This window comes from Lonchura striata, chromosome 1 (assembly GCF_046129695.1).
Source record: "Lonchura striata isolate bLonStr1 chromosome 1, bLonStr1.mat, whole genome shotgun sequence".
In the NCBI taxonomy this organism is placed as follows: Eukaryota; Metazoa; Chordata; class Aves; order Passeriformes; family Estrildidae; genus Lonchura; species Lonchura striata.
In genome coordinates, this window is record NC_134603.1 from 48,299,414 (window position 1) to 48,371,502 (window position 72,089).

At 38.4% G+C, this 72,089-nt stretch overlaps 1 protein-coding gene and 2 long non-coding RNA genes across 3 annotated transcripts; 1 reads left to right on the plus strand and 2 right to left on the minus strand.

Annotated features, from left to right (window-relative positions):
- Nucleotides 1–3,452: 3,452 nt before the first annotated feature.
- On the minus strand, nt 3,453–52,705 carry YES1 (YES proto-oncogene 1, Src family tyrosine kinase). Its single transcript, XM_021551570.3, has 12 exons — nt 52,591–52,705; nt 19,297–19,569; nt 15,098–15,197; nt 14,340–14,438; nt 11,255–11,358; nt 10,920–11,069; nt 10,541–10,696; nt 10,092–10,271; nt 7,764–7,840; nt 7,281–7,434; nt 6,635–6,766; nt 3,453–5,934 (listed from the first exon to the last, which is right to left on the minus strand). Exons 2-12 carry the CDS (start codon nt 19,559–19,561, stop codon nt 5,726–5,728), a joined length of 1,626 nt encoding a protein of 541 aa, XP_021407245.1. The 5' UTR covers nt 19,562–19,569; nt 52,591–52,705; the 3' UTR covers nt 3,453–5,725.
- A 14-nt stretch (nt 52,706–52,719) lies between these two features.
- On the plus strand, nt 52,720–60,132 carry LOC110482372 (uncharacterized). The gene is made up of 2 exons (XR_002467410.3): nt 52,720–52,818; nt 53,279–60,132. It is a non-coding gene; the product is annotated as an uncharacterized LOC110482372 (long non-coding RNA).
- Nucleotides 60,133–69,254: 9,122 nt separating this feature from the next.
- LOC110482368 (uncharacterized) lies at nt 69,255–70,424 on the minus strand. The gene is made up of 3 exons (XR_002467408.2): nt 70,390–70,424; nt 70,007–70,059; nt 69,255–69,613 (listed from the first exon to the last, which is right to left on the minus strand). It is a non-coding gene; the product is annotated as an uncharacterized LOC110482368 (long non-coding RNA).
- Between the last annotated feature and the right edge of the window lie 1,665 nt (nt 70,425–72,089).

Sequence of the window (72,089 nt, forward strand, 5' to 3'; positions counted from 1 at the left end):
TTCCTGGGAACTCTCCAGAAGGACAGAATCATTGATGTGGTCTCCTAGGCAAGGACTGAACAGGGCTGCAATTTAGCATGGTCATTCCCTTTTCCACAGCACACCATGAGCATCTCCCTGAGTGACATTGTCTACACTTGCTGGAGAAGCAGGGAAAAGCCCTCACTGTTCTCATGAAGCTGAAATCAAATGATTACATGTTCTCATTACGTGTGGTACTTTTATCATAGGAGTCATAATGAATTGTGATTTATCATATTTAGTTTTTGAAAGAGCAGAAATGCTGCCTTACCCTTCCTTACTTCAGCAAATACACCCCTAGCATTGCCTAACATTGATGCCAAGAGAAGGATCAACAGCCATTTAGCTCCTGGAAGACTGCCCCAAATGTAAATAAATTTGTGTGTTTGGGGGGGTACTGAATGAATGGTGAATCCAGCAGCTGGCACCTGTGGAGGTGCAGGAAAAAAAGGTGCATCGTTAACATGCCTGGAATGGATTTTCAGGGACAAAGGTAAAATGCACAGATTTCTCCATTTCCCAGTATGTACTTACCAGCAGCCTCAGCTAGACACTCAATAACCTAGCAGCAGGGCACAAAGGAAGTGCTCCTACTGGCAGTAGGTTTTTGGTTAAAGAAAGGAATGCTTTCACAGCAGTCAGCTTTCCAGTTGGTACATGACTAATTCATCAAGACTGCTTGTATTCAGGTTTCCCTTTTAGATTTCCAGTCTGTTTCTAGACCCTGCTGAGTTTAACCGGGTATCTATCCTGTCTTTAAGAACAAAACAAAAACAACACAATGGCCAACACATTTCTCCTTCCCTACAGTATATTAAATTCTAAGAGAAGATGGACAATGTTCTGTAGAAAAACACAAAAATTAAATACTTTGATACCCCAGCAACAGTGGTTGTTACAATTTGACAAAAACTATGACTTTAAAGAATGTTAAAAAAAAAGAGTATCAATGTACTACCTACAAAAAAGCACTTTTGCATACAGAACTAACAAGGAAAATAAACTCAAACAGTAGGACCAGAGAAGAACATGGGTCCTATGGGTAATGTCTCAGCTTTGTGAAATTTCCTAGGCACACCATACCTATATATGGAGAGGAGGGAAACCTGACACAAAATCCTACATCCACATACATTCACTAGGAAAGGAACGCTAAGCTACCTCCCAGAGTCTGATACACTCTTTGGGATCCAGGGGCCAGTAACTCTCTGGTCAGGCTCTCAGTATTTTGTTTTTGTTTTTTTTTTTAATTTCCTAAGAGCTGGTTCCTTCCTAGAAATTTCTGAGAGCAAAGCAATGCTTGGGACTCCACAACTAATGTGAAGCAGATCTGCTAGAAACCAGTCAGGCTGAGCTGCCCAGAGCCACCAGAGAGAACAGAAGCAGCACTTGGCATTAGCCTTGCTCCATTTCCACTGTGCACAAAGGAACAGATGCTCTTCAGTTCCACTGCATTTTTACCTCCTTTTCAAAATATGAGACAAAAATATATGACATCTGCCATGCCACACCCCTCAGCCTGCTTCCCTCTGCTCAGTGAAGAAGTGTGGTACCTTAGCTACTTGCCTCCATCCTTCTATCCTACTCGCCCCCTTTTTCTCCCCTATGCTTAGGGAGAAAGAAGCAGGGAAGCTGTTGCTGTTTCTGTAGCTAACTCTCTGTGTCACTAGGAAAAAGTGCAAAGAAAATAATCTGGTTCTTGAGGAAATGCTAAAGTCTGCAGCTGAGGGCAAAATTCTTCTGTGGGTTCTGCTTCCAACTCTCAACACCTTCACAACAGTCTCTCACAGCTGACACCCAGCTAGCCAGGATTCTTGATCAGAACCCAGGCTTCACACTCCAGGCTGTTACATCGAAAATAGATACAACCACCTCATTTCCATCTCCTGACTCTTCCCACCCTATCTTGGAAAGGTGTCTGTCAGAGATGTATATCTGGGGAGATGCTCCCAGCCCCACACTGACACTTTCCTGCAGTGTCTGGAAGGTCAAAGGCAGTTTTGTTCCTGTAATACAATGAGGCTGAAGTGGGAGCAAGATGGTCTATGAAGGCACCTGCACTCTCAGACATTTGCACAGAGCCCAAGTATCTACTGCACAAGGCAATAGTTATTGGGTGAATTGCAGTTCTGGACTGAGGCACTTACCCACCCAGACCTGCTTCTGGTGCCCAGATCAGTTTTTCCAATCTAGCCCTAAATTCCTTAAGCCAGGTGTGAGGATTTGAATCTCCTGCTTAGCTTATGTTGAGTGCTCCTGTGTTTGAAACTCAAAGTGATTGAATAGCTCTAAGTAAAGTCGTATCGGGGGTACATTACCACAAATACAATCATCTACAGTATCTCCACAGAAAACACAAAAACTGAGAAGTTTATTGAACAGTTGAAAATAACAAAAGTGGGGGCTCATTAAGTTTACTTCCTTATACTCATTTATACTCACTCCAGATGCAGAAAACGTGTTCTAGAATAAACAGTATTGTAGATGACTGTGGGTAAGACAGCATTTTCCCTTTTTTCTGCCCATCAGCAAACTCTAAAAGTCTTTCTTTAAAAAAAAAACAAAACACCCGACCAATCAAAATAACCCAACAAACCCAACAAAAACCCCTCTAAACATTTCCATGGCTACTTTTCAGTCATAAAGGCTACTCACAAGTCTAGTGAAAAGACAATTCAGTGGTTGTAACAATAAGAACACATAAGGTTCTTTTCATAATGCTTTAAGCTAAAGTAGGAATGTACTTTATCCAATTAGGATCATACACATGTTTACACTTGGAAGTTTACTCAAAAATACTATGAAAATATTCCTAAAATACTACAGCTTGAAACAATGCATGACAGAAACAGTCTGCAGGCCTAGCATGCAGAATGGGAATCACAAGGTTTGGATGGACAACAGAAAGGAGTACAGATTACCAGAAATTATGATTGTTCTCATTAAAAATAGTAAAACATAAATTACATTATATGAAATACTAAAAATACAATAAACTTTGCAGTTTGTAGGTTCTGTTAGAAGAATGGTTTTAGTGCTATGCTAGTTATTACTGAAACTCAAACAGTACTAGCTCCTTGACCTACAGTGGCACTGCATAGACATGCCAGGATCTGCACTTTGAGTCGTACTGGTTGTTGAGACAGGTAACATTCAATGAGGCTGAGATAAAAATATTGGCTATCACAAGAACAAATGTATAAAATTCCCTGAAAAATCAGACAGAAGTGAACAGTAGCTGCTAATCCCAGAGAAAACAAGAGGGAGGATATGTGCTTGCCTTACAGTGTGACAGCGACTCCCAGCTGAGAGTTTAAGTTGGACTTGCTCTCACAAGAATCCCAAGTCCACCTGTCTGTCCACCACAGGGGTTTGTTTTAAGCCTAAGCAGAATTGTTCTAACCCATTCCTGCCAAGGACCTGTGAACCGGTCTAGAAAATGTCTCTATTTTAACAACAATAATGCACAATGAACTCACAATGCTGTATGGAAGTACAATTTACAGAGGATAAAAAGAACCTCAGGAATGTTTTATTCCCATTCTTCTCCCCTCAATGTGAAGGCTATTCTGCTTTTGTCCCCCTCCCACCTTCTCCCCCCCCACCTCAAATAAGCAGATGCAATCAAGGTGAAATTTATTTTGAACCAATTCTGCAAAACAGTTCAACAATGCCATACTTTATAAAAATACTTAGTTACATAATTAAACTTATTACTATTTATATAAAAAGTGTGAATGTGAATTTTAAACTCTGTTAGGGTAAGAACCACATCAAGGTTTTCAGGTGAAACAAATAAATTTTCATAAACATACAAACTCTTTTGGAGAAGTTTTATAATACACAACCATTTACAATGAACACGTTCATTAAGTTTAGTGTTTTATTCCTTTACTATACAAGTGTTATTACAATGAACTGTTCCATTCAGTAATTAAAAACCTAACCAATGCCAGTGTCATTTTTGGCATTTTTTGTTATGACTGTATTAATACATAAACTCATATGATTGTGTTATTAATTTTAAAATATTTAGAAAAATTAAAATGTCATAATATTTTTTTTGGGTTTTTTGAGTATTTTGTGTATGCATTTTTTGTTTTGTTTTTATTTTTCTTACAGAAAGCCCTTTTAAAATTTGATAACCACAGATGTACAGTTGATGAGCAATGATGAGGGAAAATGAAAAATGATGGCACTGCTCCTACACATATCTGTTTGGTAGTTAGATTCAATGTAGTGTAAACCCATGAATGTTAAGTTTAGTACCAGAACTCTATTACCAGCTTTTCTGAATTCATTTGTTGGATAGCTTCACAATGATAATATGAATTCCAAGCCAGTAACTAAGTAAGAGTGTTTCAAAATTAAAGTATATAAGCTTGATCAGAAATTCAAGAACCTCATGCAACTTGTTGAGTAAAAGACTTGATGTTATTGCTTGATATGTCAGTAGCCAAAGAAAATAAATCCAGATGTAGTGTCAGCTGGGCTGAATGCCAGCACTTTTCATGACTTGGACAATATTAAATATATTTTATCCCTTTACTTTTTAAACTTTCACATTTTATTTCACTTATTTTTAGTTAAATAATTCTGTAGGAAGGGCAAAAGTGGGAAGAGCAACTGTGTGTGTGTCTTAATAGCCAAGAAAAGCAAAAGTGCAATCAAATCCCTGAATTAGTGACAGATAGCACTTGTGGCACCCACCCTCGTTAACGCTTACAAGCCACATACAACAGTACCAAACCTGTCTCTGAAAAAGGACTAAAAGGTGGCCATTTACCAGCTTCAGTCTTGCTTTCCTGGTGAACTTTGTACCTTTGTTCAGGTAGTCTTCCCATATAAAAGCTCGCTGTTCCACTGGAGCTTAAAAGATTAAAGGCTTCCCCCCTGTGATTGTATTACATAGCTTCAAGTTCAAATATCATCATACTTTATCAACACAATTTTACAAAATATTACCTCATTTTCTAGTTACCTTCATTATTCTTAATTAGCTATGCAGAAAGAAAAAAGAAAAAATCTTTCATGCTACTTTCCAGTTATATTAACACAGTGCATATGCTCTCTAATCTCACTATTGAGGTCTACCATTTAGATCAAGTTTCTCATTCATTGTTCCAATTTCTCTTTTTACCTGCCTACCCTAATTAAGTCCATGAATGTGGAAGCTTAAAGATTGAGACTATAAATCAAATACAGTTGTACCACCTTTTGTTTTGATGGGGATGGGGGGCACACACATGTAGTTTTAAACACAGGAGTTTTACTGAACTGGAATAGAATTGCTTGGTCCCACAAAGTTCTGCTTCAAAAAGGCCTTACCCCAAGATCACTAATTCCAGATCCCTCATTAGTAGAATGATTAGCAAATACTAGGAGAATAAAGGATTTGAAACATTGGTTTTTCTGCTATTGTTCACACCAACACTCATTTTTTCTGCCCTGTATTTTCAGTAAGCTTCCTTTGGACCCTGAAAATAAGTTGGGAAAGAGGAAAAAATAAAAATATGTCATTGGTAAATCAGAGTATAACACTTTAAAAGTGGTTTTGTGCAACTGCATTATGAAATTCCAGTTTGCCATTAAGAGCATGCAAAGTAGCGAAGATTTTCTTTCCTGTGATTCCTTAGAGACTTCAGGAATTCTTTGCAAGTCTTTTACATTTGGCAGATTTGTGCATATTATATAGACTGTTGGCTTATAAATTGTCTCCAGGCTGGTACTGTGGTTCTGTAGCAGTAAAGTAGTCCTCCAAGAAAGACTGTATATATTCAAATGTTGGTCTCTCATCAGGGTCCTTCTTCCAACACAGTTTCATTAACTCATGGAGAGATTCTGGGCAGCCTTGTGGACAAGGCATCCTATAGCCACGTTCCACTTGTTCCAGAACTTCTCGGTTCACCATTCCTAAAAGGAAAGCATATTAGCTCTGAATGATATTATGCAAAGAACAGTTTCCCAAAGTTTTTCGAGAACTTTTGCAGCTGCAACACATCTGGTTCTATCACAGAACCCTTAATAAATGCACTTTATAGTCAATGAATTTATTACATTTTGCATTAAATACACTTTCTGAAAAATATTTCAGTACATTGGTAATTCCTCAACACTTGGTCCTTTTCCTTTTCCCACTGTATTGGACCTGTGCTTTCAGAGAGGAAACTAGCTTCTCCCTGCTTTAAGTTCCACTCAAGGACCACTTAATTTGAAATCAGGCCAAGAATTAGGCTTTATATATCCCTTAGAACTGCCTTACACATTCCAGATCCAGCAAAATGTTTCGTTTCAAAAACTGGTTTAGCAGGTTCAGTGTAGTGATTCCCTGTATAGTCTGGGAATATGTAAAAAGTAGAAAAATCAGGAACAGACAGATAGAAAACCGTCAGTCACATTTAGAACTGCTATTATCTTAAAACATTTTAAAATATGCAATATTTAATCTGAAAATAAACCAAAGTATCTTTGTGAACAAAGGAACCAGTGAGGTGTGACTAAGTTTTTGTTTCTGCTTGTCAACTGTGGGCTCTGAATGAAGGGAGAAAGTACAAAAGGTAACTTCAGAGGCAGAGAATACAACAAAGAAAAGTCTATTAAATCTCCCTGTTACCTGGATATGGCACTCTCCCCTTAGTTACCAGCTCCGTCAGTAAAATTCCAAATGACCACACATCCGACTTGATTGTAAACCGACCATACAACGCTGCTTCTGGAGCGGTCCATTTAATTGGAAATTTAGCTCCTACAAACATTGCAAGGACAGATTCTCAATTTTCCCTTACTAATCCATAGTTTGCTTACACTTCAAAATATTTTGAAAAGAATAATGCACTAAAAATACTTTTATACTTTGCTTTATTGATAAAATTCAAGGTGGTATAGGTATTTTAATATTTCTCAAACTAGGACAGCAACTACTGGCTACAATATCTGGAAGCACTAAAGACATTTGAGAGTATATGTTTCAAAAAGTGAGACTGATGAACAATTACTCTGGAATCTCATCTCTCTTCAAACTGTAGCATGTTTTATCCCCCAAAAAGAATTAAACATGCTTTTTGAAAACACAAACTGCCACATAAGTTTGAACAAAGGATTGTGCTTAGGCGAGGGGCTCACCTAAACAGAGCTGTGAAAGCACATTTCCATGCATGATCTTTATCCATGAACACAGAATACACAGCCATGTTCTAAATGTAATAGTTCTAAGCAATTGAAAGCCAACTAGTCTTATTAAATAAATTAACTGGCCTTACCTTGTCTTGCAGTGTACTCATTGTCCTCTATTAACCTTGCTAAACCAAAATCTGCTATTTTACACACAAGATTGTCTCCTACAAGAATGTTAGCTGCCCGGAGGTCCCTGTGGATGTAGTTCATTCTTTCAATGTAAGCCATGCCATCCGCAATCTCAAAAAGAAAAGTGTTATAAAAGGTTATTTTTCATGACTATATACATTTCTCCCAAGCATTAAGCTGCATACACTTATTTCAGCTCCATTCCCATTGTACAAGTGTAGGAATTACAGCATAGCAACCAAGAGCTTGGCACTGATTAGTGTGTCTGGCTGTGCAGTATCTGCTAATTGCAAACCAGACTGTTTCCTTTCTGACAAATTACAAACCCACAACAGAAGGTGTAACACAGAGCAGCATACAACAGCCAGAGCATTTGATATTTATGTTTAGTTGATATGTGATACCTCTTCTCTAAGCACAAAACACAGTTTTTTTGGTACCTGAGCAGCCATGTCGACCAGCTGTGGAAGTTTTAAGTATTTCCCTTCCCCTTCTTTAAGGAAGTCTAGCAAGCTGCCTGTAAAACATAACACATTTTGGGGACAAAAAGAGAGGAAATAGCATAAACATTAACTTGACCTGAAAACACAAAGGAGATCTTTTTCTTAGACATTATGATTGACACATTTATCTCATGAAATCTGTATTTGAAAATCCATAATTTACTAGAATATGTGACCCAGTGATCATGCCCATAGTTACCTTTGCACTGGCAACTAATTAGTGCAATTCTAGCCAAGTGGTTTGGAATGCACTTCAATAATGCAAATAACTAAATGCTAATAAAACAGACTGTTTTATTATTTATTACTATTTATTGTTGCTGTTTCTGGCAATACACTGGAAATTTTCCAGTGTTGTTGGTATCAGTGCTCCTCCTAGCTGGACTTTCTTCCACTGTGAGATTTGTAATTACAGAACAAAAAAACCTCTATACCTTTACTTACATTTTTATCCCAGACTCAATCATGTACTATAGAAATTATTTTGATATTTTTGCTTTTATTTTGTTGCTTTTTCTTTCTTACAGGGAAAACTATCTTCCATTCTTTATGAGATCTTATTTCCTCCCATTTATATAATGCAATCATACCCAGAACATTACATGAGCAGTATCTGAAATCAGTTCCAAGGACCTGTGCTTCTGTTAAGACTCCAACCTTTACTTGTGCAGTAAAGCTTTGTGTCTACATAACACTTTCCCTACAGGTAGCATTATGTCACATGAGGTAAGAATATGACCTCTTTCCTAAGAAACTGGTGAAGATTTGTAACTAATCATTCTTGTCCAAATTACAGTAAAAAAATTGCAAATGTGGCCATGGTGGAGAAAGAAATCACTTGACTGTAAATCCTGAAGTGGATTCATAGCAGTTCACAGCAGTAACTCTATGAGTTAGATTTCTCCAACATATCTTTAGTAACTTGCTGTATTTCTGCACAATGAAAGTAAAAATGTGGCAGGCCAGACCCATACTGCAGCTGCTGCTTGCTGTGTGTATTTGCACAGACTTTTTCTGACCTTGTTTCATGAGATCAAAGAACTGAAGAGGAGCAAAGATTTCACACTGATTTCTAGTAACCTGTCTGCACTGCAAAAAACAGTTGGATACTTTGCAATTTGTACCTGCTTATTTTCCTTGTAAAATGGGAAATGAAAAAAACATTATTCTACTAGCTTAGAACAAAGGAGTTCTATGGGTTTTTTGCAAAATATGAGAAGTCAGATGAAAGCTATAAAAAGAAACTTCCAACTGCATTTTGAATCCATAATTTAGACAAATTACAATTCTTTACTTCTGCTTTTACAAGTTCTGCTAGTGAACTTTGTTTTTCTTTAGACAGTTATAAATATTATTTCCTTACTGCATTACTAAAGCTGATTTCTGAACAATGAAAACTGATTTTGCATGGCTGTCTAGTGTTATTAGGAACAAAAATACAGAAGGAAGTTCTTACATTTTCTGTTCCTTTTTACCTTTTTAATCTTATACTTTAAAAATCTCATTCAAACAGGAAAAAAGTAAACCCATGCATTTGTAGCATAGTACTGAACACAACTAGCCAATCCCTTGCTTCTGTATCTTATGAGGATAGTGAAATTTCTCCATGAGTTGAACAGAAGTCTGCATTTTATAAAAAATTGAATAATTGACTTAGAAATCTGCTGCTTCTTAACAGTCATATGCTTATGATGTTTATGTCTACATTCTGCCTAAATCGCTAAATCTCTCTTTCAGCAGCAGGGGGAGGGGGAAATGACATACAGCAAAGGAAGAAGGATCAAAGACTGAAAACAAGGGGATAAAGGAGGGAGTCTGCGGAAAAAAAACACTCAACCTCTTTAAAATTTACTATTACACTGCTGGGAAAGAAACAACAAAAGACCCAAGCTCAACATGTTTCATTGTTAGCATGACCTGTCTACAGGCAGACATACTCTCATAATAATACTCCCAGCTATACTGTTCAATTTAAATGTGATAAAGGAGAAAAATAAATAAATATAAAAATAAGGAGAAAAACCCCCCAGTCTTGTACTTGGAAGATTAGCAAGGGTGACACAGATGTGCAAAAAAATCATGCCTCTGCCCATAATCTAAATCAGAACTCTTCCAAGTAGGTCAAGCGTCACTCATTTTAATTTAATCAAAATTAACACTTATACTCCAGTTAGCTTATATGTATCATTAATTAAACATTTGATTTGTTGCTGAGGTCTTAAATAACCTTTGAAATGTAGTATTTCTAACTATTCTGTTCCACACCTTTTGTCATGAATTCAGTGACGATGTAGATTGGTTCCTCAGAAACGACTGCATACAGTGGAACAAGCTTGTCATGTCGTAGCTTCTTCATGATCTGAGCCTCCTGTAGGAAAGCCTCTGGCATCATTGTACCAGGTTTTAGTGTCTTGATTGCTACTTTTGTGGTTCCATTCCATGTTCCTAGAAAAACAGATCAGGTTTTATTTCCCATTGTAATACTTAAAGAGATTTTCTGCTGAAACTTTTTTTGCTTCTGTTTTCTTAGCTAACAGAATAATAATAAACTAGAACTATACTGAATATTAATTTTACCATTACATGCATGATTATGTATTTTTCCCCCTTCATTTCTCTACGATACTATATTTTCAGAACCCGACAGCGACTTACTTAAAATATCAAGAAAACTCTTACAGGAACAACCAAAATGTGTCACATTAAGCTCTTACCCATCCATACTTCACCAAAACATCCTTGGCCCAACTTAACTTCCAGCCTCAAAGATTCTCTAGGAATTTCCCAAGCATCTTTTGCTAGTCCCTGTGTTTGTGGTTTCACAGTGGGACACACAGTTGTTAGCTTATGACACAGCCCATCAGCATGTTCTGGAAAACAGAAAAAGTAGTTAACAGCTTCACAGTTAAGCAAGGGTAAGACTATAACAAAAGTAATGACTTAATGTTGATAAAAAATAACTAGTCCATTTACTTTTTGTTGAAATCAGAAAGAAATTTTATAGTTGTGGATTTTAAGAATAAGCTGTGGATGCAGTCCTCCTTCCTCACAGTAAGCACAGGGTAACACTGGGACACTGGAACTTGGGCTTACCTCTGTAGTGTTTCACCAATTTCTGTAGAGATTCAAATTGTGCTCTGGTTGTGATATAGTATCCACCATTGTCAAGTTTCCTGATTTTGTAGTGTTTTACATTATCACCTCTGACCTCATCCCAGTCACGTATAGAAAGGGAATAAGCACCTAGGAAAAAAGTCACATCTGGTTCTTCACCAAAATATAAAAAGGTATTTAACCTATCTCCCCAGGTGTCATTGTACATGTTGTGCACATTCATGTGTATCATGGGACAGGCATAAAAACGTTCACCTTGGTGCTGGGGAGAGCAGGGAATGGGAGAGAGAAGAGATACAAAGACACATACATACCTTTAGTGGTTTCACTCTCTCTTACTAAGAAAATACCACGCTGGTTCCCAGGATTTAAAAGTAGCCTTTCTGCATCCTTCCTGCCCATCTTACCAAAATACCACCTAGAAAATTTAAAAGGAAATGTGTAAATGAAAGCTTCCTCTGCTTTGGTACTCAAATAAACAAAAGATTTCTAAATCTCAAGCACTGACTCCACTAATATTCCAAAATATTTGCTGGGCTACAAGTATCCCAAAGCAGATACAGATCAATGAAAGCAATGATATCCATATAAACAAAATATTAAGATGGCCTATTTCTATATGACTCTATTTTCTGTTACTTACAAAACACATGTAAAGAGGCCTGTATCTGCAAATACTATGGTTTTCTGCTGGTTTAACAACGGACATCAACTGTTAACAGTGAAAGGACGACCCTCCTCAGGCTAGGTTTTCAGGCCAAGATGAATCAGATAACACACTTTAGGAGCACATTCAAAACTTTAGTAGCTGAAACTCCCTTCTTTAAAAAGTTTTTACTTTATGTTAGAAAACAATATTTAATGCAAAGTAACTATACATAAATATCATTGGATGACAGGTTCATTCTGGTTGGAAGGACCCTTGGAGTTCTCTGGTCCAGCCTCCTGATGCAGGCAGGGTCAGCAGTGATATCACACCTAGTTGTTCAGGATGTAGCCCTCTTCAGGCTTAGAAACTCTGAAGGACTGACCACCAACCTGGGCAGGCTGTACCCCCACCTGGCTGTCCTCAGGACAAAAATGTTTCTTATGTTCAGCTGGAAACTCTCCTGTTTCAATTTCTGTTGCCTCCCATCGTTCTCTACCTCAGTAGAGACATTTGAGACATTTTTCTATTCATCATTTAGGACCCTACCCTACGGTAAGGTCATTAACTTCTCCGTAAGTAACATTCCAAATTGCTGAATTATTCTGATACCAAAAAGAACACAGATGTTTTAGATTAGCATTTTTTCTTGCCTTCAGCTCTTTCACATAAGGAGTTTTTTCTTCCATACTCCCACAGCGTGCCCATCCTGATGAACAGCCTGTCCTGAGCCAGTGATAATTTTAAGGTCCATCTTCATATGAATCCCCAGACTTTGGAATAAGATTTATTTCTTATTTTTATTAAATGCCTCAGAAATTACAAAGTGATGTAAAGTGTAAATTTCTAACATTTTGTCTGTCACTATCTTATTGTCAAGCTAATTTGGCTTTGTGAGTGATGGGAAAAGTAGTACTGGAAATTGCTGCAAAACAATGGCTTTGTGGGTGAAATATTTTCTGGGGAAAAAATGTAGATAAAGAGGGAGCACTTTGTTGGCCATGAACAGAATGGCCTGTGCAATCACATGGGAATTTGAAACTTATTTTTACATTTTGTTGTATTTGCAAGTTTGAGTGTTGAAGGAGATGTGCTAAGTTAGAAATGAATATGAGAGTATACACACTGGAGACAATTTGGATGTAAGTTAAAATCTTACAGAAGCAAACTTTAATCCTAGTTCATAACTACACATGAAAATGCCTCTTCCCCAGACTACAACAATTTACAAACTATATTGTTAAGTGTTGTTTTATTTCACTACCTATAAAATAATAGTAGGGTTGAATTGCTTTCTTTCTTAGAGACAATTAAATATTTATATTATAGTGTCATTAAAAAAAGCACACAAACAATATGGATCCTGTCAAAAGCAATTTCTGCTATAAATGCCTCCAGGCTTAGAAAAGGCCACAGACAAAATCTTGGCAACTTGGGGCTCTGTATGGCATTTGCACTTGTATCTCTAATTGCAGTCGCTACACAAAATCTACAAACTCTATCAAAGCACAGGGCTAACAAACTCTAAAGTAAATGAACTGCATTCCAAATGCTGTGTGGATATTCCATAAAATTAGCATTGGTTATTTAAAATAAACAGTTTTTAGAAAGTTCCTCATTCATCACCCTCTACTCTCACCTCTAGTCATCACATAAACCTATGACAAATCCCACCACTTTATCCTGGCCAGTGTTTAGGAACCATGCTTTTTTTTAAAGGGCTATAATTTCCATTTTACCACCACTGCAGTTATAATGGCTTAAGCTTTTATTGCATGGTTTAAAAAAAAAGAAATCTTTGACGTTTTATCCCAAAAAATAAACAAAGTTGATAATTTTAAAACCAGATCAAACTCAAGGGTCTAAAAGAACAGAGCATCTTTGATGCAATCATTTTTTAATAGCTCAGAGCCAATTGAGAGCAGCAGTAGCAGCAATATGCTAAAGCCTCAGCCTGAGATTCAGGGAACATTTTGGAAATCAGGCACTTTTCCCAGACGTGCAGTAGCTAACAGAAGTGCACAGATCACATATCAGTGAACTGCTGATTGGCAGTATCATGCCTGTATACTGAAACAAGAGCTGTGCAATTTTATATTTCTAGTACAACAAATATAATCCCTTGGAACAAAGATAACCCAAAATTCTACTCCAACCTATGGGTTCCACAGTCATTTTATGTGAATGCCTAAGCTAAATAAATGTAGGAAGTAGTGGTACACAAAGCAGTATAATTTTCCAAATTCATAGCAGTCCTTAGCATATCAAATAATCTTACCACCAAAAAGTTATTACAGATAAATAGATTAACAAGAATTGTACACACAAATGCTCTTTTAGAATGTAAGGTTAGGTAATACCAAGTATATAGCTGATCTTGACTCAGGGTTTGGCAAGCAAAAATAGGGATAAAAACCTAGAGTAGTTGACGGTGTGTGAACTCTTTAGCTAAAACCCATAAATTTTTGCTTTATATGATACACAAGGCATGCCCTTCAATTTTTATCATTACTGAATTCTCCTATTCTTTCTCATTTAGCCTTGCATGTAGCAAGCATGCAGAAAACATCTGCATGTGTGTCCACCTCATGCTTACTAATAATTACACCTTTGACATAAGCCAAGCAGCACTGCTAACCTTTCATTAACAGTATTTTCCTACTTCATCCTTAAATGTTACATATAATGAATTCAAAAAACAGTATCACCACAAGGTAGGAAGTGTGTAAAATTGACAGGATACAGTGTCTTACTCTTCTGCTTGAATGGAGTCTGCAGGAGCTACATAATTGCTTGGGATGTAGCCTGTCTTTCCCGTAGCAATGGATCTTGCTTCCCACCAGTCTCCTTCCCTGCAATGAAACATCATTACCTCTTCCACATATAAACAACACATAATTGTGTACCATGTGTAATGTACTCATGTATGAAAGGCAGGTAAATTTAGGTAACATGTTATTTTAATTATGAGGGCATCTCCTAGTTTGTGCTGTGCCTACGCACATCTTGTGAGCAACACAAATGCCTCTTAGTGGAATTTAATATTTTAAAGATTTGGGGCTTGTTTTTTTGCTGCAAAACCAAAATGCTTTATGGCAGATGTGTAAATAAACTTCTGAGTTGTCTAATCTTCATCTGCCTTCATCTCCAAATCAGAGAGTAACTCCAGGTGCAGAGTCTGGGATGGAGCAGTACCTGTCCCCACCTCTGCTGCCCCTAAAGGGGGTAGCTGTGCCTTGCTGGGGCAGGCAGCGGAAGTCACCCAACCAAGAAGCGCCTTGGGGTTACCGCAGTTGCTACAGTTCTCCATCTGCACCCAAACCCTGATCTCAAGTAAGTATTAGCAGTATTATATATTTTAACCCTATGCTTGTTGAATATTGAATGTATTTTAAAAAATAAATAAAAAATAATCTACCCTTCACTGAAATAGGATACATGGATTTCCAGAAGAACTAAGGATCTAAATATTCCAAACAACCCAGTGAGGTCTGTGAATGAGAACACTTACGTGTTATTTATTATCTGGAACCGTTCACCTTTCTTAAATGAAAGGTCATCTGTAGTTCTAGCTTCATAATCATATAAGGCCACAAATACAGTAACACCACCTTAGGAAAAAGAAAAAAAAATTCCCGTATGATAAAGCAGTAATGTTACAACACTTGATTTAAGGACTTGTCCATGAAACAATAAATCAATTTTGGAAGCAACCAAACACTCTGGGTTGCATCTTATTTTGGAAGACAGATCAATAACCTGATAATTCTTTAGGACAGAGCTATGCCTATAAACAGACATTCTGAAAATATGCTTCCACACTACAAAAGGCCACTAGACACATCACTGGAACTACATTAATAATTACAGCACTTATATACAGAAACCTGCATGACGCATCAGTAAAAAACCCAAACCCATAGCTTCTTTATTAAGCTTGCTTCTTGTTAAGAAATGCAATTCTGGAAGAACCTACATCACCACAATGGTGAACCATCAGCCACTAATTTTCACAGAAGTGAAAGTTCCTGTTGCACTTATCTATAAATACCTGATGCATTCCCAACTTTTTGAGGTTACACATCAAGACGTACCCAAGAAACTGAACCAGAAATTAAAGTATTCTCTTGGAGACAAAGATATTCCTCTGCTTTAGCACTAATGATTTTTTTTTGATGCCACCAAGTCTCCACACCCGTGAAACAGACCCTTGCTGAGGATGATCCATCAGTGCATTACTCCAGAGAACAAGGACCAAGACAGGACACATAAGGAACGCCAGCACTCCACCAACCCTAAGGAATCCACTTTCCCATCCCACTGCTGGAATAGCACACATTGCTGAACATGTCCCCAAATAGGGCAGATGTGAGAGAGGTGGATGATAGGAAGGCTTCTACACTTACAAGCAGAAAACATTTTTCTATACTTCAAAGAACTAATCTATAAAACTGCCAAGAGAGAGAAGAGGAAGAGGGAAAAGAGAACAGGCTGTTTGAGATGCACAAGCTACTAGCAAAAATAAAGAACCATGTACCATAACCATGAGAAAGTTAAAATAGAAAATCTCAAACAATTTAGAAAGACTTTTTAGGGCCTAGAAATGCTATTTCTCAGTCTAATTAACATTTAGGAAGCCCAATGATCATCCAAACAATAATATATTTTAAAATGTATAATGCTACATCTCTAATATGCACATATACATATCAGGATATACATGAAAGTCCACCAAGAGAAACATGTTGCATCTAATTTAGGTCTTAGAATTAGCATGACTGTGATCAGAAAGAAAGAATACATAATGCAATGGGGACAATCTGTATGTAATATTATTTTGCAACTTTCTGACATAAGAGCTCCTAATCACCTAAGTTTGATTTGGAGTCTTCCTGTGGTTAAAAGTCTCTCAGCAGGCTTCAGCTGGAAATGAATTTACAGTTCTGCTAGGAAAAACAGAACAAAATCCCTGCAGGAGGGTAGAGTAATTGAGCTTTTTTTTTAAGTGTGATTTATGAACTCAAAATGAATTTAATATGTTCCTTAGAAGTTAGTGGCTCCTAATTGAAGTTAAAAATCAAAACGGTTCTATCAATTTTTCTCTTTGTTACTACATTATTTTGATGACACAAACTGACAGGTGGAGCAGGAAAATACTGATGGTACCAACTGTATTCACACAAACAGAAAGCAAGTCTTATGGAAATAAACTATCCCCAGAAAATTCTTCAGCAGATGAAAACAAACATTATTCTCAAGTCACAATATCACAAAAGTTATTAACTGCATATAAAGAAAGTAAAAAAAATTCAGCTAACCAAAAAACCTCTTTTTATTCTTAGTCACAAGTGTTATTTCTTCATAGCAAAGGAAATAATAATAAAATACCTGAAGAGAATGGCATCAGCACAGACTGATTTAAACAAACATACTGTCAAATGATATTTCAAGTCTCTTGCAGCTGTATTCTTTGTGAACCACTGTGAGGTGATCTAGTTTAGCTGCTCAAACGATCTGTAGTCACAAGACTTCCCTTAAAGATTTTCCTTTTATTAGGTCAGTATGCCATCCTCTAATCTATGACTGGTTTTGGAGAGAAATCTTTACCTTCTTGTTCAGCAAGGGGATAACAGAGCACTAGCATAGCTTCATGGAAGGCAAGAACAGCAGTCCATTTTACTGTTTTGATTTTCAGCAATATTCTGTGAATTCAAAGTATCTGAAGACAGTGTGTAATAGAGGAGCAGTGTGACTAACTCAGATTTCTTCTTCTTTTCTGCTCTAGAGGAATAAAAGATGGCTCAACTTTTCAGCCTTACTACAGGCCATGATGACAACCATATCATACTCCTGTCACTCATCACTGATCAACTGGATAAGTACTACTGACATTTACATCCTGTTTGACAAGCCCATCTATTCACCTCTCTTGTGAAGCAAAGGTTGGCAGAATGTGACCCAGTGTTTTATTGGTCACAAATACAAAAAGCTTACACCAGATGAAGGCTGTCATCTCATTTTCTCACAAAAACACCCAATTTTGATTGATCTGAAAGGCAGTACTGAATGTATCAAATAATTGTTAGTGCAATTTTATTTATGTATGTATGTATTTATGTATGTATGTTTTTTTGTGGATGGGCTGATTTTACAGAACAAGGAGGAATAATTTCATATGCAGTATCATTTTGCCTAATTGCAAAACAATGGGAGCATTCACACGAATCAGCCTGCCTGCTGATAAATGATTTCACACTGATGAGATATCAGACTCTCTTTTAATGAGAAATCTCTCTTGTTGACTCTGGTTCAAGATATTACATGCTGAACAACCAGCAGGAACAGGCAAGAGAACATCCCTTCTGGTCTCTGCAGCAAAGGATTTGTGGTACCCAGTGGGGGAACTACATTCCTGATGTCTGGTTATGCCCAGGAGTGCCTGCATGCACTGCTGGAGAATCCTACATGACCAAAGAACCAGATTCTTGGGTCTTGGGGGAGATGAAATACAATAAACTTTCCTCAGCAGAGCTAATGAAAATAAATAAATGCTGCCCTTATTTAATTTCTGCATATGTTCATCCAAAAGAGGGATTCAGAGCTGACTCATAAATGATACAGGCTAGATGTTCATTTTAATTATTTGGTTTTTAATGTATTCCCAAGAAAAGGACTACGAGGCTATCATTACCCGACAATTCATACTTGGCTTCCTAAATTGCCAAGGTCAGAATGTGTTTTCATGGATCTCAGATTTCTTGTGTTTAAAAGACTTTAAATGCCACTGGAACAATGCAAATATTTCAGCACTGTGTGCCAACATTGGAGGTTTGTGAGAAAACTAGAAATAGACTATTAAGGAATTATTTACTCTGTTGTCTGAAGTGTCTGTACAGAGCTTCTAGAATAAATTAGTCTATCTTTTTAGTGTCTCAAAAAAAAAAATCACAGCTTCCTCTCAAAAATATCTATCAACATGATGAAATTAATTACATGGACAAAATCAGTATTTCTGTAATTAAGGTGGGTTTATAACATCAAATGTGCATGTTGCTTTAAAATATTGTATCTTCTATAACTCAGCCAAAAGGTCTTTGTGTGCTGCAAATTCTATCTTTACATTTTTCATTCTGGTTTTCATATGACCACCAAAAATGGGAATTCTACTCTTTCATTCACACATATTGTTCCCATGGTAAAGTACATAGAATATAATGCAACTCCTGTTTAGCTTTATAGATTCATTCAATGTTGCATTAATGTAATTTAAAAGTAATCAGACTTAAAAACAGTTTAAAAAAATCAGTTTCCTGAATCTGAAGTGTTTTTCATTTTGTACATCTCTCCAAGTTTAAAACCATTGTCCCATACACATCCTTTCAACAGCTTACAACTTTTAATGTAGTTTTGTCAACTATTCCCATTATTGTCTTTAGTAACTCTTAAATTTCTCTATGCTGTGATCCTAATTGTCTCCACAAAAATAAAAGCCTAAACACTCAACATTTATGCCCCAGTCACTAGTGAATACAGGCTGAATTATTACATGAGCAGTAAAGATACTGAAAATCAGGAATCTCTAAAAGGAAATTTATTTTAAATTTGTAATTTATTTTGGTGTGGCAAGGTGTCACAGTATTTTTTTTTTACTATGACTGCCAAGCAGCTATAATACTAAATCATAATAGCATCATTTTATGTAACACTTACCTGTTAAAGTACTAGGATATGTACTTGGCACAGCTGAAAATGAAGATGATGCTCCTCCAAAGGGTGTCATTCCTGAAGGCCCTCCAAAAGGAGTCATGGAATGACTATTAAAATTAACTGCTGATCCCTTTATTGATGGTGACTGTGTTGCTTGGCTGGAATCTGATCCATAATGACTGACATGGGAAATAACAGGTTCTGGAGCATTTTCAGTTCTGTATTTCATGGCTGGGCCTTTACCTTCTTTGCTTTTAATGCACCCCATTGTTGCTTCTGTGAGGATGAGAGGGGAAAATAATTAGAAAAAGAATTCACCTTCATGTTGTCTTAAGATAGCTAACACAGGATATTCCCAAAAAGGTAATCCAAATACTAATTTATTACTGTTAAACCCCATGCAGAGTGCAAATTCTGATGGAAAAGTGTTCTGGAATAAAACCTAAAGTATTACCAGACCAGAGAAGTCCTAATTATTTTCCCCTACAACTTCACATAATAACAGCACATTTGGATTATTCTTTGTCCTGATTACTTGATAGGCTGTAAATGGTAACAAAACAGAAAAGGGAGAATCAGGCAACAGATGAGGAAAAGACACTGGAGTCTTTTATAGCAGGGTGGAGGGGGAAACAGATGTGACAAATCCAGACTCAATTATAGGAAGCAAATCCAAAGGAATTATACAAAGAAAACGAATGGGGCATTCCTGCTTTCTTTTTTAAGCATCTGTCAATGAAGTCTTGACCAACCACCAACATCTTTAAAGACACAGAGAAGTTTTCAACCATTGCCAGCCCCAAAAATACATCTCACAAACAAACCTCAGACATTCCCAGCCACAGGATAGGGTTAAGCTCTAGAGTAACTAAAATTGCAAAAAACCCAAGAGCAATTACAATATCCTAAGGGATTTAGGAACTGAACCATGCCTGACAGGTGACAATTTATATCCCTGATGGCCCAGGACTGCCACCAGCTCCCACTACAGGCAGACAGTGCCAGAGCTGTTTACCGTGGGGGCACCTACTACCTGCTGCTGAAGGGAATCAGGGGACCTGTCACCAGCAATTAACACCGACTGAGCCTTAAGAAGTCACCACCTGTCATTTATCAGGTGGTGACAACCAGTAGCAGGCATTTTCTGGCTTACCCCAGTTGGGAAACAAATCAGGAAGAAAACAGCAGCAGCTATTAGATGCAGTACTAGTCTGGCAATAAAATCCCTGTGTTATTTGCAGGAGGGGGTTTAAACATCTACTTTAACTACAAAAGTAAAACCTCTACAGACATAGGAAATCAACTGCTCCACATTCTCTAATGAATCAATTAACAAACAGCAGGAGCCTGAAAGCATGAAAACCACATATTTTGATAAGTACAACAATTTCATGGATTCTAACTAACAATTAGGGAAACACAGTATTTCCCAATGTGTGTCTAATTATTTTTTTCCTTCTCAATGCCTTCACACTTTGTTAACCATTAGACACAGAAATATGGAACAAAGTAAATTTTACTAAACAAATACTGCTGTAATATAGTCACACTGAGAGAAAGTAACACCCTCCGTACAACTAACCGTTACAATAACAAATATATGGCAATATCCTCAAGAACCATGAATCAGAGTTCCTGGAAAGAACAAGGTCCACAGACAGTGAAACACCCTATAAAATGTAATGCTCAAAAAGATTAAGTATATTCATCCTGTCATTTCAGCCCCTAATACTGCAATGTAATACAATTACTGATGCAGAAAGAAGCAGCAACAAAGTCAAATAACTGCCCTTTTACAAATCACATTTAAGGTTTTCCATAGAATAATGAATAATCACAAAGCACACCTTTTCAATTATTTTTAGTTCTTACACTATTATTGCCAACTTATTAACTATGAACAAATGTTAACAGAGCAAGGCTCAAATATGTGAATAAGAATGCAGTGTGCCTAAATACTTTGCAAAAACCACATTACTATCTGCAGTAGAAAAAACAGTTATTAATTCACAACAGAAGTCAAACATTCAGAATCACATCCTTTTAATTTCTTTACCACTGCAAACAGTCACTATAATCCCGAATACTTTCTTTTGGCCATGTGGCTGCCTATTGTGAATTTTTGTCTTCCTCCGAGTTCTACTTGACTATTTCTAAAAAACTTGAATTCTGCTTTTCTGCTAGCATTGAATAAAAACCCAATCACCTTTACAAAAATGTCTTTTCTAGTAGCATTGATTCCTTGCCTGTGGCTGGAAGTTGAGCATACAATTCAAAAGTCCAGCACATGACTAATGTTAATCAAGTAGATTAAAAGGGAAGCACACAGACATCTGTCCAAATGTCCATCACCAATATTTTTCCTTCCTTCTGCCATTTGCCTAACTTGTTGCAGGCTGATAAGACCTCAAGATTAAACAAACAACAACAAAAAAAAAAGTAATAAAAAAACAGACAGCAAACAATTTACCAAGTCCAGTAAAACTGCTGGATTCTGCCCAAGGAATTGCTGATTTGATCAAATGGCTGGTAACTACTATCAACCCGTGCTCACCTGCTAAGGCTGTGATAGCAGCAAGAACTTACTATTGGGACGCTTGAATGTCACAAAGAAAAGCCCTTACTGAAGACCTGAATTCATTCTAGAAAAACAGAATCAGCCTCTCCCTTGCTTCTCCCCTCCCCAGCCACTTCACTGTTAAGGTAATCTTCTTTCAGGGGTTAAAGAGATTAACAGCAGAGATTCAATCAGCACTTCAAAGAGAAAGACATTCAGAAATAAGCAGACAAAAATGTAAACCTCTTTTATAATTGCATACCCATAAAAGAAAACTGGGCAAACTCCTTAGCTTTCAAAAGCAAAAAAATATAGGTGAGAACTACAGTAAAATTCTGTATATGGATTTGTGAAAACAAGTTACAGGCATGAGGGGCGGGAAGAAGACATAAACCAAGAGCGAGTAGTAAAAAAATCCCTGACTGCCCATCCTGTGGGGGTAAACCCCCAACGACTTAGTACTGTTTACTCTTATAATAAATTGCTGGATAAAGAACAAAAAAATCCCTAAGCAGCTGGTGTGCAATGCTGGATTTGATTATTCTGGTACTACATTTGTTATCAAAAATGTATGTAACTGAAATAACTTTACACCTATTTTTATCAACCTTTGCCTGGCCAGAAAAAACATATTAAAGAATACATTTTTGTCATAAAAACCTAACAGCTCTCTTTCTGATGCACTGAACTCTTTAGAAAAGATTCAGATGGCAAATTCCTATTTGCACTGCAGAAGTCCATCTATTTAAAGAAATGCTGGCCTAAGGTATCTCATTCACAAGCCACTGACTTCCCACTAGTTAGATCATACTGGTGTCTGAGGCAATCTATTTGAGTAAATTCACCATCTTTTTCTTACTTTGAAACAAACATTCATCTATTGATTTTGCCCACACGTTTTGGGTGGGAGAGGGTGGCAGTCAGCTTGCTGGAGGTCTATCAGGAAACCATGTTCAGAAAGGCAGGGATTATAAACCAGCTGTCTTGTCCTGCCTTCTAGATGAAAACAAACCTAGGTTAGAATGTTTTCAAGTAGAAACAGAGGCTAAAAAATGGTCACTGTTAAGGACAGTTGAAGGTTAACAGGATGCCCACAGAAATCAACTGAAGAATGAGAGAACCCCAGGAAGTAGGAATCAAATGAAATTTTAGTAGCATGTCACTGGATTTACACTTTTTGGAGAAGTCATAAAAAGGGCAACAGATAATTGCCATTCAATACTCTACAAACATCCCAGACAACTAAGAAGGCCCTCAATAAACTCTCTGACAAGATGAGAGCTCCAAGAAAGTCAATGCTGCCCTCTTATCTTCCCAACTCCTTTTTATAGCAGAGTGCCAGACAAGAGGAAAGCTTTGTTCAACAAGAATTGAAAAGTGTGGCCAGTAAAGACTTTGTGTTGGCATTTTTCTGTTTTCCTTAAAGGATGAGCTACCAGACCAAGAGAGGCAAGTTTTTCTTCTAAAGCCATTGTATCTTAGCATACTGACAAATTCCCTCAGGTTGTCTGCAGCTCTGTCCACCCAGCCCAGAGACCTAAATGTCACAAAGAACTAGTCGTTTATTTAATGTGTCTTTGCTCCTTCCAGTTGGTAGTTACAGAAGTCACTCTTTGGTTCCTTCGGACACAGGATTGTCAGGAGTGCTTCAATGAAGGTCTCCTACTGACATGAAGGAAGATTAGATAAAGCTCTCATTGTAAGAGGTGATTCCAACTTGGGTGAATAAACTGTGTTCCAGCCACATCCCTTAAAGCAAAGCAGCCTGCAAATGCCATGAAACACTGTGTTCCCTTTCCCCCATCAATACCAAGATTTTGATACCTCTGAAATCCTGTACCAAAGGACTGAGGGAGGCTCATGTTTGTTTCACTTGCTGTAATGCATTTGATAACAAAACCCCTCCATTATTAAAAAAAAAAAAAAAAAAACAAACCCAAACCAACAACAACAAAACAACCAAACAAAAGAAAAATGGTGTTTCCTTCTGAGGCCAACTTGAACACCCCTCTGATCTTGCTCTTGTCTTACAATGCAGCATGTCCTGGTTGCCTTACTTTGGCTTGAGTCAGGCCAGGAGTGACAGTCACATGTGGCAGTTTTAATGCACCACAAAGGGAAAGATGCTCTAGGGACTTCCTCTCTTTTCAATCTCTCATATAAACCAGGTACTGTACCTTAACTAAGCAAAAGAAAATCACTAAGGGAAGGGCAGTTTGCAACATTCTGATTTCATTGCTTTTGATTACTGAAATTGTTCATACAGCTAAAAAAGAGCACAGAAGTGATTTTTCACTACAAAAAGTAAGTCAAGTTAGAACAAGCAAAATCAAGTCTCTTTCCAGAAGGATAAGGCAAGACTGCAAATATTTTCCCACCTAAAACATACAAAAAATCCTCCAACTAAAAAGTAACACCCCATGCTACCAAACACGGAAAAATAATTTAATTTGAGGTTCACAAATGGCTCATAAAAAAATGAAAAAAATTTGATGATTTCCACTGCTACTGTAGCTTCACTTCTCTGTGTTAGCATAAAAAAAAATAGTTCTGTCAAGAAAAGACATGCCTTCACTTCTGTGAAACAAATGCCTTACGAAAAGGTCTTACAAAAAGGTCTTCTTAACTTTCAACTAAAGTAATGATTTAAAGTTATTAAAATTTCATGCAGTGATAAAGACAGGATATTCTGTGGGAAGTTTGCTAATGGATCCATTAGCTGGCAGCTGTCTATTTGCTCAAACAAGTGCAGAGCTGATTCCACATGTCACTGGAGACACAGAACCTATACTGGCTTTTTGTACGCTGGGCAAATAGCATAGAGCATCTGCCAAACAGCTGGCTTCAACTGGTGGTATTGAAAAATCATTTATTAGATGTGACAGAGACAGAAAAAAATGAAAACCACTAGTAAAGAGGCTAACATGTCTTTAGCCAATACGATAACATCCAGCTAATTCAGTCTATCTTTAATGGGTCACTACTTTGGTATGAAAACAAGAGTAGCCTTTCTTGTCTACAAAACAACCTGCCTTGTTTATAAAGGACAGTAAACTAAAGAACTGTCCTGAGTTCTTTGCAGAGTATATTCAATTTTTAAAAATTATGTTTTTTATCATGGGATATAATTTATCTTTTATGAGCTGTCATAAATTGCAGGGTTTGCTTATTTTACCATGAACAATCCATGACATTTCAAAGAATGATGTTCTACTGTATTCAGTTTTATAATTAGCAGCAACATTAGTGTAATGAGGCCTTAGAGAGTCTGCATCATTATGCATTTAAAGTGCAACTGACATGACCTTGCAATTAACGATCTAATAAGGAACAAAAAGTGAAGATAGAGGAAGAATCATTAAAAAAAACCCCACTGAAGCAAGCATTTATTTTACTTGAAATTCAATGCTTACCACACATCTTTGTGGAGTTCTACACCAAAAAGTAACAACAAACCAGTACTATTAGACTTCATCTTGCCCATACACTAGAATAGGTATTTAAAACCATGCTCTTTATTTTGAGGCAATCTGAACTTTTGAATCCTAATGGTTATACAGACCTAGTGCTTCTTTGATCATGACTATACAAACATATTAAACAAAAAAATCTGGGGCTGCTGTGATAATGATTTTGATTTCATAGCAACAGAACAGACTCCAGATTGTTTACTAATAAGCCCATTGTAGCAAACAGAGGATTCTGTACAGAGAAAAAACTGAGTATAAAAATGCTTTTTAGGTGGACATTTTGAATTTCAGAGTCAAAACATATTGGAAATATTACATATTGCTATTCCAGTTTGTGTTTTTCACAGGACTCAGAATTTTGAATTTGCTTTAAATTAATGATTGATACTGATCCTTCTACTGGAGGAACCAGTTAACTGGCTTACGAGATCACAACAACCGTGCTCTGAAGAAATACGAGATTCCAAAATACTACCTGAAAAACAAGGATAAGCAGAAATTGCTAAAAGAATAAGGTCCTTCAATCCTTTATGCCCTTCCTTGATTTCCTTACTATTTTTTTTGGAATGGAAGAAGTTCAATGTTTCCTCTAAGGTTTGAATGGCTTAGACATGGGAGATTTACCCAGATGTCCAAGACTCTGAACATTGTACCTACGTAGGAGTCTAAGGATTTACAGTCCTCCAATTTGGATCATCCCAAACAAAGGCTTCTCTACTGAAGAAACACTTACTGTCCTCGTTGGAACTAACACATAGGAGATGGAACTGCCCCAACAGGCAGCACAACGCTCATACCAGTGCACAACAGGCCCTAGCAATCCAACTGCAAGGTCCCATTGGATGCTAGGTTGCAAAGTTGAAGGAAAAATTGACTATGACAAAGAAAAATTCTAAAAACAAAAGTGGAATTAAGGGTTATCAGTGAGGCAAAGTTAGAAGTGAACACTCTCTATTTTTTATCTCAGTTACATTCTTCCCAGATAAAAATCTGGGTCAAACACATGTAGGATCTCCTCCCACTCATTCTGTACCTGGACAACTGAATCTGTAGAGGTACAGATTTGTGTACCTCCAAAGTGTCTTTTACTTTAGAGACAGGCAAAGGCTCCAAGAGCATACTGGAGACAATGACCATGTCATGGATGGTATGCTGCTGGCTCTGCAAAACATACATATTCATAAACTTGTGCTTATTTATAGTCAGAGTTTGACCAGATGTTATATGTAAGAAAAGGTGGCTCTTCCTATCAGACTAGGAAATGGCCAAGAATGACAGACTAGAGGTAGAAAAAAGCAAGCCTACTGTAATTTTAAACACACTTCTAGTCAAAGAAGACCTAGTTTATTATTTTGTTTTCAATAGTGGCCTCTGTCTCTAACCAGGAGTTCTACCCTTCACCATGGGTCTGGACTGTGACAAAAAAGAAACATTGTCTCTTGACAAAAAGAACCATCAGCAGGAGATGCCTTGGAACATGAGACAAGCAGGATGAGTGCAGACTGGTCTGACCTCCATCAACCTGTAGCTCAGAAATTCCACTTGAAGACTAAGGACTCAGCTATCTGAGGAGAAGTCCAACAAGTATGTTCCAGCTCATGAATTTAAACCAATGTACTTATGTCGATGCAACATCTGCACAGGATTTGCATTCTAGCATGTCTTCACTTGAATTGTTTTATACTTACTGGCTTAAGTCAGAATAATTTTATCCAAGAAAACAGAAGTAGTTATTACTATACTGACACCGACTTAAACATTAGGAACATTCTGATCTAAACAAAGCTTAGGAAAACCCACAAGGGGCGAGTGTCACAGCCAAGGCCAGGATTAACGTCCTGCAAGTGCAACTGCAGCAGCCTGACTTTTAGTCTGATGCAAGGCTGCCTCATTCAAACTGCTCAATATCTGAAAAAGCACATTCCCACCATCAACCTCCTTGTCTTCCAGCTGCTCACAGAAGCAATCTCCACTTCAGCTGGAAGCTGCTTGTGTGCAAGACAATGGAAAGCACAAAAGAAAGAAGTTGCTGAGTGGGAAAAAACCCCAAGCAAACAACAAAATACCTAACACTCCAAACCCTGTGCAGTAGGCACAGAGTCTAGCTGGGGTACCTGACTGACATCAAGAGGGAGCTGCTTCTAACTTCCCAAGAAGAGCAGAGAAAATACAGCAAAGTTAAATAGTTAAAATTAATTCTTAAAACCCCTACTAACTGCCAAATAGAGCTCCTACATAAAGAAAGGTTGTTTTCAGGATGTATACTGAATTTTGACTGACGTCAACATATTTTTCACTTTCAGAAAGGGTGAAAAGGCAGACGATGGGTGAAAAATACGTAACATTGGTGGATTAATTTTCTTTATTCCAGCAATCAAGATCACAAGGGAGACATTAACTAAAATATCAGAATTGCAAAAGCAATTTTATATGATGAAATATATAATACATATACATGAGACCATTTTTAAAATTTAGAGTTACAATGTCTAGCCATTCAATTTCAAGCCCTTACCACACAAAGACATTTTCTCTGACAACGGATTGTGCTAGAGACAAAACACCCAATATATTGTCTAGACAATATTATTGCTGCTGCATTGTCTTGAACATTTAAGTAGATAATCAATAAATAAATGCAGAAAAGAATTCTGTTGTGTTTTTTTAATAGTGTAATGGCTATTTTTATTAACTTGCAAATAATTACAAGTATCTTAAAAGCTAAAACTTTGGTACCTTTAAAAAGTCTGTCCAAAAGATTGTGTCAGATTCTAAGGCATGTCATACCTTGTCAAAGATATCCAGGGTATTTTAGACAGGATGTCGGAATCAATTTATAAATAGAAATCTCTTGTTTTCATTTAATTTAATTTGGAAAACAACAAACCTATGCCCAGTATCATAGACCATTTTAATACAATCAGTTTTCCAGCTATTCTATTTAAGTATATTAAAAATGAAAAAAAAAAAAAAAGGCATCCAAAAGTTATTTAAAAAGCCACTTTTAAATTTTGTTTACTGAATTAAACTAACATTTGCTCTCTAGGTCTCACAGCATGAAGCATACAAAACAAGTTCCCAAGGGACATCTGCCTTACAGAAAAACCAACATAAAACTTACATGGGAGAAGAACAAATTGCACTTTTGTTCTGAAAAGATAATTTAAGAATCAATTTCTTTCAATGTTCAACTACGAAATACATATGAGAAAGAGATTACAACATTTGCAAGCTCCCAGAAACTCAGATACTGAAGTTCTTATGAATCATTTTTATCTTGTCAGATGGGAATACTTTAAGATGACAGAGGAATTCAATATCAGCAAGAATCCTCTTGCAACTTCATTAGTCAACTTAGAAATATAAAGGAAAGGAACAGTTGCAGCAACTTAAAAGAGATATATCAATGTAAGACCCTATAATGTTATATCCATCCAAATTATAGCACAAGGTCACTGATAAGAAATCTCATGGAACTTAAGACATTATTTATTTCCTGTGTATTTGAAACACTGTACTTTGCACTTGCACATTCCTGCTTTGCAGACATGAATTTCCCATCTACTCTTCGCCAAACATCACACTAAATTGAAAGTAAATTCTCTATTATTATCAATACTCTTTTATCCTAATATACTTGACATGATTACCATATTAAGAAAAATCAGTAATTAAAGTGTTTAAGTCCAGTTATTAAGTCAAATTACTGGCAAAATGTTGCAGCTCATTTATTCAAGGACCATATATCCAGACCTCCTTCAATTAGCTCTCTGCTGAACAACAGCAAAGATTTCAAGAAGACAGCTAGAAAATATCAACCTTTGAACTAAAACAAAAAGTGAAAGTATGTATAAACAATTACAAACACACATGTACATTGTTCTTCATTAATCAATAGCTTTAATTCATAGTGTTTTTCCTTTGTACATAAAAAAGGTGAAAAGTACAATTAAATTGTAAAGAAATTCAAAATTAAGAAAACAAACAAAAAAGATGACACCTTCTAAGTAACACCCTTATTAAAACGAAAGAGCTGGATGATTTTTAAACAAGAATTATTATCCTAATAGCTATCATTAGTGCTATTGTTTCTCTACTGACAGATATAACAGTGTACATAGGAGAAATTATCTTAATTAGCTTGTCGGGCATCTTGCACAATAGAGGCCATAGGGCTGCCCTAAATTAATTTTTCCTTTTACAGTCTTGAATGTACACACATGCCCAAACTCATTTGAAATGACTGTTACGGAAAGCTCACCGCAGTCTGGACAAGTCCTACATTTTGAGCCCAGTAACCACTAAAAGCACATGCCTCACATGCTGTCTGAATTTAATGCCAACATCCAGAAAACACCTTTGCCTTGGAGCCCTATCACTACCCTGTTCCTGTTTCCAGGGTAATAACGATGACAGCTTGCTTAAACCTTCCATTTGACAAGACTCATGCAGTCCCACTAGGCTCCAGTCTGTCAAGTGGCTCTTCAGTTACTCAATCACCTCATTTCCTCCAAGATTTCTCAGTTTTTTCAGAAACTCCCATTAACAGTGATCACTAGAACAGACATGCCATTCAAGGCAGGGGATATTCCTTAATCATTCTTTCATATAATCAAGGAATGTTTTTGATTGGGAAGGATCTTCAAAGATCATCTAGTTCCAGACCACATGACCCTGAGCAGGGGATATCTTTCAGATTGTGCAGGGCCCCATGCAACCTGGCTGTGAACGCTTCCAGGGATGGGGCATCCACAACAATTCTGAGTAATTTGTTAGTGTCTTTCCACCCTCATCCTGAAATATTTCTAGCTTCTATCTGATACCAAGCTATGGTCTTTCAGTTTAAAACTGCTACCCCTTGATCTGTCACTACAGGCCCTGGTAAAAGTCTCTCTCCATGCTTCTAACACATTCCATTTATATACTGAAAGTCCACAATAAGTTTTCCTGGAGCCATTTCTTCTCCAGACTGAACAATTTGAACTCTCTCAGTCTGTCCTCATGCCCCAGCCCTCTGCTCATCTTTGTGGTCTCCTTTGGACCTGCTCTAGCACTTCTACACTGCTCTTATGTTCAGGGCCCCAGAGCAGGACACAGCACTCCAGGTGGGGTCTCACCAGAGCAGAGGGGCAGAATCACCTTCCTTGACCTACTGGCCTCACTTCTGATGCTGCCCAGGATAAGGTCACCTCACGCACAATTTTTCATGCACCAACATCTATCTTTTTCTTTGCAGGGCTGCTCCCAATTAATTCCTCCTCCAGTCTGTATTGCTGCTGGGGATTTCCCTGATCCAGAAGCAGGACCTTGCACATGACTTTGTGGAAAATCACGATGCTCCTGCTCATTTGAGATCTTTAGTATTAATTTTGACAGCAGTGTAATGATTTTTAGGTCTTTTTCAGCACTGCTCTTGAACAGAATTTTCCATACCCTGTGAGCATGGTGCACATCCTTCTTGATGAAAGTAAGTAATAATTTTTCTGTTTTAAACAGACATAGCTCTCAGTTAATCCAGAGAATGCTAATACTGGAGCTTCAAAACAAATTTGGATAAAAATTTCAAAAGTCTTTCACTTGAAAGCAGAGACAAAAGGACACAGTAAGAGTCTCACCACGACTCTATCCAGACTTTCTTATGATTACCTCCAATCCTGCATTGCCTTGTTCATCGTCTGCCCTGCAAGCACCTGGCACTGTGTTTTGCAACATGCATAGATTTCAGCTATGCAACAGTTCTACCTTTCAAGTTAATCTGCTTCTGCAGGACTAAGACATATCTGCTGCACCTCAGCAAGCACATCACCACAGGAAAGCACTCACATTCTTCCTGTCTTTGTAAGCAGGACTAGCTTATTTGTAGGTTACAGCCACTTGTCCTAAACAAGGGCTGGTTCCTGCAAAGTAGGTGTATCCCGTGTCCCCAGCAGAAAAGTTTTGTTCCAAAGGCATTTGGAACAAATGCCTACATTAACTTGCTACTGAAAAAAAAAGAATATTCATTCTTTGTTTTCTAAAACTACAAAGTTTTAGAACTTTCCCTTACATTCATGTTGTTTCATTTTCTAAAGGGATTAAAGTATTCAACCCTTTCCAGCTCCAGACTAGCAATCAGAGAGACTCGTACCAAGCATACCTGCGTGTAACGTGGAACCACTTAGTGTTTGCTTCCTATTCTCTGTTTGCTTTTGTTTTGACTCACCTTCTGCTGACTTTCACTCTACCACTTAAAACCACTGAAAGGGCTTTAAACACAGTTCATAAAAGCATTTCTGCAAAAGATGTCAAAGACAAACTTTTCCAGGGGGTGTTCTTATTTGATGGAGTGAAACTGAGGGAAATCATATTAGTATTTCCTGTGATGGGGAGCTTTATTAACATACAGCTCAAAAACAATGTTGAAGTCTTCTAATAATATTTTGGAGATGATATCAGTTTTGTTTCCCTTTTAAAAGAAGGTTTTCCATATTAGTCAATGGGCCTTCCCTGTGACATAGTTCTCTCTAATATATGTTCCAATCATGAACTGGCCAACAACATGTAACACACATCATCAGTCACCACTCCCTGAACATGAGCAAAGTGAACACAACAGATAACTTTGATAAGTTTTAGCCGTGGTAGAGGATACCAAATAAAATGGTAAGAGAAGGGTGAGTAAAGAAGAGAAGAGATGCTGGAACAACAACTAGAGGGCTGAAAGTTATCTTTAAAAGAGAAACAAACCACTAATAATCAAAGAGCAATTGAAAATAGTTTTGATACATTTCATGCTAGTAAATACTGTAAAAGGGTACACCACAGCACAAAGACACCTTTCAGTTTTTACTGACCAGTTAAGGCAATGTTTTTCTAAATAGGTAAGTAGAGCCTTGGCCATATTGTATTCTCAATCACTCTAGTAGGTTGTTTTCAGGAGTAAACAATGTATGTTTAAGAATTCTCTTCAGGCTAATTAACTGCTGTTTAGTAACAAATTTTCTTGTTCATAACCAGTAAGCAGGGCTTTTAGCAATATTCTTTTAATTCCAGAAGTACTGCCAGAATGAAGGGCAATTTCCATTTCAATTAAATGTTAAACTTAAGGGTGGAAGGAAGTTGTTAGGGATTTAGCAGAAGCATGAACGCCAAACAAATTCCTTCTCAGTAACCTGCATGCGTTTTTTAAATTTTGGTCACAGGTCAGAATTATTTCAGTCATGAGTAACAAGGAAACAACAAATTTACACTACTCAAAAAGAACTAATGTTGCCTGTTAGAGATATTTCAATGACAAAACTGCTGATCTTCAAAAATAAGCAGCATTATTAAAACAGCTTAAATGAAAACCACTTTGCTGCAGATTTGAATGTCTGACAGAAAATTTAAACAAGCCCAAGTATTTATTGTAAACAAAATAAAAAATACAAGCATTTAAAATAACTTATGTAATAATTTTATCATGTCACCATAAAACAAGAAAAAGGAAAAAGTCTCTATGCTCATTGCTCTGTATCTCTTCTGGAAGTAGGGGAGACATATTTTAAGTCCTTTTATGTAGCTTTCTTACTTATTTCAGTGTTTTAATGCTTCTTATACTGATAGTTTACAGATGTGTAAAAACTTGCATTTCTCAATTCTCATAAGTTGAAGAAGCAAGATGTATCTGAGAGAGTTACATGTCATCCCTATCCAGCAGAAATGGGATTTCTTTGCTAAGCTCCTAAACTTCCAAAATTATTTAAGTCCTTACCAGCTTTATAAACTTAATACTTCTAAATGTCATCTTTCCAGCAGAAAGCAATGCAATACTATCATTCCACAGGTTAGCTTTAAGAATTAATTTTGCATATTTTTGAACACTGTCTTTTGGACCAAACACAAAATAGATCTGCTGAAAAACGGGATCAGAACAATCTGTGGACTGCTCACCAGAATCTACTGCTATTCACAAAGAGCAATACTAAGAGGGGTAACTCTGAGCCTGAGCAGAATTAGAGGTCAATACCTGTAGCTGCAGCCACCAAAGGAGCGGCACAGTTCATTGGTGACTGGTCTAAGGTAAGATCAACACAATTCAACACTAAACCCCACATACACAGTAAGAAGAAAGGGGAAATAGAAGGGAGTAACCCCTTTGCAACTGTCTACAGGGGAGCAGTAGGTAGTACTTCATATTTCTAGCGAGTACTGGCTGTAACTCAACAGGAAGAAGGGATATTGTCCCCAGGCAAAGTGCTAGTCAACATTCAATGGAAAGCTCAGCAACTGCTCCTTATCACACAAACTGACAGGTTTGCATTTTCTGCTCATACAAGACCCAGCACTAAACTGCCAGGTTTGGAATTGGAAGAGTTACCCAGCCACTCCCAACTGGTAGAGACTAATGAGGTTTTTATGTCCCCTCTTCAAGAGGGTATTTTTTTTTCTAAAAGTGCCTGACAATTTCTATTTGATAAATTCTCTGCTAGTGCTAAGGGCTGGTGATGTGTTTTACCTGCCCATATATCTTTCCATAGCTTGACATAGCTACTACTTCTGACTTTTGCTATTTCTGTTAAGAGAGTTGAGAACTGCTTTACATCCTCATCATTACAAGTAAGGAGCCCATACAATATCAGTACAACATCCATTTCTCCCAGTTAGGAACACTGATAACTTTTTGGGTCCAAGTTCCCAGCCACTGATTTCCTCTAAGCTCCTAGTGAGGAACTCCTCTCCCCACCGTGGTTGTATCTGGTGGAGTAAGATGCTCAAAGGATACACTTTACTATTATATACAGAACTTCAAATGTTCTTGTGAGTTATTTTGTAACCCCAAACTATTTTTCTAGAACCTTCAGGCTGATTTAGAAACTAAAAAATGCCCATTTCAATGCAAAAAAACACCCCAACAGTCCTGACAGAACTCTACCATCCTTGATATATAAGTGGATATAAGAATAGCAAATGGTATAGAAAAACAGAAGTGGTGCAATAGCAATGGGATTGTAATAATTCTTTATATTTGATTCAAGTATCAGGATAGAATCTGATGGCAGGACTTGATCAGTGTGATAATGAGGAAAAAGTTGCCACAAATCATGACACAAAAAGCAGTGTTTCCAAAAGGAAAAAAAAAAAAAAAAGAATAGACTAAGAGATTGCCCATGACAAGAATCAAGACCTATAAACAGGAAAAATGAATGGGGAGGGTGCGTTATGTGCACGTGTGAGCATGGCACAGCATGAAAAGTACTTTAAAAGGAAACCAGTCATACCAAGTGTCTGTTCCAGACAAACAAAAACGGTATTTGCACTGCCTAACTTTTGTACCTGAAAATTTGAAGGCTGGATCACCTCACACAAATTTTGTGTATAACCATTGTAGAGACACAGGCTTCTGCATAGGAGCAATTATTTTAAAGATGCTGTTTTTTTTTTTTTAATGCCTAACATTTACCAGAAAGTTCTGAGCAGAAAGATATCTTTTTGACAACAGGAACTAGCATAATGAGAAGAGCAGGGCACATAACTCTGTTGCCATCTCCTTACACCAGCAATCAAACCAGCTGTCAGGAAGAGTCAGACAGCCCGGCAGTTAGATACTTAGAATATATCTGACTTGTAACTTTCAAACATGCTTTAAAGGCAGAGTAGCTCCAAACAACACAAAATATGGAACAGGCTACAGAGTGCTCATTTTAAACCTCTGAAACACAATTCATGTAAGAAAACAAAAGACTTCTACTCAACAGTTGAGCCAGTCAAGTTAGTGTCCTTTAAAAATAATTCCCTAGTTTAAACTAATGACATTTATATTCAGTAATGGACTTCAGGTGGAATTCATCTTCCAAATTTAGACATCCATCTGGGGGTGAGATGAATCATGCAGTGAAAGTGCTTATTTCTCTCCACTGACTATAACGGGAGCCTACAGAATCAGCTCATGTATAGGCAACCAAAGCTGGCATTAACCAACCTGTATCCTGATAGCTAATGCACAAGTTTAAGTGGAATGGTATGCCTAATGGTCATCTCCTTGCACAGTCTCAAATAATCAGGCTATAAAAGTTGTCCTTCAACAGGGTGAGAAGCAACACTGCCAAAAATTACCAACTGGAATTAGCTTAAGTCGTATGTATATATTAGCACCCATTACTTTTCCCCTGCACAACATAAAGGGGTTTGTTCATAGAAAAATAAGCACACCTTTCAAATAAAATAACACATGTTTCTACAAATATTGATATCTGTTGAATATGAAATAATTATTTTAAAATAAGGCAACTATATAAGGAAAGCTATCAGGAAATCCGTATCTTCAGATAACAATGTGTAACTGGATGAAAATATTTTATGAAGACTACTAATTCCTTAACCTCAGCCTAAACTTCAAAAATGTTTCTATAGAAAGCAGGACCTAAAAATTTATTATTCAGTTACATAGTAAAGTATACTACTAAATCAAAATAATACACTGTGATTCAACCAAACAGTTAAAACCTGTTATTTGCATAGCTGCCACCTTCACAAAAGGAACAGGGCAGCTATACTAAATAGCAGTCTCTTGTTTCAAATGGTGTGAAGATTCTCAAATGGAATATTACTGTCCAACACAGTATTACTTCTTAATTTACAAGTAGTCATTAGAGACACAGAGAAGAATATTTTTACCAATAAGCATGTCTGGAGGAGGAAGAAGTGCAATAAAAAATCCCCACAAAGGAGTCAGAAGGGAGAGCAGAAATTATCTGCCTACAGTCAGCCCAGGCCATGCATTTGTTTGACCTATACATACTCAAAACCACCTCTTCTTTAGAACATCCATTACATGACCAAAATGTTCTATGCACCAGTAAGAGGATAAAGTCTTATGAAATTAAGCCATTGACTGACATATACCTGCCGTCCTAGCCCTGGTCTGAAGATGATCAGAGTTTATATTTTGGAGATTTTATGTTTTGATGTCACGCACAAGGTCTCACAAAAAAAAGAATATGTAACCAGTGGCCTTAAAACCCTCCTTAAATATCTCAGCACCCCACTGTGGGCCGAAGTCTGAGTACTACTGTTAGAAAGGAGTCTGGAAAACTAATAACAGAAAAATAAAAATGGGGAAGGCTTTGAAACAAAGTAATGACTGTACTAAGCAAGATCCAGAGGTCCATGTCCACTCAAATAGCCTCTCACTAACAGCAGCCAAAAGTGGAGCATGCAAGAATACAATAAGTACACAGAATGATTCCCAAGAATATTCTTTGATCCCCCAATGGTTTGCAGAAGCAGGATTTCCTGAACAGGAATAGGTAGGTATTTGATGATTCTTCCACGGAACAGCAGTTTCCCTCTACACTGATGTAATGTTTAGACTCCTTAAATTCCTGAGGCAAGAAATTCTATAGCTTAATTACATGTTCTGTTGGGAACCACCTCCTTTTGTCTGTTTTCAATTCATCAGCTGCTATTTTCATTAGATACCTCTTAGCATGCATGCACTAAAAAAAGACAGTGAATAAACACCCCCTATTTTTGTCCCATTAGTTGCTGAACACTTAACAGGATGCTGTCACACCAGTTTCGGTCACCTTTTCTACCTTAGCAAATTCATGCTCCTCCCCTTACAGAAATTGTTTCATATTTCAGATTTTCTCTTCCTTGAAACTTCAACTATGTTCTTTCACAGCAATGACAGGGATAGGTGTAAGCAGGGCAAAACTGCATAAGATGATTAAATTTCTTAGATGTTATAATCACTATTCTCCCTTTCTTTCCTAACCATTTCTAGTGGCAATAGTCAGTTTTGAAGTAATCTTTTTAGATGAGAAGGCAACATTGTTCTTCACCTCCGAACAGAACACATGAAGCAATTTATGGGAAATTTCATCTACCATTTTAATGTCTGGTTGCTGAGCAATGTCAGGTCCCTGTGTAATGCTAGGGTCTGTCTTTGCATCTGCTACTCATCAGTGAAGACTGTGGGCTCACTTTTCTTCTATACACTTTATTAACTTGAACATGCTGCATTAACATAACCCTGCAGAATTATTACCTGGAGCCCCTCTCTACTCTATTTACTCCAAACCGTCTCCTATATTTTAGTGATTAACTTAACCACATAAAATCCTTTCCCCCTATCCCACGACTGCTTGGTTTCTTCAAAATTCTTTGGTGGTGATCCTTGTCAAATGCTTGTTGGATACCCAAGTAAACTGCTTCTGTCAGTTCTTGCTTATTCATGTACTTGCTTTCAAAAAATCTCCAGTGAGCTTGCAAAACATGACATCCCTTCACACCAAGCTTCTAACTCTTCCTCAATACATCATGTTTATCCATATTATTTTCATTATTGTTGTTTTCACTGATTTACTTGGAACAGATGTCAGGCTTAGTAATCTGTAGTTCCCCAGATCTGTCCTGAAGCCTTTTTTAAAAATAGTGTCACATACAGATTAGGACACTATAGATCACACACACACACGAATTTAATATCTTAGCTAGGTGTTGTGTTTGTTGCTTACTGTCTACAGTACAATGATCCTTGCTTGCTTGCTGTTTGGAAAGTTGTAATTCTAAAGTGCAAAGCAGGCCTCTCTAAATACATGAAAGTGGTTTTCATTTTTTCCACAGAAAGTTTAAGCATTATCTTTAGGAAGATCAGTACACCATAAAAATTTACTGTAACAGTAATGCTACAAACAATTGCATCAAAAAGTCTCTCTCATCTTTCCAGTTTCTAAATAGTTCCATAAATATATGCTGCTGTGCAGCAGTGGCCATTCAACTATGTAATAGCTGTCCTAATTACCAGAAAACACAAATGAGCTTGTGAAGACACACTTATTCATTTGCAAATGAGACAGCATTAAAGAGAAGTGAAACTTTCAACATCTTTCTGGAATTGAAGAACTTCTGTGGAAATTACAACTAACAAGCAGGCAACTTGAGATAAGGACTAAAACAATGTACACAAGTATTTTCAGGCTCACCAATTTTATGTCAAGTTGAAGTTTTACAACACAAAGTTTTTAAGTGCCATCTAAGTTTCAGGTTAAAATTCACACAAATTTCCATCAGTATAATGCCAATTTTCATCTCTTTTAACTCACATATCCAAAGATAAAGAGTTGAAAATTAGTCTTACAAACTTATCAAGTGCTTTTCTGTGGTGCAAGCTCAAATGCTAGGTTCATTGTGACCGTATTTCTACTGGCAGGATGTTACAGTTGCACATAACAGAATGTTTAAATCCATATGCAACTGTTTCATCTCCTTTTTCACCTCCATGTTTTGCATCAGTCTAATAGAAGCTTGTGGTTCTAATACCAACAGAAGAGCAACATAGATTAATCAATTCAGTATGTTTAAACCAAACATAAGGAGAAAATTAAAAAAAAACCCATCATCAAGATTGGTAAAAAGACCATTGGAGCAAGCATAGTGTTCACATCCTATATTTTTACAGTATTAAGAAGAAAAAAAACATTACCCTAATTACAGATGTTGAAAAAACACCTTTCCAGACATGAGATGAAAACTTTTCCTTGTCTTAAAGCCTCTGGTGCTGCTCAGTCTTCTGGGCAGCAGGAAAGTTAACAGTAGCCTCACTTCTGCTTCTGCGGGAATGAGACAACACAGCTGACAACAAAGCCATACACAGCCTTGATATTAATAGCAGAAAGCTAAGACACCCAAGAAAACAATGCAGTTGCAAAGAGTTCTCTCCCCTCTTCCCAAGCTGTCATAAGAAAGCTGGGAGGAACAAACAAACAGACTTGTCTGTAAATACAAACAAAAATACTCTGCTTTTCAACACCTGTATTTAATTTCATTTCAACTGCCAACACTTATTAGTTTGGCTCTCTTAAATCATTAAATGAAAATCACAGAACAGCTGAAACTGGAAGGGACATCTGGAAGATGCCTGCCCCAACCCCCCCTACTCAAAGCATGTCAATGACAGCAAGTTGCTCAGGGCTGTGTCCAGCTGGTTTTGAGTTATTGCCAAGGATGGAGAATCCAAAACATTTTTTGGACCACCTGTTCCAGCAATCTATCACCCTTAACATAAAAAAACTCTCTTTTTTTCTGATGCTTAAATGGAATTTCCTGTATTACAATTTGTGCCCATTACTTCATGCACTATCAGTGGAAACTACGGAAAGCAGCCTGACTCCTCTTTATTCCACCCCGTTATTTACACACATAGGGTGCCCCCAGCATTCTTTTCTCCAGGATGAGCAATCCTAGCTTTCTCAGCTTCTCCTCCTAAGAGAAATTCTCCAGTCCCTTAGTCATCTTATTGGCCCTTTGTTGGACTCTCTCCAGTACGTCCATGTCTCTCTTGTACAGGGGAGCCCAGAAGCACACAGCACTTGAAGTGTGGCCTTACCAGTGGTGAGTAGGGGGAAAGGATCACCCCCCTGATCTGCTGGTAACTTTTTCTAATGTGCCCACAACACTTCTGGTCTTCTTTGTTGCAAGTGCACATTGATGGCTCATATACATCTTTCCCACCAGGACCCCCAGGTCCTTTTCTGCACTATCTTTTCAGCTAGCTGGACCCTACCACATACTGGAACCTGGAACTGTTCCTCCCCAGGATCACTAAATTTCTCTTTACTGGACTTCTGGAGGCTCCCATCAGACAATTCCTCTGTCAATGTCCCTCTGGATATCAGCACAGGCCTTTTTGGTCTATAAGTTCCTCCTGCAAGCTTGCTGAGGGTGTACCTCTGTGGGACCCCCAAGTCAGAAACGAGGTGTTAAACAGGATTGTCTCTGGTACTGAGCATCAGGGAACACTGCTAGTGACTGGCCACCAGCTTTTGAGCCACTTGTGAAGTTGTGCCACTGATGCCAACCCTTTAAGCCCATCAGGTCAGACAGTTTCCAGTTGCTTCCACTTTTCACCCACCCAGCAGGCACTTTATCAATTTGTTTATAAGGATGCTACAAGAGACCACACCAAAAAGCCTCACTGAACTCAAGATAAACAATGTTCACTGCTCTTCTCTCATCTACCCAGCCAATCTCATCACACAAGGTGGTTAAACATAATTTCTTCTCCATGTTATGCTGACTAATTCAAATCAATGTCTTGTCTTTCATATTTGCAAGTTATTCTAGCTCTTCATCTTCTCCAATCTAAGCTTTAGTTTTAGTTTTTTTCTTTTGATGTCTACAATACACTTACTAATAGTTGCACATCTACTAACGGAGATGTCCCTAAAACAACAATCTCACAGCACTGCTTAAACTGCTTATTCCAGCCAGGCACTGAAACAACAATGCTTCTTTTTTTCTCCACAAATGTAAGCTAGTAGCAATGTTGTTGCAGCTGTAATGGCCTAATGACCTCAGAGACCCACGGAAAACACCCTCCTCCCTGCCCCCAAATATACTCACTACTTACTACCATACCCGTAAGAAATTTTCTCTCCTTAAAACTGAATATTTTGTTAACAGCATCCTTTCTACACATTTAGGATAATAGCAATATTTTGTCAGGCTCTTGACAGAAATAACTTATTTTCTCAAATTTCCTGGCCTCCCTGAAAAAGAAACATGAAGAATGTCGGGGACCATCTTCTCCACATGTTTTTTTCTTAATTTATTCACCCTCTCTTCCCTTCAGAAGTGCAGTGAAGAAATATCAGGGCCCAAATTATGCTTAGGAAAGGTCCATCCTTACACTATGAAGAATGAAAGAAAGCACAGCACGAAACCCGCTGCATTCAAGTGATGGTGTACCTAGAAGCATCCTTCCGACCTCCACTAAAACTGCATCAAAAAATTTTTGTCAGCAGAGAAGCAATGCAATTTTCATAAATTCTGTCCACTTTTAAACAATTCCAGGTAATGGACAATCCAAGTAGCTGGCTTGGCTAAATGGTAGCTCAGCTCTGTAGGCACTACACTAATGACAGGCTACAGTTGTGGTTTTACACTGTATTATACATCCAACTAAGTGTTTCAAGCACACGCTGTGGCATTAAATGGAACTGGAAGAGCAGATTACAACATAAATCCTGTATTCTTTCACCAATTTAACGATGTACTGCCAAAAAAGGAGTCTCTTTTAAAAGCTATGTTGTACATCCAGCCAGGACAAGTCTACTACAGTTCTGGATAGACTACGGGCGATTGTCTGACAACCACTTCTGGGGTGCTAATGCTCTCTGCAGCCCTGTGATTGACTAAAATATTTTGAACAAATTTTGATTTGTTCAGAGCATATAATCAGATTATAACAATTACCACAATTTTCAAGCAGCTGATGCTCTAGACCAATGCTAGTTGACAGTACCCATTTAAAAATTCTTTCACACCCGTACAAAGTTAAATCAACTTGGCACTCTCTCTCTCTGGTAGACAATTGTCTACTTAAAAGTGTGAGCACTATTCATCCAAGTGAATTGCTGCATTAAGGGGGCAGTTGGCTGGCATGGGGAGGACCAGACTGATTGACAATGCCTCTTAGTCACAAAGAAGTTGCAGCAAGTTTCTAAAAACCAAAAAGCAGTCAGGACCATGAATAGATGAAGCAGGCTGAAGACACAAAAGTACAGGATGTATCCAGGAAGATGCCGGTGCTTCAGTAAGCTTCCTAACTATGACTAATCTTAAAACAGTTCTTGTGTCTTGTTTTGTAAATTTAGCATTTCAAGTGTTTCACAGAATTTCAGTTTACTACTTAACCCCTTAACACCAGCTAAATATTGCAGTTATTTGGGGAGGGGTTTTTTTCCAAAGCTGAACAGCTAAGAGCTCTGTGAAGCTTCCTAGTGAGTGGATTTTATTTCACCTCTGAAATGTTAATAAAGAAATGCAGGGCAGCATCTAAGGGCCCATTCTCAAATTATTCTAAGAAGATTACAATACTCATCCCATCCCCCTTCCCCTTGTGAAATTTCAAAGAGTAAGTACAAGAAACCCATACAAAAAGTGCTTAGGTCATAATAATCACGCAGACAATCAAATTAATTAACGATTCCAACAGATACCAGAAGCACCAGAAGAAAACGTGATACACAAGAGCGCAAATGTTACATTTTATGAGAAGTATAGCAGAGTATTACATAGGTAATCACCACATTTGAGATCATTTGTCAAATATTATTTCTTCATAATTTGTATACAAAAAACAGATACCGTTGTGTAAAGCATTAGTGGAAGATGCCAAAGGCACTACTGTCTACTGTGGAACTCAATGGGATTACTCCAGACACCACCAGCAAACACATGAGATAACATCCTGTTCAATTTTCGGTGTAAATGAATTACCCACTTCTCACCCCAGCAAGACTACATGAAGACACTCAAGATGCCAGCCTGAGGCTGAAAATACAAACAAGGTTCCCCAAACCTCAAACAAGTTGTCATATAAAGCCTAGATTTAAACAGCAAATCAAACAGATTTCTTTCATCTACTTAAGGATAAACTCTTCAAAACTTTGCTCAATGTTTATCAACTGTTTTTCTCATAATCATTCTTATGCCACAAAAAAAGGTTCATAAAGAGATTCTAGTTTCTGTAAACTATTTGTAGTCAAGGTTAAGTGACATATTGTAAATCACTTGTCAGTGCAGTGAACTAATATAACCACAATCTAATTGAAAAAGGGCAAAAATCTTTTATTCAACTGCTAATTTAACCTAGCTGTTTGAGCTAAGAGATCCAATTTCACTGCCTGTTAAAGCAGGCAACACTTTTTTTGTCTTCATTTTATACTCTAATGAAGTCTACTTCAATAGAATTGCCTCCATTTATCCCAGAGGACGATTTATCCTTTTGTGTACAGCTAATCCAGCTCTCCCTGAAGTCAAGGGGAATTTTGCACTTGACTTCAGTGTGAAAAAGGATCACATCCTAGAATAGCAATGCTAAAATATCTGTGAATAAAAACAGGTTCAGATTTTCCAGTTCCTAATTAGCCAAAAAATACCCCAGACAAACAAACTATCTAAAACAAATCTTTTAAAATAATCTAATTTCCATTTCAGTTTAAAGCATATGAGAAGTTATTTAACATGGCCATGTTTTTAAAGAGAATGATCCTATTCAGATATTCTGACTGTAAAACTGTACTATCTGCATCTGCTTTGGCTTTCGATTTCAGGGGAACTCGAGGGAAAAGTAAAAATCCATCAAATCTAGGAAATATTTTAAGAGAAGCAACAGTTTAATGGCATGGTTTCCAAGCTGTAGAAATCCTGCAGCAGTAAGACTAGCAAATTTTTCAATTTTCCATCAAAGCAATCAGGGTTTCCTCAACAACTTCTTACTCTGTGATAAATAAACAGGCTCAGAAATCTTTGCAGGTTACTCTGCTGGCCTAAATGTGATTTGATTCCACCATATAAATTACCTGGTTACCTGGCTGCACTGTACTGCACATAATGCAGTAAACAATGTTTACTTCTAACTATTTGTGTAACAGCAAAAATAGAGTACAACAGACCTACGAAGACCAATTAAGTCATACACAGACTGACCACATGTCATATATATAGTTATAACAGTAGGCTACCCTTCTGATGGCACTTTTTTAATATTTAAAGTGGAGAAATATTTTTTTTTTTAAACTGAAATTCCTAGAAAGACACAGATTTACTTTTAGGAAAACCTACACTGAATTTTAAAACATATTCAAACTATGCTGTTAAGTATCAAAACATTAAGCATATTGAAATCGCCAAATTGGCAGAGCTAATTCATAACCACCTGAAATCAGAATTTGAATACCCAAATACCTAAAGTAACAAACTGTTCCAACCCTCAATGTCATCCACATACTGGTTCACTTGAATCTTAGACAAATTTAGGGATGACAAGGTTAAATGACAGAGGAGAGATTTTTTTTTTGTTTCTATTTTCAAAGAAAACAAAAACTTGGAAGTATGGGATCTACCCATTCTAATGCCTTAGAGGCTGTAGTGACCAAAATTATTCATGAACTAAAGCTAATATTCTCTTTTGTAAATATATCTATCAGATTTAAAGCAAAATGTGGTTTGCATTAGAATTATTGCCCTCTATATCCTTATCTAGGAAGCAACATATTAACCTGTACTTTAAAATGTAACACTGGTTATTTATGTGAATTTCAATCAGAATTTCCATTCAAATGCCACTGAACACACACCAGGAAGAAATAAAAATGTCTTACATAGAAATTGCACCGTCACTGCTTAAATAATTATGTATATAGCTTAAGAGAATTATTAAGACACTTTACTATTACATTAAACATACACACAGAAAATCCATGCCCCTGGCAAAAAGCTAACAGAATTAGTGTAAACCTAATATGTAGAGTCAATATATTTTACCGACTAGTAAGGCTCAACCTCTTTCTTTAGGAAAAGAACGAAGAAGCCCAAGTGTAAATCTGAGGTAAAACAGTAATTTAAAATAACCATATAAAATAAAGGTGTCATGCTTGTTAATATAAATCATGTATTAACTTGGCTATGACTTCACCATGTATGCACAAGATTTAAATAGTATTCTGATGATATGTCAGACCTAAGCAAAAGGGAAGGGGAGGTAATCAAAGAGCCCTAGATTTCATAACCAATGCAAATGAATTCCAGAATATTTAAATACACCTACTATGCATGAGCAAGTCAAACGTTTCCAGGGAAATAATTTTTCATCTATAAACTAACACTTGTCTCATTTTACGTACATCATGATAGCCTGAATCAATCAGTTCTATGGTGTACAAGATAAGAAACAATTCCTAAAACGAAAAAGATTGATATCTTTAGCAAATTACATAATGTGCAATTATTCAGCAAGATATTTTGAAAGCTTATCACTTTAAATAGCCTCAATCACTATGATTTATGAATTGTGTTTTAAGTGTGTAGCTGTGCTTAAAATACAGTACAGAATTATACTTGAAAGTAAAAAATAAAAAGGTACCCATATTACTATTGCTTCCTAGCCATATACAGTTAGCATTTAATTTTTGTGTGATCTGAAGCTGAAAATTTTGTACTTGCATTTTGCTCTCTCACTCAGAACCACAGAAAAACAACAACAAAAGCAAAAAAACACCCCTTAAAACCCACCAAACAAATACATATAACCTTTTTTTCCCCACCAACTACAGAATGTTAATACTATGCCTACTTCTCATGCTTGAGAAAACAAATATTACTCAAGAAAATTTCCCCAAATGACTAGCCATAAAATCTCAGGAATTATCCTTCTCTTTTTTTAATGGGTAATTGTTTTCAAAATGAATAGTATTTTGCTCTATGCTCTAAGAGCTCCTGAATAGAGTATTTAACTTTACTATGAAAATAGAATTCATCATGGCTGTCTACAGCAAGACTCATATACTCTTTTTCTCTCCCCAGTGAATGTTTTCCAGTTAGGTATAGATGAGCTGATGCGGCCAATGCTATTATAACCTTTAATCATCCATTAAACAAATATTAAACACCAGTATCAGCTAAACAAACCCATCCTCTCTTTGCTTTAAGGGCTTTGTCATTCTATAATGCAACTTATATTCTAAAATATATGGCAGGGGGAATCCCAAAAAAAACAGAACCGAAGAAAATACTTTGGCAAAAATCCCACATATCACATGTCTCAGAAGCCAGAGAGCACACTTGCATTTTAAGGAATTGCTTCTGGAAAAAACTGGAATACTTTTTATTTAGGACAGGCAGAATGAGAAATACCATCTGTTGCTCAAAGAACTCATTCTGAAAATTAGCCTCTAACTAAACTTACAATAATTTTTACTTGAGACATTCAGAATTTATCATGATATTTGCCTAGATAGACTTCTGGTCTGATTTATAACAAGTGCTCTTTTAGTAGGCTTCAGCTAAAGAACATGTGCATCAAAGAGAAGCTTTGTTCAGATTTAGGATCAAAAATGTTAAACAAAAGAAAACAACAAGTTTTCCATCCCCATCCAGTAAGAGACAGGCTTCTTTTAAGAATGATACACAAATCACCTGGGCCAGTCATCACACAGAGCAGAGAATGGTCTTTGCCTCGCAAAACTTATTTAAGTCTTGCATAAATTTGCATTAGGAAAAATGAAGAAAATTATCTGTGTTTTCATGCTCACCTGTCACTGAAGTATTGCAGGATTTTCTGTCAGGAGAGATTACCTACGAGCTCCTAAGATGCATTACTAAGTATGTTCACAGCTTCATCAGAGCATGGCTGCTAGTCTACACCTCCATGGAAATGTGCAGTATTTCAACTGAACTACCACAATCGGAGCTGGTCACAAACATTAAATACCAGGTATCAACAAAACACCAGAATTCAGAAAATGTTCCACTGGCATATTCTGTTTTCAGCTCAAGGTACCAGAAGAAGGACACAAGCCACTTGTTTTATTGTTTTATCACCATAAGCTTTCCTCCCATTTCATCTCACCCTTGCTTAGTCTTCACAAGAATATAAATGCCATGAATCTACGGATTCTTAAAATGTGAACTTTGCTACTAGGTTTGGTGCAGATCTGTGATTATTTAAGATGTTTGGAGACCCCTGTTTTATATAAATTTCAGACATAAATGTTACATTTATCTTTATGTTTCACACAGATTAAGTCTGATCAACTTCTAACTGAAGTACTACATATTTTTTCTGCTAATATTCTTCTGAAGACCTCAGTTTGTGAATCATTAATATAAGGTCTTAATCTCAAACTGCAGACTTCCAGAAAAACAGATCAAAAACAAGTCAAAGAAAGGACATACAAGAGAACTAAACAGATGTATGACTAATCGTGGTGATTTGGTTTTAACACCTTACAATAAAATACAGAACTTTTGTATTTATTTTTAAATTTCCTCCCTCAATCTCAGTTTTGATAATGTTTTCTTTACTCAGTTTGGCAAATAAATGCTATTTTCAGATAAATGTGCAATTTACAAACAAGAATATTTTCTAGATGTTAATTCTGTATTAATTTTTCAGTGAAAACCTTTTTAAAAACCTTAAAAGCATTGTTCATCTGTGAGGCACATGTTAAGCCTATTGAAAGGCCAGTTTTTATGAATTAGACCAGAAGCCCATCAAGCCCAAATACCTCTGATTCGGACAAGAGGTTCACCATGGGCCCCCACTGTCTGAAATGCTGGGCAATACTGGATGCTTAGAAGGGAGCCTAAGAATTAGGAAAGTCTGTGGCCATGCTGTCCTTGGTGCAGTCTTTTAGCTTCTGGAGTTTGGGGTACTATTACTGGCAAAATAAAGTATTTATGTTGAACAGGCTGAGCTGGTAAAAATCAACCAGAAACATGAAAAGTATGTAAAGAAAGAAAAGGACTTTGGAGGAATTTTCTTCTACTTTTCTGTGGTTAAAAGTGTCAGTCATGATTTTAGTTTCCATTAAAATGTTTCTGAAAAGGAAGAAGATACACATAACAACTGAGACCTGTTTTTTTCTGTCACACTTCAAGCATAAATATTAATGTTGTTATCTAACCATACTTAAAATAACTTATTAAAACTGGATTGTTCACTATTAATTTGTTTTAAGTCTCCCTTTCCTGGCTGACTGCCAAAACAGTTATAATGCTATACAATTGCAATACACAAGAGATCCATAGCACCCTCTAATTACTCTAAATACCTCGCACAAGCACTGCCTTTTCTTACAATTGTGAGGCCATTAGGTAGGGTTGAGAATCTCAGAACTTTTAGCCCAGATACTTTATTTCACTTCTGAAGTTTGTACGCACCATCAAAATGTTTGCCTGAACTATGGGCAAACATTTGGAACATGAACACCATCCTCCACTCTGACCCTTCTTTTCGACAGGGGCTGTCAGTCCTGGGAAGCATACCTGAGGACTGACTGCATTTATACTCCATAATTCACAAAATGAATAAAATACTACTACTGCCTTGGGTTTGCAACACTACAGAGTGCTCTGAGCATGTGCAAAGGAACTTAACCCTACTAAATGAAACTCCTCCAATATGAAGACTGAGTTTAAACATGTGATTAATGCCACAAAAGCCTCCTGAAAGTTTCTCCAAAACAAATTTAAAGGCCGTGATCTACAAAGATTTACTGATGTGGGTGTGTTTACTCAACTTCACTGTCAATGGAACCAAACAAAGTTATTCATTCTTGTAAGCCTCATCTAGATAATCCTAAAATTTCAACTAAAAGGGTTCATCACTTCTGAAGAATCATTTCTTTCTCCCAGACTTCTCTAGACTTCTGGTGTGAAGAAAACCATAGAAACATCTTAAGCCATAGAAGTTTTTCATCTCCCTGAAGTGACAAGTTGAAAGACAAGTTATTTGATGTTCAGGATCACCAACAGAATTCAAAATTTACATAAACATTTAAGATACAGGTGTAGTCATTATTGATATTTATTAAAGTCTCATGTTACAGTACTATACAAGTATTTCCCTTCCAAAAATACAAAGATAAAATACAGCCCGGTTAGCAAAAAAAGTTATCCAATTGCCTACTCAACAACACTCAAAGTGTTCAAGAGAAGCTAAAATACAAATTATTCCAGTCCAAGGTTTGACTTCCTCAGCATTCTCCAACTGTGCTCTATAACATTACCTAATACTGCAGACAAGAAAAATCAAAACAAAACCCCAGCCTTGGCCACAACAGTCAGAGCCTTAAAAGCTGTCTGTGATGATCTCTACAACAGTAGCCCACTGAGCTGTGAGGCTCGGATACCAGCCAGGGCTAGCCAGAAGTCCAGCTCGAAGGCTTGATTTCAGCTGTGCATGGCTTTGGTCCACTGACTTACAGGACACAGCATGAAACACAGTGCTCTATGCAGTGCCTATCCAAAATGACAACAGAGAACATTTCCTATCCTTTTTCCAGCTACCCTTTACATGTTCAAAGAATATGTGTTTAAAAGGAACAAAATTCATACATAAGTAATAGTGTTGACTTACTCAATTTCTGGCATTAAAGTTACTATCATCTTGATCTCTGATCCTGCAATCAGCCATGCATGTTAATGTTACCTAAGGGTGCAGCCCCTTCATTTCAATAACTGGCAATTACTTTGGTGCCAGTTTCTCTTTTGATGCACCAGCACCATCAAGGATAAATCCCCGTAACTGCAAAAGGCAGTAAGAACAATCTCTTATAATCTAAAATTAAACCTGTCCTACAATTAGTTGACCGCATCTTTTCAATATTACATTTTCCCTACTAAACTAAGCATACACATGGGAAGTTGTCTAGGTTTACCTTCAAAATCTGGCAATTGGTGATACAATCTGGAACCCTACAGCTCTAATAATTGGTGTGAATGCAGCCAGGGACTAGTGATTGAAGGAAGTTCCCATATGGCAATCGTAAAGCAGTATTTTAAAAAATTATAAAAAATATTATCACATCATAAAATCCATCAGTATATAACAGCCTCCGACTGGCACTCTCAAGGTGAACAGAAATTAAATAAATCCTGAGACTGAGTTACCTACTCATACTTGGAGGTGGCTCCTCCAAGACAAAAACTAACCCATTCTGTTGCGGTAGTTAGAGAAACTGCAGTTCTTCCTCACGGATCAATCTATTCCATTAACAGGCACAGGACTTTCAGTACTAGAAGCCTGAAACCTTTCAGGAGGACCTCACAGAAACCACAGGCTGTGTACATATGCACAGAACGTGTCCTACCTGAAAATGGCTGCTTGATGCAACACAGCAGAATAAGGACGTGTTCCTAAAGTCATTTTTGTGTTAGTACTGACACCAATTTTTAAATTAACATCAAGGTACCTCGCTCAAACTGTGATCAAACTATGTGGCAAAACAGCTGGATGCAACTAGGGGATATGAATGAAAGAACATTTTTCTTGTAACTAATTTTTTGAACACAAGGAATTATCTATTGAAAATGTACAGCTTTTGTCCGCAGGTAGTGCATATGGAAAAGTAAAACCATGCAGCCAGGTTGTTCAAAAAGTAAACTTTGACCACATAATCTGACGTGTGCTACACTGCAGGCTTTTGCATCGCTGTCACATGATGGCCATGATTTATCAGACTGAACAGAGCGACAATTTCGCTCTTCAGGGGCTGCAGAAGTGCACAAAGCTCAAAATAAAGAGCATTTCTTTGGTGCAGAAGACTAGTTCTCTGCTCTGTTGCATGAATATTGATAAAAACCCCTATAATGTGAAGTTTTTCAGTAATTCTGCTACACAGTATGCAGCACACCAAAAATGTATTATTTTCCCTGCTATTTCGAAATAATGCAGCAATTTAAGTATACTTTCAATTCCACTCATTTGTTTTGTACCCAAAGAACGGTTGTTGAGTAACAAGTATTTCTTTGAAAATCTCTCACTGTAATACAAAATACAGATTAAAGCTACCTTGGGTTCACCAGTTTCATTCCAGATAGAATGGTACCAGGGTTCAGTTATTAAATAACTATTGAAAACTGAACCAGTAGCTCTGCAAGCAGCAAAAACAGGGAGGCCCCATTTCCTGCAGCAATTTCCAGCTTGAGGTAAGCGTTGCCATGAACTCTCTGGTGTGCAGGTTAAAAGCACCGTTCTACCCAGCTTCCTTACTTCCAGAAATTTTGTAGCAACAGCCCACCTGGGAGACCTCTGCTGCCAAATTTATTTGAACACTTCTAAAAGCCAAAAGAGTTATTAGAGGGACTGAAGGCACAGAGAAATTATAGCTTTATTTGAGCTGCACCTGTTAAAGGAATCAAGCTAACAAAGCACATGGAATAATTAATTACTGGCAATTGCTGCTACTAACTACTGCCACACCTGGTACACAGGATCTTTTTCTTCGAAATTCAGCAGGAGCACAGTGCCCATGCTGCTGTCCCTGTTGCCATCACAGATGCTACCTTGTCCCAAAATTAACCACAACACCCTGGCTGTGCAGAACACACACCAAGTCTCCACTCTATGCTTACGCTCACTAGGAACCTCCTACAACTGAATTTACAGATACACAACAGAAATAAGAGTGGAAGTGCAAGGTTTTATTGTTTGGAAAGGAAACATTCTTACTTCTGCGAAGCCAACAAAAACATGGTTATGGCTGGGCTATACCTACAAACAGAGGTACTGCAAAGGTAACTGACAAGGCAATTCTATCCATCTTCAACACTTACTTTCCAAAAAGGAAAGAAAAAGACTCTGAAGTAAACTTTTGTATCTGCTTTCTGACTTAAGATCAATTTCATTTGCAAAACTTGCCTGAAATATCACTCAGTTATCTATGAATTAAATTAAGTGAAAACCAATACACTTTCTTTGTCAACACACTCCAAGCTTCAAGACTGGTTTTGGAACATTCTGCCACTTTAGGTAAATCCAAAGATCTAATTTTTAATTAATGACTGGCCTCTGCCTAGGGTTAAATCCAGCAGGTACATCTGAATACACCTTTATTATACGAGCTTCGGAAATATTTCTGTCCTAGTTTCCCCAGTGCCAAGTGGACCATACCCACATGCATACAAGACACACAGAAGCCCATATATTAATAAAATAAATAACTGTATCATAAACTTCACATATTTGTAAAAATGAAAATTGGAGAAGTCACACTAGCCCTTGGTCTGAGCACACAACTTTAAGCACATAAAGCCTGCGGGTCCACAGAGAGCAGAAAGTTATGTGCAGACTCCGCAGGAACAGGGGCCTGTGTGTGCCCAACACATTTTTTTCCTTAAAACTGTAAGGAAGACAAGAAGCCCTGATGAAGTGTGATGATTGAACATTTAAATTAATGACTCAGAAATGTACGGCGGTCATGTTCCAGGCTCGATAATAGGATATAAACCAGAACAGTGGAGCGGGGGGAAGAAAAATTAATAGAATATAAAACCACGCAGGCCAAGCTACGGGCGACTCCTGAGTTTTGCCCTTTTACATCCTCCGGCCCCGCGCCGGGAGCGGAGCCGGGAGCGGCTCACGCCGAGCACCAGCCCGGGCGGTGCGCGCCGCCTCCGCCGGGGGACGAGCAGCGCCCGGGGCAGGGGCCGGGAGGGGGCCCGGCCAAGGAGGGGTCACGGCCCTCCCCCGCTAAACTTGCTCCCGCAGCCCGCCCAGCCCAGCGCGGCTCCCGCCCGCCCGACCCCTCGGCCCCGCGGGCAGGGGCTCGGGCCCGGCAGAAAGTTGCCGAGAAAGTTTCTGCAGAGAAGGGCCCGGGGTGCGGGACGCCCCCCGGCCCCGGGGCGCGGCGGCGGGGCGAGGCCGGGGGCGGCGGCCGGGGCCTAGCGCCTCCATCGCCGCCGCCATCGCGGCCGCCGCTCCCGTGGGGCGGCGGAGCGGGGACGCGGCCGGGGCCTCACCTGCCTCTCCTCGGCGTGGCGGGTGGGAGAAGGAGGGGGGGAGGGAAGGAAGCGGGGGCCCCCCCGCTCCTCCCGGAGCCGCGGCGACCCGGGGAGGGAAGCGGGGAGGAGGGGAAGGGAGGAGGGACGAGGAGGAGGGCGCCGAGCGCTCCGGTGCGTGCGGGGAGCTGGAGCCTCGCTGCGGGAGGAGGAGGAGGAGACTCCCCGCCCCTATGGCCGGGATCTCCGGTGGGCACCGCGGCCCCTCCCCCGCACCGCGTTTCCCTCCATGCGCTCCGGGTCGGAATCGCCGCGCCTCCCGGCCGGGGCAGCGCCTCCGCGGCCGAACCGGAGGCCGCGGGGAGGAGCCGGGCGGCCCCCGCGGAGCCGGGCTGGCGGCGGCGGTCCCTCCTCCGCGCCGCCGCGCACCGAGACAACATGGTGGAGACGTGCGGCGCGGCGCGGGGGCGGCGGGAGGGAGCCGGGGCTTGCCCTGCCCCCCGGCTCGCCCGAGGGCGGCCGCCTACTCCCGGCCGTGGGTCGCGGGGACCCCGGTGGGGGTAGATCCTCCCGCCGTGCTGTGCCGTGCCGGGCCGGGCTGGTGAGCCTCTCTTGCCAGAGAAGCTGAACGCGAGAGATTCCGGCAGCGGAGCCCTTCGGCGTGGTGCGGGAAAAGCAAACAAAATAACTTTTAAAACTCCTCGCCTAGGCATCTTCAGGTGGGCCACGGCTTAGGCTCGGTACGTTTAGTTTCCTGTGGGTGAAGCAGAAGCAAGGCGGCTCTCCGGCAGTGCGGGTGCTGCAGCGGCCGGCCGGCAGCTCGGGAATGCCCAGGGCGGCGCCGCGGAACAGACCGGTCGCAGAACACCGAGCAAAGAACGAGCCTGTAAATTACGCATCAGTAACTCCGGGGAATTCCACGTTACGGGTTTCCTTCCCACTCATCGCCGTTCCTTAAGTCAGTGTTTCGTATTTTAAGAAATAAAAACTTGGATTTGTGTCAAGGTGGGCTTCCTGGAGAAAGGTGGTTCAAATGCATCTAGCCTTCAGAACTGCAGACTGCAGGAAAGAGTGAAAGAACATTTAAAAAATGAACCTAAAAAGCCAAAGTTTATGTGGGCAAATTGTCATTTCTCATTCAGCATTATCTTTTATTGTTTCCAGCTCTTTAGTAGTTAAATTTATATCTCTCCCCGCTTTATTTTCTTTAAAGGCTGATCAGAAAACAGTAGTTGTGTTGATCACTAATGATAACCTAATATAGTTTGTTCTTAAGAAAAAGAATTGAGTCAGGATGTCCAGTTTATTTTGCAGGCAATGCTGCAGAGTAAAGCCATTTGTGCTTTTTAATTTCAGATAAAGAAAATACATGTATTTGCTTTTAGAGGACCATAGATACATTTAAACTGTTAACAGAGTACAAAAAAACCAAAAGTGTTCTAGATTTGGAGACTCAATAACATAAATTGTTCTCATGTGACCCTCTTAGGGTCTTGGAATTCATCATATTCTGTTCAGTCTGAAATCTAACTCACATTATATAGAATTGATTTTTAATTTAAACAGCAATTTTAAGTTTTAAAAATTGACCTTGGCAATGAATTACTTAACAGTTTGCAGATTGGTTGAAGCTCTAAGTCGGTTATGACTTCAAAACTCCAACTGGGCTTATGGTAGTCTTGAGTGAAAGCAAAGTTTGAACTCCAGTATCATTTGTGGGGTTTTGTATACACAGGCAAGTGTTGCTGATTGGTTAATTTTACAGCACAATGGTAAAACTTGCATATCTGAAAAACATGAGACTTAGTTGTGTTATCATCTTCATGATGTTTTAAAATTACCCACTTAAGCAATTTTGCAGCATTGGGCTAGAGCTTCATCGTTAGAGACACACTGGCTCTTGCCAGCTGTCGCTGTAATTTGACGTCTGGGTTTCAGGTTCGGTGTTGATGGATGGGATTATACAGTAGTCCTTTCTCACGGCACCTGGCAATGCCCGTGTGGTACCGAAAGGTTTGTTGGGATTCTCAGTTCATCACACCGCTCCTGTTGCTTTCTGTCGTGAAGATCAATGTAAGAAATTATTTGGTGAGGTTTTGAAAGGCTGAGTTATGAACTGTGTCCTCAGTTCACTGTCTTATGTGTATGTGTACTATTAGCTGCCACAGAGAGTACTGGGGCTGCACCAGTGATTGACTCGGTCGGTAGTGGAGAGACTGTCACGCTTAATTTTAAGCACAGCGTGATTAAAATAGCAGAGCAGTTGGGGAGAAGACGAGCTGACCAGTCCCATAGTTGAGAGCAAGCTCAGACTCACACCATATGGGTGTGAAAGAATAGATGAGGGTTTGAGTCGGGAGTCTTGGAGGCTAGACATGGTTTCATTGCAGTGGAAAAACTGTTTGCTTCTTAAATTGTCATGCACTTGTCACTGATAGTCTGAGTGTTCCTTAGAGTATTCCTTTTATAACGAAGTGTTCAACAAGTGACTTAAAATGATCAAACTGTTGTAGTTCAGCCTGATTAATCCTGCACAGGATGGGACTTGGAGTGTCATTGCCACCTTTTGCCTGCCAGTCAGGCAGTCTGCCACATGATACCTGGCTAAAGCTCCCTTTCCGTGGCTGTTCCTGAGTGGGCTCTCAAATATGTTGCAGTGCAGGTGGATTGATACTGCTTGGTATTCACTCAGAAGACTGAGTGGATCAGCCAAAACTACCACAAGTCAGGCAAGGCCAGTGCCTACTTCTAGGAATTTCCCCTCTCTTTCATTCTTTTGTTTTAAATTAATTTTTTTGACCTTGTGGGAGAAGGAGGAGGGAGGAGCTGCCCTCAAATGCTTTAGCATGACTGGAGTATAGTGTAAGAAGCTACTGATGCAGGGGTTCATTGCTGCCATTTGCTGAACACAGTTTGCCAAATCAAATAGCCCATCAGACAGGCTCAGCATTCACTAACTCTTTTGTTTGTTGCATGGTTGGCTGGGGTTAACTTAATCTTGAAGATTTATGCAAATAGCTGATGTTTAGGAAGGCATTCTCTATGTACTATCTTTGGAAATTCTCATATATTTGAACTTTCTAAAATGGTAATTTATACTTACACAATCCTTAATGTGTTTGAGTAATTTGAAAAAATCCCCAAAAATGTATGATAGAGTCAAGGACATATTATGCTAAATAAAGTATATTTCGGGTGACATGGAGAAATACAGGTGTAGGAGCAGAAAGAAGGAGGAACAGAGGAATAGAGATGGAGACAGGCAGACTAAAATATTTCAAACACTGATGTGGGTTCAGTGGTTTGTAATTGGGGCATACAGGACTTGCATCCTGATATATTGAAGGAGATGGACAGATTGATTCTCTGAAGAGTTTTGCCAGTACATGCCAAAAGTTAATCTATGGTACATGTGGTAGTAACCTGAAAATATCAACACATTCTTGAAAACACTTTGTGGGATTGATTTCTAACAATTCAGAGGTAAATTAAAAAAACATTACAGTGGTTTATGGACAAATAATTTTTTCTTTTGAAAGGAATCAAAAAAATTCTGGACCTAAATTAATTCCCTCTTTTTGAGGAATAACTGAGGTAGTCAAGGCCTCATCCAAGCTATTTGCTCTTGGAAAGTGTGGAAAACAATGGTATTTTATAGCAGTACCTCCCAAAATTCATGTGCAAAGTTCCCATTGTTCATTGTACTGTGTGATCATACTACAAAAAAGCAGTTCATCTTGGAAGTAGTATTAGTCACTTGCTTACTTTGAAGCTCTTGGATCATTATTTTAAGAACATGGTGTTTAGCAAAACATAGATATTTCTTTTTAATCCCAAATACATTTCTTTTGAATCTGAATATTCTAAGCATTAGTCGAATAAGTGCATAGTTTTTGTGATGTTAATTTCTATTTAATATTCCAGAAGCTATTAATAAAATCATTGATGTTTAAAACTGAAACATCTTCCTTGGATATAATGCAAATTGCATCCCAGTATAGTAGTTCAGTAAGGAAACGGAGTGCTAAGTCACTGTCTGGTTGATCTGTAATTATTTCCTATTCTGAAGCAAGTATCCTATTTTAGCCTCATGTTAAACTTGTCCCATTTTGCCTTAAAATGTATCTGCATCTCCAAATGGCCAGATCTTTGTGTTTGATGCTCACATCTATTTGCAAGATTAAATATTCCGTTCTTTCTCAAATATCACTTCTGTTTGATCTTGCATAGCATGTCTAATTATATATGTATATTATACTTCTAGCAAGTATGTGGAGGGTTCTTTTTGAAAAACATTGCTTCAAATATTGTTTTTTGAACTTACTAGAAGTTATGCTTAAAAGCATGTTAGAGTTCAAAAACCCTGTCTTCCCAAACCTGTTGCTATTTACATTTGTGTCACATCCAGTTACATCAGACACACTGGATTACATTGTATAATGAAAGCCGTATTGCTGTACTCTAATCTTTATCTCTTTATATCGGATCTCCTTTGAATTGCACATGAGTATTGCTTATGGTTACTTAAAATAACTACTGCTTTTGTTTCAAGGGCAGTGCTATATATGATGAACACTTAACACTCAACCCTGCTTGGGCAGCAACTTCACATCCTGTGTCTTTGGTTCTTGCATGATTTAATTGGGAAGATTGCACACAGTCTTTTTTTATTTTTTCATTTAAATTTCATAGTTGAAGAATCTGAAACCTGTGAAATCATACATGTTCAGAAAAAAATAATATATTTACCTGTGCAACTGTGCAGATAATTCTGAGAGATTTGGAATGTATGCCTTCCTCCTCACAAAGCAGGTTATATACTCTTAGGGAGAGTGGAAAAGGACAAAGAGTAGGAGGAAAATAAGTTTGTGCACTAAAGCTGACCTGAACTGGGGTTGGTTCTGACATCACTGCCAGAGTAATTCATAGCCTTTAAGAGACTTCTGACCTCATTTGATAGGCAGTACAAAGAAGCAATTTCTGCTGGCTTTGGGAGACTTGCACATGTACATACTGGTTATATGTATTTTATTTTTCTTTAAGTGATTACCTAAGACATTATTCTGCAAGTAATGCTTAATAATGTTAGTAGCTGCAGAATCCAAGTTAGAATGGCATTTAGGGAGCACTGGAAGGGGATTCTGCATCAAAATTTCCTCTTTTCCAGGGCATCCTGAATTTTTACTGTTGAACACACATGCTGTTGTGGTGCTTTTATATATGACTTCATACAACAAAGCAAAGTGAAATAGACTTAAAAAAAAAGAAATCTTACTCTCCTATCCTATCTTACTATCCTATTTAGAAGTTAAACCTTTTTTAGAACTCTGTATGGTCTTTTCCTCTCAGCTACCATCTTGCTTAAAGATGAACAAATTCCTCAGGCTGTGTGAGTGGCCTTTTTTATACTTTGATGCTTAACAGATCTTTTGAATTTTCTGTGACACATTGTTTTTCCTGCCCTATTGTTTTGAGGATAATTGTTAGTCACAACCTTGAGGATGAGAAAGCCTTCCTCCTTTATTTAGCTATGAATGTGATTAAATTTATTACTTTGGGAATAGTTCCAGGAGCAAAATCATCCCCTCAGTCTGTGATGTCAAACAAATCCTTAGAATGGAGCTTGGATCAGGATGGGGCTGTTCACCATTAGAGGTGGACATAACTGCTGTGCACCATTTAGAGATCTGAGAAAACTGGGCATCTGTCAGCTATGTGGCCTTGTTTTCTCCACATGCCCTCTATTTCTACTGTTTTCCTCATGACTTTGTCTCATCACCATTCCTTCAGGTGGAGGTTACAGTCCCCTCAGGTCTGCTGGCATAACTATAACTGTATTTTTTTCCTATAGTTTTCATCTCTGCCAATATGATCTTAGTTTACATCTCCTAATAGTTTTCTGCAAACCAAGAACATGTTGAGGCAATTAGGGAATTATATATACACATTGTTGTGCTCATTGGCATGAGGAAAGAGGTAATAACATAGGGACCCCAGTGACTTCTTATCCCACCTATAACCAGAATGGTCTGAATTTTCTGAAATTTCAGAATTTAGGAAAAGCCAGTGTGATTGCATTAATAGATGAAGAGAGAGCAGTGTTGGTGGGGAATAGGGAAGACTAGAAGGTTCTGTTTTCCTGATGTTTAACTGTTCCATGGTTCTGCATAGGTGTTTTTCAGTTCCCACCTTACTTCAGGTAAATACCCTTTGGTTTGCTTATCACTCTCTGCTGCGTTCCCTTGAAACAGCCACAGTCTCTTCCATTCCTCCCTGAGAATCTCTGTCGGGGCTGAATGAGGGAGTCATGGAGCCAGCTGAGGAAACAGCTACTCAAGAGGCTGCACTTTGCAGAAAGCTTGATTCTTAACATCTGAAAAAGACATGAAGAGATGGAAGAAGTCTAGATTTATTAAAAGAAGAGTTTGTATCATTTCCTTGTTGTTAATTGTTATTAGTGAGTGTGAGAGTTTTCAGTTGCCTATAACCACTCAGGTTCCGCTTTTTCTAGGCAAAGATTGTTCTTGGCAATTGCCTGCCTCACTGCTCTGACACCTGCAAAGTGAAAATCTGCTGCTTTCTCATGTTAGAAGGAAGCAACATTGCCAGCTAAGTTGCAGAGCAGCACCTCTGCTTCCAGACTGGACACAGCCCTTTGAAATGTCTTTAGTCTCCCATGCAGATGTCAGGGATGTGCATTTTGCAGTAGATGTTCATAGTACATCCATATCTGACCCAAAGGCAAGTAAGCCTCTGCACAGTCTCACTTCTCATGTAGAGTCTTGGTAGATCTAAGGTGAGTTCTCCAAAAACTATCTGCATTTCCTCTTACAAGCCAAGGAGGTTGGAAGTGCTCTGTTCAAAGGCTTCCAAGGCTAAACCAGCATTTCTTTAAAATTAGATAGGAACACAGAGCTGGAACAGACCTCCCACCATTCAACAACTATTGTGGGAAAATGTTAGCAGCTCTAGCCTTCTCCACTCCTATCTCAAAAAGAAAAAAAAAAAAATACAGGAATTAATAAAGAAGGAAAACTACTTCTGAGATACTCTTTGTTCTGCAGGCTCCTGATTTGTCCTGATGTTTTATCACTGTGCTTTTTTGGGCATCTGGCTTTCAGGAGAAAAAAAGGGAGCATAACAGAAGCAAACCTGAGCCTGCCTTCATGAGCACTGAAGCTGGTGATGGTACGTCACAGCCGCCCAGAACGTTTTTGTTCATATTCTTCAAAAGAAAAAAGAAAAGACTGCTATAAAGGTTCAGAAGAACTGCTATGAATTAAGAATTGCAAGCTACAGAAATGACAAATTTATTTAGAGAGATTCTACCAACATATATTTATATAAATTTTGAATTATTCTAAGAAAGGCAGCTGGCAAATAGTCTTTCCCCCCCTCTGTTTCTTTGAATATGCAAGTAATTATCCTGTTGTTTCAGATAACTGTAAAACTTTGGAGGGAATGTAAAAATATTTGCTTTTTCTTCCCCTCCACAAAGTAACATCATATTCCACTATATTCTTTTGTTTCATATGTTTCATTAAACAGTTTCTTGAAGCCAGATACCATTGCATGTTGGTATTTCATTTCTCATGGAATAAGTTGTAAATGATGGGATAAAACGATACATTTAATTCTCATAGTGGATGATGCTAGTTATTAGTATGCAGGAAAATGTAGCTAAATGAAAGAAGAAAAAATACCAGCTAAACAAATGTACATGACATTAAGGATTACATTAGGGGTCACATGCTGTTTCTTTCTGCTTATTTTTCCTTTCACTTTTGCTTTTCCAAAGCAGAAGGAATTTCCTACTCCTCTTTCCTTCAAAATGGAGCCTATTGAAAATTAGACTGTGTGTTCAAAATTGTTCCACATTTTTGCTTTTGTTTTCTAATCGGGAAGAAAAACAAAGCACAGAACATTCCAAAGTATTTTGGTTTTAAAATGTGGGCTTGGACATCTTTGATGCATTATCATAACAGCTAGAAGGGATATTTTTGTTCTTGATGGAAAATGCAGTCCATTCAGGAACTCCAGATGATGGGGGGGAAATAGGGGACCTAAACCATGACAAACTCATGATGAGTGTTGACAAACCATCCTGAAGCCAAACGTTTAGATTTTTTTTGACAGTTCAAAACATTTTGGGTTCTCTTTATTTTCCCAAAGGGACATGACATTGTTTTGACACAACCAACTTTTTCCTGTGGAAAAAATATTACAGAAAACACTTTTCTATTTAAAACCGTGAACAGAAAATTCTGGACCAGCAATAGAGAGAAATAATCAATCCAAAACCAAGTGCATTTGAAAATGTCCTCTCAGGAGAATCTTATGACTGCTCCAACCTAGCAATAAGAATTTTATTTGAAGGTAAGTTTATTTCCTAGACAACAAACATAACCTCATGAAATACATGTGGCATAACTTGGTGTGTTCAGTTCAAAATATGATGTTTCACGGACTTGCTTGAGAACTGTAAAAATGTGAAAGAGCTCTGGTAGAAGGCTTGGGCCTTTGACATGAAACATCACATCTGAAATTTCACAACTGTTTTCCTAGGACTGGACATTTTTAAAAAACTGAAAACTGCTTTTTTTAAAAACAAAAGTCTAAATCCACAAAGCAAATATTTGTATGTTTAAAAACATACTTTTAGCTTTAAAAACATGTAGCTAAATTAATAATTTTTTAATGTTCAAAGGCACACTCTTACATTTGTTTTTAAAAAATGGGCACAAGCATTTTTTTCACAACAGCAAAGTATTTTAAGGAAATATAAGGGTTGCCATACTCTTACTGAATTTTTAGGACACAGGTAGTTAGGATAATCTTCCAGGACATTTTATATCCTTATAAAAGTGGCCATAAGTTGCTGACTTGCTAGAATTCATGGCTATCTCAATGCTTATTTGTGAAGGGAATCTGTGCTTTGAATGTGACAAACTGTGTGCTGGCTTCTATGTCAGGGCAAGCTTCATCTTGTCAAGAGTGGGTAGGAGACAGAGCCTGTTACTCCTTATTACCCAAGCTAATCACATGCTTTTCTGAGTATAAACAGGTGATTCACCAAGTTTAAGAACAGAAGTGACCAACAGACCAGCCAGATATTCAAGCACTCTGAATATCTATTCGCAGAATTCAAAGAATTCAGAACTCTGAATATCTACCACCGCTTCTCAAATTTCACCCACACTTGGACCCTATTTCTTGTGCCAGGCTGCAGTGTCCCATAGGGATAGAGACTTTTAGACGTGGGGATTGCAGAGTTTTGGGTAGAACGGGCTTAAGGGACCAACAAGCAAGGAGAGCAGAGCAACAGACAAAGCCTGATGGGCATTTGAAAATGATTGTTGGCATCATACCTGTTGACACACAGATCATTTGGTCAGTGAAGTTAGGTGAACTTTCACCTGGTTCTTGCAGGAGTGTGTAATTTTTTAATGTTCTTTGTGTGTGCAGTTTTCACAGTCAGACACTAGTCCTTACAGCAGGTCTGCCAGGGGCTTTCATAACAAAAAACATGGTAAAATAAACAGCCTTTGATAGCCCAATATACAAAATGGTCACTGACAACTCTGAGCTTCACCACAGTGCAGTGGTGTGGAATTCAGGGTGAGCTATTGAAGGGCCCAGGATCAGTGCAGATTTATCCTGGTAAAATCGGTAAATGCTCTATTTGCTTCATGATGTTTCTGGGAATTCCTTGGTAGTCAAATTAAAATGGGAAAGTGGGTTTTATAACTGGGGGCTTCCCCTTGGAATGCTTGTGGCTCTTGCTCAAAGCAAAATTACGAATGGATCCCGCAGAGGTTTGAAAGGCCAGGATTTTTATTCAACATCACCTGACGGTGCTGTTTATTAATACATTCAGTGTGTTTCAATATATTTTTCTCATCTTTCACCACATTTGATGTTTTTTTTTCCTATAATTGTTTCATTAGTCATTTCTGTAGGCAGCCTGGCAGCTGTTGCTACAATCCATTTATTAACTGTTGTTGGCTCTGGATTTAACAAAATGCAACGGCACCCTCTTGTGGAAGCTGCTGATTAGATTATTTTGGTTTCCTGGTACCACCTGGTTAATTTTTTTCTGAACTAGTCAAAAGAAAACAAATAGCAGAAGTGTCCTAAGGCCACACAGCAACAAAGCTTCCTGGAGATCTTCAAAAGAATAAGCTGCAACTTTGGAATGCCTGCACTCAGAAAACCTTTGAAGACAAACTTCTGTGGGGAAGACCTTCAAAGGCACCCTGGGAGACCTTCCTGCCCTTGGCTTTTGTGGGAATCTCTGTCATAATATATTTTTCAAGAGAAACAGTTGGTATGGCTATATGCATAGAAATTGTACATTTACAAGTAAGTCTAAGGAAAATAAGTAAATATAAGTATCCAGAATGGACCTGAAAAATAGTTTATATTCTTCCTCTGTTTGTACAAATCCATGAATACAGATGTCAGTCTATCTGTATGTGTTAATGGAAATAGTGCATGGTTTTGAAGACAAATACAATTGTACAGGAGATAGGTTAGGTTGCACAAAGAAGGTTTAAGTTTGAACTCTTGTAAATCTCAACATATAATTTTTTTCATGCAACTGCTGTGGACACTTTGGATAAAAGAAATGCCTTTAAACTCATGAATGCATTTGTACTCTGCTCTGTGAGGAATAGGGCAGGGGAAGCCAGAACTCCTTTAACTGGTGAAACAAATATATTGGCATATCCACCTCCTACTCTGCATTATATGGACTTGCACAGAGCATCATACAATATTTACCTTAGTTAGAAAAAAGAAAAAAATATTTACAGGAAATAAGTTTTCCTGAAAAAGAAGCCTCAAACTTTTTTGTTTTGTTTTGTTTTTCACTGTTAGTGTGAACACAAAGACTTTCTAACTAAAATAAAATGAAAGAAAACAGTTTAAAAATATCATTCATAAGCAGAGATACTCACTGACAAGAGAGTAAAAATACTCCAAAAGTAACAAGGTATTTGTGAAATTATCACTTTCCATGAGTAATTTTAAAAGAAATGATGCTGAAAATTTTTATATAGTTTCTAATACACAAGGTATCCAAATGCATTAAAGTTCGATGTAAGCAGTACTTTTTAGGGGCTACAGCACAGCTACTCTTTCTCAGAGCAAAGAGTTTATCATAGTCTGCTTTGGTGTCAGTTAAAATGATAGAAGAATTAGTCTTGCTCTCTGCAAATGGCTAGTTAAAAAACAAAACAAAAAAGAAAGTAACAGCATGTATGTATCTCCTTTGTAGAATTTAATGAGGTGAGTTGTTTTGCATTTTTATGTCTGAACACGTTCTTGCACTGCCAGCATGTCTCAATGAGTGGTGGAATACAACCTCAGGGCAGGGTAACTCAATTCACTATGATGGTCTGAAGCTGAGTTTCAGAAGTCCTGGTCCGATGCTGACATTGTCTTACCTGTGACAGAACTTCTGCACTTTTTGAAGTTCCACAGTGTTTAAAATTTGTATTTCTGCTTGTTTCTCTGCTGCACTTTTGCTCTGTGCTTTAAAGGACCCTTTGCCATCCTGGGAGGATACATGTTTCTGCAGTCAGTAATACAGTACTTTACCCCAGACAAAGGTAAAGCCACATTTTACTCTCTCTATTGGGTATCTGCTACACTTTGTGTTTCTCTGGCAGAACAATGGTAAACCTGACACTGTGCCAGCTGACCCAGGAGGAGCAGCTGTGGTTGCAGGTCTCCAGAGGGAGTGGCTCACACGGCCTGGCTGACTTTGGTCTCTGTGGGCTATCACAGAGTGAAAGACACTGGTGAAGTACCCTCATGATTGTTGACATTATAATTTTGTTGTGTCTTTCCACAGGGCATGGAAGTACACACAGGTTGGTGGGACAAAGATTTGACAAGCATCCTCATGCATGAAAAAGCTGCTTTTTGGACCTCTGTGTACACACTTTGTGCCGCCAAACTCAGAAGGAATCCTCTTAGCACACTTCAACCACAGGAGCTTGCTCCTTCTCTAGGGCAAGTATGGATGTGAAGTTTATGCAGCCTGCATCCCCCTTTCAAGTTAATTGTATCACTCTGAGCACTTCAGCTATGATCCCACACTGCAGTGCCTTGCTCTTGAACCAGCCTGCCTGCTTCCCTGGGTGCCTGCCATGAGGTTGCTTCCCTGCTGAAATCCTGGCACATCACCTAGTGCTCTGTAATCCAAGTTTCTTTCAAGCTCATGTACCCAGAATTCACCACTGTAGCCATGCCTCATGTCTCTACATGACTTCAGATGATTTCCCCGTCTCCCTTGGGGAAAGGAGTATATTCAGCCTCATTTAAAAAGAAACCCATTGCTGAAAACCAAGGATCTACAAACTACATTACAAAGTACTACCTAAAACAGTTCCTGAATGGCTAGCAGATAATATAAAGCCATTTCCAATTCCTGGTGTTGGTCCCCTGCTTTATAATCCTGAGCACCTGTAACAGATACAGCTTCACATCCCTGGAACTGGCCCCTTATCCCACACTTCGAGTGTACTGAAAACAGTGTTGATAACACAGAGATGTCTTAGCTGTTGCTTAGCAGTGCTTAAATCAGAGTCAAGGCATTTTCTGCTCCTCACACCCCACCAGCAAGCAGGCTGGGGGTGCACAAGGAGCTGGGAGGGGACACGGCTGGTACAGGTGGCCCCATATATCCAGAGGAATATTACATATCATATGGCAACATGCTCAGCATACAGAGCTGGGGGAAGAAGAAGGAAGCAGGGGAGAACTCAGAGTGATGGAGTTTGTGTTCCCAAGTCACTTTAAGTGTGATAGAGCTTGGCTTTCTTGGAGTTGGCTGGACACCTCCGTACCCATGGGGAATGGTGAATGATTTGCTTTGCTTGTGTGTGAGACTTTTGCTTTATCTATGAAATTGTCTTTTTTTTCTCAACCTATATGTTTTCTAACTTTTACTCTTCCAATTCTGTCCCTCAGCCCACCAGGGGGAAGTGAGCAAACAGCTGTGTGGAACTTAGATGCCAGCCGGTGTCCAACAACCACATCAGTTAAGATAATTGGGGGTTCCTAGTGTTAAGCTTTGCAAATCACAACAATCAGCAAAATCCCCCCTCAGTTAATTTCTTCTGAAACACTAAATTGAGTATTAAAGATTCTCTGCTAGATGCAGCCTACCAAATCTTGCAGGCATAACTCATTCCTCACAGCAGAAGCTCTTACCTAGCACCATGCACTTTGCAGGTACTAGAATGTATGTTCTTCCTTAGTCTTAGCATTGCTGGTGAATTTCAGCTCTAATTGTAATTGTGCCTTGCACCACAGGCCCAAAATCACTGACTCCTTACACCTAAACAATCTTCCCTACAGTAACCTCAGCCCTTCTCCACATGGATACTGCAGGATATTGTTGAATTTCTTCATTCCTTGCCACCACAGAAATGGGACATGGCTGGAGGTGGCAGGGATAACTGAGAAGGTTCACTTCTGACCCTAGTGTTAGGATTGGGGCAAAGATTTGAGTTTTGCAAAAGAATACTGGAAAAAGCTGTGATTATTCTGTATTCCTACAAAAACTTTAAAGTTAAATGGGGACTAGGGCTGGTAAGGGACAATTCAGGGTCACCAGGCAGGATGGGATGTGGGTCCTTTCAGGGAAGGCTGGAGCTGCAGCTAGAGGTTCAGATGGGAAGGGCTGATCCAAAGAGGTAGCAGGGGACAAAGATGCTAGTCACAACTGCAGATTAAACTCTGAGTTCTGATTAAAACTAGGGTTAGAGTTTGATCCTAATCCAGGCTTTAAGACGGTTGAGGAGACAAATGACTTCTGGATTGACAAGATGTGTTGAGTCAGATGTGCAGATGACCCTGGTTGGGGAAATTAATTCACTGGTCTGTTGATGCAGGGATATATGTCAGCTCTGTGGCTGGGTTAATGCTAGAGTTTGGTTCACAAGAATCTGAAGAATTCAGGAAAACTTCTAAAACCTGTAGGATTAAGATGAGGTTTAGTTTCTTGATGAACGTGGTAAGTGTAGATGCTAAGATGATGAAAACTATTAGACTAGTTCAAGATTGTTTTGGTTAGTGCTTGCTTCTGGTTATATTGACTCTGTCAAAGGAGGCAGGGGCCTCCTAATAAAAGTTCAGCTATGGTATTTTTGGAGAAGAATAAAATAGATTATGTTGGACAAAGCCAATTTTGACAAGCTTAAAGTTAGAGCTAGTGCTGAATAAACATTGTTTGACTTCACCAATAAATGACACTTGAGAGTTCAAAGGTTTTACTCAGGGTCAGGTATGCTGCCTAAGACCAGCAGAAAAACAAACACACCTATATAAAAAGTGTATGTACAAATCAAACATTAACTGGTGTTCTCAGTGTCCCATGCAGGAAATGCACATACAGACACACAGAGACACACATATATCTGGCTAAATGTATAGCTGTAGGAAAACTGAGGAATTGATGTACCATTGTGAGAAGGTTTCAGAAAAATAATACTTCAGCTCAAGGCCTAGTTATCAGTTTTACCAAAGATGGTGGCTATCACTCAAATTAATTAAGTCAAATAGTTACTCATAGAACTCAGATAGTTGTAATTCAAATTGATTTATACCTTTTCTACAGTTAGTTTGAAAGTAAACCATTCACCATTTTTCTAAGTATTTTTAGTTACATCTTTTTTAAACAATCACAGAATCACAGAATATTCTGAGTTGGAAGGGACCCACAAGGATCACCTGGTCCAATGAGTGAACAGCCCAGCAGGGATCAAATATGCAACCTTGGTGTTACCAGCACCATGCTCTAATCAACTGAGCTCATCTCAGATTATTCATGATGGATAAGGAGTAACATGCATAAATAATAAATTCCATAATGCACATTGCATAGAGGAATGCAGTAGCCTATGCACTCATACAACAAATTTTGTGGGTAGCTTGGTTCGGTATTTATAGAAAACCATAGTGGTTCTTCAAAATTATTGAATCAATATTTCAAGAATAGAAATTTACAAAAGTGCTCAGAGAGATCTTTCATACTAGAATATTTAATAATATACTTTGGAGGTATTTATTCAATTTCACATGAAAACCACAAGTCAGTTTATGCATTATACCTCAGAACAGCCTCTGGTATCATTTATGTATCTTACGAAACCTTATTCAGAAGCCGGGAGGATTTTCCACTTGTCTTTTTTGGGTTATATTCATCAAGAGGTAAATCATACAGCCTGAAAAGCAGTCTCACTGACCTCAGTGGAGCTGCTCATGAGAGAAAATGCTGCTGGAAAGAGAATACTCTTTAATAAAAGTGGACATGGAAAAAATACTGAGCTTAAGTTCCACCCTTCTCATTGCAACTGACACTTTTGCCTTCAAATACACCATTACATATATCACATGTGCTTCTTCTAGAAGAGTTAAATAGCAGACAAGTGCATGAAAGAGAGGAAGCATTTGGAATCTTTAAATGTGGAGTTAAAAAAAAGCCAATTGCTGGGACAGGTGCTCTCAGGGCCTACAAGGAGGGGTAACAAGTTACCTGCTGTCTGTCTGTAGCGGCTCTTTAAGCACAGCATTTGGGAGTTAGACTGGAGGCCACCATTCCCAACATCTGCTTATTCCTTAAGGTTCCTTTCCTACAGAGGTAGGAACTTCCTTTGTAGCAGCTGTTCCTTTGCTGCTTGAGGAAATACTGTGACAACCACCCTGGCACTGATTTCAAGTGGGAAACCTGATTTAGAAGTCTGTGCAGGTCTGTTGGTGTACTACACAGCTGGTAATCCTGAGAGCAGGTTTTCCTCCATTTCTGTGATTTGCTTAAGTCATGGGAGTTCTCCTGTCAGTCTGAATACAGCAATTAATATGAATTAATTTTTTTTTCATGCATTTGTGCCTTACAAGTTGCAATTATAAATTATAAATTAAATTACAAACTTACAAGAGTGTATAATTTAATATGACAGATACTTTCAATTATAAGTATGAGTTTCTTCCAGCAAATGATAATTGATGAGGGCAAAAATATTTGTCAGGAGATTTCTAAGGACTTGTCTAGTTTATTTTAAAAATTCCCCAAACTTCAAGCTGAAAAAATGTTGATAGAGAAAATGTCAGGTGGTTTGGCTTTTTATTTTTTTTTTAACAGTGTGCTGAATTTCTAGATACATGATGGTTTTCCCCATTTCCTTTTTAATGGAAAGTTTTAGAAATACATATTCTCAAGCATCCTGACTAGCTCTAACTTCCAAGTGAAAAATCCAGTTTCATTACATGTTACAGGCAATTACATTCCTAAAAGGAGAACCAAAACTAGAAGCAGAGCAGTTCACGGGGGCAAGTCTGTTCTTTAGTGTGACATTAGAGTATGGATGAAGGAATGCATTAACCAAAAACCTGACACATGCTGCAGGCCTGCCTGGAAATGAAGGGAACCAATGACTGCAGGCTGCACACAGAGCTGCTCCACTGTGGACTGAGACAATAACCAATATTGGACAAGCCTGAAAAAAAAGTCTGTGAAAAGTAAAGCCTGAGACTTGCTATGTCTGCCCAAACAAACTCATGATGGTTCTTGAAGCTTCTCTCCTGGAAATAATGGAGTTGAAGGAAGCTCTTGTTTCTTCTTGTATTTCACAGCCATTTCTCACCACTTTGTCAGTCTTTTGGTCTCTGCTTGCACATAGGATGCTTATGAACTGGGAATGTTTACAGGCTGTTCCAGTTAGTCTGTTGCTTCAAGGAGAAATTTAATCAGATTTTCCTTCTCTCTTCAAAGCTGATAATTTTTTCTCTGGGATTGTCTTCTCTTGGGTGGGAGATGGGACATGCATCAGGAATCTCCTCTCAGGCATTTCCTGGAGGCTGCTCCCTTTTTTTCCTACACTTCTTTAGCCTGCCAGCCTTTTGCTATTTCCATGGATCACAGGAGACATCTTGTGGTCATGAAGCAAAATCAGGGAGCATGCAGAGTGAAGTCTGCAAGGGCTGAGCAGTGATAGACTTCCACTGTCCCACAAGCATTCAGTTTTTCTTTCACCTACAGGGAATAAGGGAAGTAGGAGTCATCCATCTGTCTGAAGGGGCCTTTTGAGCTAGGACAGAACAAAGATTTGAGGCTGTGGAGGTGACATATGGGACATTGTCAGCCTTGTATGTGAGTGACCTATGAAATCTGCTGCAGCTGGCTCAGACAGATGTTTCTTAGCTGAGTGTGTGTCTCCTTGCTTGCAGCCACCTCTCTCCAGGAAGGAACACCAATGCAGTTTACTGCAGAGCATGGGAAATGAAGAAAAGCACAACAAGCAAGAGCACATTTATATTTTACTTCAGCACAGTAATATTCCTGTGATACTGTGGAAATGGACATCATTCAGTCACCTGACTTCACTTATAACAGTCTGTGGAACTAGGATGCTGTCAGCATTCTTACCAGATTAATGCAGAGGGAAAGCTTCATTGAGGGAGCATTTTATTTGAAGGTGTCTGTTCAGAAGAAAAAAAAAAAGGGATTAAAAAAGTATAAAGAAAAGCAAGAAGAAAAATAAGAACACAACAGGGGAGCAGCAAGAGAAGGCTAGATGTTTTTATGATTAGTAGCAGGCATCTGTCTCTGATGATAATTACAATTATTGGGCAATTATGTAACAACATTTATCAGCTGGCCTGAACTTTTACTGTGGTTGGTGCCATGCCCATACACTTGGAAAATGACAGTACATGCTTCAAGAGAGCATCAGATATGACACAAGCTAGAGCAAATGAAAGAGAAAAATGAATGGATTGTGAATGGGTGATGGAAGACATGATACCTACCAGTAATAAAAGGATGGGTGCATTTTGAAACTTACCACCATACTGTGCTATTAAAAACCTTGTGAGAGAGCAGAGAAATAATGAGTACCCATGCTACACGAGCTGGGAACAACAGTAACAGAAAAAGGTAACTCCTAGAAACCAACTCAGAAATCATTCAGTAGAAGTTGTGTCAGGCCAAGCAATCTGGTATTGGGACTGTATAGCAATCATTTGTCCCCAAGCTGCTGTTATCCATGGTGAGGAAATTATTCTTGCAAGTGTGCAGTGAAAAAGAACATGAACTTTCAGACCCCATGGAGTCACAGTTTATTAGCAGAGACTTGAAGAAGATGGAAATTCTATTTGGCAAAAGACTGCCCACTCATCCTCATTAGCTATGGCACCAGTAACTCTACAAGTTCTATGCAGAGGGGTATTTCATAAAGGATTAGTGTCAGGTTGACCTGGATACTTCGTTTTGAGATGTGGAAATTTAATATTTTTTGATAAAATATAAAATTAAATGAACAGTCCTTTTTACGAAGAAAAGTAAAAGAAAGAGAACACTTCAGAATGTTTCTACAAATGACAAAAGAACATTGTGCAAAATTTTCACAACTCCTTCCCTTTCCTTTCCCCTTTATTGAATGAAATTACTGAGAAAATGATGCTATTTTGCAAATGTGTCAATGATAAAGAAAGTGAATTCTCTGTTCTGACATTGTTTTCCTAACAAGGTCAATTAACCAGTTCACTTGTCTTCCACAGGTAAATTTTGTCCCCTTCCTTGAAAATTCTGTACAATTAATGCTTGGCCCAGCTGTAACAGCTCTGCAAACACTGCCTCAAAACAGAGCAGCACTTCTGCAACCAAATGCCAGCTACAAATGTGGGGCCAGTGCATCTTGGGCAATGTGTCCTCTTGGAGCAAGACTGGGGAAACGCCACAAACACAGTCTGGTCCTTCTGATCTCCTTAGAACTTGTAGTGACCCTATGTACAGTGTACCCCTGCCCTAATTTAAATAACAGAATCACAATGGAACAGCCCAGGTTGGAAGGGACCTCAAAGGGCCCAAGTTTTCTTGGGAAAGGGAGCCTCAATGGCATTGTCTAGCAGCCTGACTACACTCAAGTTGAAAACCTTCAGTGATGGGGACCATTTTCCTAATAAGGTTGTTTCACTGAGTTATTATTCTCACTGTAGAAAATTTCTTTCTTATATCAAGATGAAACATCTCCTAGTACAACTTGTACCCATTGTCTTTTCCATGTGTCTCCTTGTGAAGAAAGAGTCTCTGTACTCCTTGTATCTGCTCTCTAAGTACTGGAACACCATGATGAGATCACTGTAAGCCTTCTCTTCTCCATGGATGAAAGATCTAACTCCTTCAGCCTTTCCTCATGGAGCAGGTTCTCCATCCCTTTGATCATCTTTGCAGCCTTTATTTGAACTCTCCAGTCTGCTTCTGTCTTTCTTGAAGTGTAGTAACCAGAACTGGACACAGCGGTCCAGATGCAACCTGACCAACCCTGAGTGGAATGATCTCATCTCCATCACTGCCAGTAATGCCCCTGTGGCTGCAGCCCAGGATCCAGGTTGACTTTGTTGCTGCAGCCATGCTCTGCTGACTCATGTTCAGCCTTTGTTGTGTACCAGGACCCTTCAGCAAGGCTGCACCCCAGCCACTCACAACCTAACCTGTACTGGGCTCTTTT

What these genes read in the sequence shown, in the direction of transcription:
- YES1 (XM_021551570.3), bottom strand. Translation starts at nt 19,561, where the DNA reads ATGGGGTGCATTAAAAGCAAAGAAGGTAAAGGCCCAGCCATGAAATAC. An exon ending in GACTCCATTCAAGCAGAAGA is followed by an intron (nt 11,359 to 14,339) that starts GTAAGACACTGT and finishes TAAATTTTCTAG; the next exon opens with GTGGTATTTTGGTAAGATGG. An exon ending in TGAGTACACTGCAAGACAAG is followed by an intron (nt 6,767 to 7,280) that starts GTAAGGCCAGTT and finishes CAATGTTTGTAG; the next exon opens with GAGCTAAATTTCCAATTAAA.